The sequence below is a fragment of the Columba livia genome (genome assembly GCF_036013475.1).
Source record: "Columba livia isolate bColLiv1 breed racing homer chromosome W unlocalized genomic scaffold, bColLiv1.pat.W.v2 SUPER_W_unloc_5, whole genome shotgun sequence".
NCBI lineage: Eukaryota > Metazoa > Chordata > Aves > Columbiformes > Columbidae > Columba > Columba livia.
This window is the reverse complement of record NW_027043000.1, coordinates 4,865,690-4,937,778: the sequence shown is the minus strand read 5'-3', so window position 1 is coordinate 4,937,778 and position 72,089 is coordinate 4,865,690. Positions and strand designations below refer to the sequence as shown.

Here is a 72,089-nt window from a genome sequence, read left to right as displayed (position 1 = left end):
TAAAATATTTGACCAACCTCCAAAAGATTTAGCTGTACCAATCAGTTCTTGTACTGGTGAAGCTAAATGCAGACCTTTTGACGAACCTTGACATTCTCACTGAAAAAAAAACAGAAGACACAATCTAATATCCTCATTTTTTTGCACATTAGAAGTAACAACCAAACCTTATTTGTGACTTCTCCTACTCTCTCCTTGCTATAATAGGTCCTGTATAGTTATGGTCCTAAGGGCCTTCATAAGTTTCAGACAAGGAAGAAAATGTCTAGTCAGACTTCAGTAAAAATTTTTAAGAGTTAGCAGTTTAATCTTGGAAAGGCTATTTATTTTTGCAAATTCTACATTACGTGTCATATTTTAATCCCTTTCCCATATATGAGAATCTGTATATCTCCATGTATATCTACCTGGATAATCTATACATCCCTGGCAACTTGAGTAGGAAACAGAAGCCATACCATGTAACAGAATCCTTCGTGCCCCTAATCTCCCTTATCCCCAAACCCAAAATAAAGCTAAAACTCCCTTTTTCTCTACAACATTCAAATTTAGGCTTTTCAGGAAACTTACTGAAGTGAGGATCAACTCACACCTCATGGTTCAAAGGACAAAGTAGAAAAAAAAAAAAAATTTGGATATAGCCTGCACAGTTTCTTACAAATCATGTCTATTGAACATAAAATTATTCCATTGCGTTAGACATCAGAAATTTTTACCTGTAAGTGAATGTCTTGAAATTTTCTTCTTACTGAAACTGTATCGGTATCACTTTCTTCACCTACAATTTGAAAATAAATACTAAATAAAACCTAGTTGAACTCAAAACCAAACCAGAAATGTTTTTAAACACACCCTGTATGACTCATTTGCTAACAGGTTTCATTTTAGAAAACTCTTTTCTGCACTAAAACTGTTTATCTGTATTACCTTTCCATTTCAAGTCAAATTTAAAAGCATGGCTTATAGAGTCCTAAGTGGCATGAGTGGAACAAAGAGTGGAGATAACTTGTTTGCAACCAGTTCTTCAAGATTTACGCTAACAATTTCAGATGGGAAATATTTTCTAAGTACTGAACGGCAAGATTCACTATTAATTAAGGTATCGTTCCCACTTATTTCCTACTACATTCCTAAATTTCCCAACAAAGACAGTGAGGACCTTCTACTATGCTTCCTTTTCCTAGTTGCTTCTCGTCAAGACTGCCTTAGAACTGCCAAGGCAAGAAATAAGACAGACTTAATAATATTAAAAAGCAAGTCCAAATCTTCCAACTTAATTTTTATGTATTCTATGTGGTATGTTTGTGAATGAAACACAATAAAGCATTTCTTTGCTAGGTGTATCAGACCTTCCAATTCATCACTAGCTAAAGCCTTAGTCTTTCGTGATCAGAAAACATGTAGCTGCATTCTAAGTTCTCATTTCTGAAATTCCCTGGCTGTTATATCGTTGTCCCATGATCATGTTCATCACAGGGAGGGAAAGGGGAAAGGAGAATACCCCTGAAAATGGAAAAAAAGAGTGAAAGATCTGGTTATGATACCTACGACATCGCTGCCTCTTGACACTATCCCTAAATTATTAAAAAGCGAATGAAAATATATTCCAACTTATCCCATCTTCCGTTTTTGTCCCCTGTCACTGCAGTCATCACCTAAAGCTTTGTGGACACCTGCTGCCATAGAGCTAAAATAAAGACACATATGAAAGAAACTGTATCTTTGTGGGAAACAACACAATTTCACATCATCTGGTGAAAATGTTGAGCAAACGGAGGGTCGTCTTTGACAGTTTACCTGACCCCAGCAGAATTGTTTTATTAGAACTGAAACCCATACTTGTCAGATTATCAAAGTTTCTTCCCACATGACTAAAAGAAAAAAAAAGTTATCACTTTATCCACAGGAAACCAGTTACCAAGCATCAATAGTGGAGGAAGCAGTGAAAATGTTAATGTTATCATCTGGAAAAGTTTCAGCCTCCAATTGCTGCTCTAACAGCTGATACTCACTTTCTGCCATTCAGTATTCTTTATCCAGTAGAACTGGGCACAAATCTGGCACACTGCTCCCTAAACAGTCAGAAATTACTAGACTGCTATAGAAATGAGAGGTTCTTGTATAAAGGTAACTCAAGTGTCCAAGAATGGTTGACTCCATCATGTCAATTACAAGTTATTAGAAGGAGGTTGTATCGTACAAGTTGATCTGCATACAAATTGAATATCCTTCTAGGTGTGAAACATCACAAAAGTGTAATTTTAAATATGTTTTCAATGTATTGTCAATCATACTTCAAATCACTAGAACGTTATTAGCAGAGGATCATGGCACGGCAAAAAACAGAAAAGAAATCAAGTATCTGCTCCAGGGATCCCTGAAGTGTTTTTAAGGGCCAAAAGGGAAATTCGGGAACACCTTTGTTGCCCAAGTGCAGGAGAGAGAGAAAAAATGAAAACTTCCACCATTCTCCCTGAAAAATTTCACCAATAGTACAGGAAGTTATTTCACTGGAAATGCACTCAATACAATGTCATCTAAAAGAGATATCATTACCTAAAAGAGATATCTTACAGAAGAGTTGAACATATTAGTAGGGAGGTAACTGTAAACATTATGTTTTGACTTTGATACAATCTTCTAAACTTAAATACACTTAGATAAATATACAATGCAGATTGAACTTTCCCCTTTCTCTCCAAATTAATTATTCTGTGATACTACCCTAATAGATACAGGGAATTGTTCAGATATCACTATACTTTGCCATGCTACTTCCTGTGAAACCAAAGGAGGTAGACCTAATAATTTTCCCAATTAAGGGAAGACCAATACTTTCACGTACAGGTGAGAGCTGTTTGGTTTATTTGTACCTGCTGTTGATAGGCTTCGCATACTTTCAGAACAAAAGTACTGTATAAAACCTGGAAGAAACACTGCCTTCGCTAAGAAGTGTCTCTGAATGAATACTAAAGATGGAAAAAACCTGCTAAAACTAAAATTTTAGCTAAAGCAGCTAGAAATACTCTTTTTTTCTTAAGAGTCTGCATGTCCTGTTGCTAACCTTTTGTATATTAAAAAAACCCAAACACACACACACAAAAAACCAAACCAAACCAAACTCCACAAACCCCCAAACCAGAACACCTAGGTGAATTTACAAGAGGAGGAGGAGGAGGAGGAGTGGATAATCATATTATCGCACACTGCTATGAAGCTACCAGAGTCTGAACTGCATCACTCATTTAACCCATAGGTGCAAAAGACACAAAGGACACTTAAAGAAGCTAACCTACAGACGCCTCTGAAATTCGTTTCCTGTATTTCACTACACGGGTTGAGAAAACACAAGGTTACATTTTCTAACTTTGCAGAAATTATTTTATCATTCAAATACATATTTGAAATTACACTCTCAAATGACAGGAGGACAAATTTCAGATGATTGCTATTTTCTGTTTTCCCTCAAGAAGGAAGCAATCATCTGCCTTGGTGACAGCTATGCGTGTGAAGCACCTAATATATACCAGAGTATTTAAACACCAGCTAACCATATTTTGCTGCAGCTGCTTTGTTCATCATTACATGCTGGTAACCGCCTAGCCATAGTTTAATTTATGCAAAATAGCAAGTTTTCATATGCACAAGAATAAAAAGATCATGAGTAATACAAGTTTCAAAAAGCAAAAAAAAAATATCTAAAAAGTAAATGAAAACACCCACCTGTATCAGATGTATTCACACAAGAGGTCTCAGGAGATTCCTTAAAAGAACATTAAAGGAATTTTAAGACCTGGTAGCATAAGCTATATTAACCAGTCTGTTGTATTCAGCACTGGTGAGGCCCCACCTTGAATACTGTGCTCAGTTTTGGGCCCCTCACTACAAGAAAAACATTGAGGTGCTGGAGAGAGTGCAGAGGAGGGTGACGAAGCTGGTGAGGGGTCTGGAGCACAAGTCTGATGAGAAGTGGCTGAGGTAACTGGGGCTGTTTAGCCTGGAGAAAAGGAGGCTGAGGGGAGACCTTATCGCTCTCTACAACCCTGAAAGGAGGCTGTTGCATGGAGTGTGTTGGTCTCTTCTCCCAGGTAACAAGTGATAGGACAAGAGGAAATGGCCTCAAGTTGTCCCAGGGGAGGTTTAGGTTGGATATTAGGAAAAAATTCTTCACAGAAAGGGTTGTCAGGCTGCCCAGGGAAGTGGTGGAGTCACCATTCCCGGAAGCATTCAAAAGATGTGTAGATGAACTTCTTAAGTACATGGTTGAGTGACAGAGTTAGGTTAATGGTTGGACACAATGATCTCGAGGGTCTTTTCCAACCAAAATGATTCTATGATTCTGTGCACCTAGCAAGTAAAGACACATTTTTCCTAAAATAATGCAGAAGTTCTTACTTAAGGAGAACAAAGTGATTCAATTTAGCAATGAGTAGGCCTTTAAAAATCTGTAGGTATGGTACAGGATCACCTGTTCATGATTATTTTCTCAACATTTGAGTACATAAATACTTTTTCCTAAAGAGGCTTTGTAACAGTAGATGCAATATGGTGCCCATACCTGATGTCCCGTTGAATGTCCATCCTCAAAATCACTGTTATGTTGCTTTGACATTTCTTAGCATGCACAGGAGGAACAAAATAATTCTATTTCAATTTGATAAGTCACAGACCAATATTATACCCGAACTCATTAATTGATCATTTGTATATACTCTTACTTGGAAAAATATTTAATATTGACATTTTGCAAATGGAGAACTTACATAGGACTGATACAAAGAGCAGATAAGTGACAGAACAATGTTCTAGTCAAATACAGCAGACTAATTCTGATCAGAGATGCACATCTACCATATTGTTTTCTTCTTAACCCATGAAGCACTACAGAAAATAAAATTTACCCTTTTATCGGTTGATATCACTTGTAGAAAAGGAAGACAACTGCAGACTTTTTCTGCATTTTTCTTGACGTGTGTTGAAAAGGATGAGAAAAAGATGAACTACTCCTGAAGCCTGAGGATGGAGCCCCAAACCTCTATTGCATCTTTTTAATTATTTTTGCCAAGGGGACATTCCAAAAGTGCTGTGCCTGTCTTCCTGCACAGATAGACCCACTCACAATCTTTTTGGGTTGTTCCCCCTCCATTTATCTCAGAAGCAGCAGAAGAAATATGAAGGCTATAAGAGCTGCCTATTTCAGCAGAGATCTCTATTTTTTACATTTGCTACCGCAACTCAAATGGATTTAAATAAAACCGACAAGACATCCACAGAGAAGCAGCCATCTTCAAATAAATGTGACTTCCACACAAGTTTATTTCACAATGATCCTCTAAGACAAATACTGTTGCTATTAAAATTAATCCGACTGAAAACTGTTTTGATATTGCAGAAAAATGTTACATTTCTAACCACTGCCTTGTTAGATGTAAAAACTTACCTATAGCAAGCCACAACCTCTCAAGTCTGTATAGAGTGCATATGATAAGGTGTGTATAAAAAAAAATATTGCTTAAATCTATTGCTAATGCTGCATAAATTACAGAAACTTAATCTTTCCCAAAAGAGAAGATCTGTATCCCCAAACATATGACTCTGCTGGTACTAAAGCTGTAGCAGGACTTCTCATGATTGAATGCATGTGACTTAAATAATAAAAATAGTACATGTGCTTAAGCAGCTATGTTTACCCGACTCAAGACTGTCACTAAACAAAGGGTTCACTAATAAGTATTTGGATCTCATAAAGATATTTTAAATGTTCACACTTAATAGCATAGAACTTTATGTATCCTAAGTGAAAATACATATCAGGCCCACTTAAGAATATAGAAGAACAGGTAAAATGTGCACAGTAGCTTTAATAATCCATAGCCAGAGGCTTTTTTTTTTAAAGGGTTGCACCAACCATAATCAGCCATTCCAAATGCTCACTCCATTTACTTTTGCATTTCAAATAAAAAAAAGTCAATACAATATATGATTTCCTTACATTGAAAAAAATCTGAGATTACATCTTTTATAGCATATATAAATATACAGATATAAATACTAATCTGTAAAAGTAGGTTTTTCCTCATAACAAAAGCTGTTAACGCCTTCAATATTCAGTTAAATATATCTTCCCTAGCATAATTTAAAACATAACTAAATAATAAAGACTTTGCTCAAGTTATATTCAAAGTCGTAAAAAATAAGACAGACATCGGGTTTTTTTGCTTTTCTACCTTATCTGTGATGCAGTATATTTAAAATTAATTAGATCAAGTCTTGATAGAGAGACAGAGACACTAGATTGTGTTTTGTCCTCAGATGTTCAGCTAAGGGTTTCTTAGATGAATGTCATTAAATAAGCAACACCAAAAAAAAAAGAAATAAAGACTGCAAAGCCTTAAGAAAATCAAGCCAAACATATCTGTGCTGTACTACACATCAGCTTTTCCCCCCACTCGTTTATTCCAGTAAAAACTTGTATTTTATTGGAACATACAGGACCTTTTCAGAACAATGAGAAAATCTTCATATGGCATACATCTCCCTAAGTAGTATTCAGAATTACACTTAGCTGTGCAGTCTTGATTTAACTTTCATCGTGATACTTGGTCTGTAATGAACCTTTTCCTTCAGGCAGCCTGATTCATTCAGTATACAGAATAATCTGCTAAATATTTGATAGTTCATCATGCAACTTAATGAGATTCTTTGAACACTCATTTTTTAATATGCCTGCTTATCTAATTATTTCAAAAAGTTAGCAACTTCCAAATCTCTCCACTTGAACATCCATGTAACTTCGGGCTGGAATTTTCAGATTCAATGAACATCTGCCGAAACTGACATATACAACAAAAAGCTGTTTAATTGATCAGGTGAGATTATTTTAAACAACTTGTGATGACAGCAATATCAATTATAATGTATTTACTGAAGCTTTTAATTATGAACATTATTGGGTTTGTGTGGTTCCCCCCACTAAAAACAGTGAGTATCCTAGAGAGTTTGGCATAAAACCAGGATGTCTTCTATTAAGTCAAGACTCTTTGGATAAGATAATCTATGGCACTTATTTTCTTAAACACTTTACCTGCATTCCTTTCACTTCCTCTGTTACACTGCAATTAGAAACAGGAAAAGAAGAAACATCAGAAGAATATTAGAATAGTAATTCATGGATGCCTTTGTTTACTTTGGTACATCTCACAACTAGGCACTTCCTAAATAATAATTCCGTTTCCATCAGGTTTCCCACGGCCTGATGAGAAAAGCCACAAATACAATACGTGTTAAAAGTTACCTGATCGCTTACTTCTTGTCATACTATTGCTGTTAAAATCGCTACAAGAATGTAAGCTTTAGCTACCTTGGCCCAGGCTAAGACAGGTAATTCCTCTTACATTCCTTAATGTATTTAGTCTGTAAAGTTGTGCAGCAAGGATTAGTAGATGATGCACAAGGTATTACCCAGGAGTGGAAAAGAAAAGGGAAATACAGCCCCTTTGCTCTCTCCATTAGCTACTCTCTTGTTTCCCAAGACTGAATTTTACCCTTTGTCCCCTCACTCTGTGGGGTTCCAAACAGCTTCTGTGTTAACTACCAAGGCACACCACATAACTTAGCTTGTTAGGCAGATATTAGGAATGTAGCAACAAGGTGACTTTTGGCAGTTACGGCAGAAACACTGAGATTTAGAATAAATTCACTGTTGAGTTCTTACGAGGGAGTTCAGGAAATAGAAAAAGAAGTAACTGCTTGTTTAATGTAAGTACTCAGAATAAAAAAATACAGATCACACAACAATAATGGCTTTAGCCTCATAAAGACAGCAAGTGCTGAGATTGCAAAGATACTTTAATTACTTTAGCATTATTTTGCAGGGAAAAAAAAAAAAGAAAAAAGAAAAAAAAAATCTAATGATGAAACCAGTAAGCCAGGTTTACTAGTGGTGCTTACCACTGGTAAATGGTCATCTATTTTAGTCTGTCTCATCTGACAGTCTTAACCAATTTATCCTAAACCCCTATTTTAAGGCAGATGTTGAATTAATTGATTAATACCTCTTGCAAATATGATATGGCACAGCGAGATTTGAATTTATTCCTGTAGATATTATATATTAAGGAAAAAGAAACATTACTACAAACTGCATAGTAGAACTACATTAATAGCTACCTCAAGTACTTCCTCCTGCCATTTTCTAAGGTCCTCGGTTGACACATCCTCCCATGATTTAGGTCCTAGAAATAACAAGTATAAACACAGCTTTTCTTATAGCACTATATATACCCAGTATCATTCTAACAAACATAAACATTTAGGAAGAACATATTACATAGTAACAACACATTATCAAAACTGAACAACCTCCAATACAATTGTAGAAGCAAAAACTCTCAGGTAAACAAGCCAAGAGAACATTGTAATTCTAAGTTAATTGAGAAGTCAGGCAAAACAAAACAAAACAACAACAAAATCACATGCTAAGTCTAACAACACTAAGGTAAAATCCAAGGAGCATTACAGCCGCACATGCCATGCAGAGGGAAAAAAAAGCAAATTATTTTACGCTTAAAATTTTATTAAATGCATGCTGACTACATGGTATCTGACGTTAGTTATAGCCACAGTTAAGGCTTGACAGGACTGAGATCCATATTAATTCCATAGTGAATAGAGGTTAATAAACCAGAAGTATAACCAACCTTTACAAATCAACAGTTGTGAATTACAGTGCTGTATGCCACCCTCTCCTTCTCTTGATGGACAACGTATACAAAATGCTATGAAATGCAAGTTTCCCAGTCTGTAAAAGCCTTTAAAAGGTAAATCATATTTGGTGCAATGATTAGATAAGGCTTGGTACTGTGGTAGCACATCACGTGTAGGTGTGGTAAGTTCTACTTTACAAGAATTGATAAAGTAACTTACGAAACATAATCATCACTTCAGTGATAATAAAAACTGGTAGAACATTTCATTTCCCTGTAAAGCCACTAATACAGTGCACACACAGGATGAGATTAATTACTTTCTTTTGACATTCCCTAGCTTAGGAGTCACTCAGTTTACAACCATCTTCTAATTTCTTAATATGTAATTTTAAACTAGAAATAGAAGTAGCCTCAAGCATTTTGTATTTGAGGTCATCACTAACCTAGGAAAATAAGGGTGTGTTCCTGTTATTTCAGTTTCATTGGGAGAAGATCAGTCTTTCAGCCAGTCTACCCAGTACTTCCTTTTGGCTGTTTGGAATTCCTGCAACACTTCACTAGACTGACAGGAGCCCTCAATTGCAAATAATTTCTTACACCACCCATGCGAGAAAATGAGAGGGGCATTCAGCTGTTGCACATGAAAACTATCCTATAGCAGAAGTAACTGGTATATTTTATAGGGTATAACCAAAAATTTCAAACTCCATGACCTTAGGAATAACAAAGTCAATGAATGTTAGCTAAAGCTAATGCTTTTGCCCAGAGTATGCATTTATGCAGACTGCAAAGCAAGATTGTGCATCAAACTGTAAACAAGCAAAAGAAATGAAACAAGGAAAAACTATAATGTTAAAATGTTGATGTTAAGGAAACAGCAGCTGTCATTTGTCTTGTGTGACCTGAGAATGGCCTGTCTTTTCTGAGTGCTCCTCTATATTTCTTTTTGGAAACTACCAATCACCCCATTGATTGGCAAAGCTCACCCAGCTGCACAGAGTGAGTTTGAAACCTGTGATTCTTCTCAAGGTGAATATGGTGACAAAATCATTAGCCATTCTCAGTACACATCTATCTTAATTAAAACCTACCCCCCCTGTGATGATGATATAGGCAGCCCAGCTTCTCCAGACACTCACAGCTGGCATCTGCATCAATCTTGTTGACAAAGACACTTCTTGAGAGCAAGTGCTAGACTGTTTTTTTCTCTCCCAGGCGGGGCTTTGAAGCAAAAGCATTCCTGTGGGCTCTGGCAGCCCTCAGGATCAGCGGCTCAGCTCTGCCCCTTCACCGCTGGTATTTGCTAAGGGTTATAATGTAACATGAGCTAACATTAGGCTTTCTTTTTCCTTTTCTGATGCCTATTAAACTAGCAATAAGCATTCTGATAATCAGGTCAACTTACAATATACCTTCATGACTTCAAAGCACCTCCCCAACAACAAGTTGCAGCTTGGTTCACGTTGGTTCAGAACAAGACTTTGGGGAGTCACACTTGAGAGGTTTTTTTTCATGTGCCACTTGTTTTCGCTGACACACTTGATGAACAGCTGATGAATTCAGAAGAATGACACCAATAGAAAATGGTGACCATAATGCATTTATCTCAAACAGCTGTGTATCAAATGATGCTTAAGTAGTTAAAGAAAGTTATGTCAATCAGCTTATAAAAAACTAGATAGAATCTTATCTTATGACTAGTCCCAAACCCATGTGGAGTCACTGTAGGTAAATATTTTTTGATATGATGTGCCAGAGTGTTTACATTAAGCAGTAAAGATATTTGCTTCTTAATTACACAGGTTTCTGCTCAATGATTTTAGATCAAAGTGTGGAAAATTACCATGTCAGCTACTTTAAAATTTAGCTTAACAAAAAATGACTAAGAAATTCCTTACATACATATTTTTTTTTAATACAACACAACACTCCTCCTGAATAGGTAATTCACTTCATATAATTACACAGACAAATTAGACAAGTTTAAATTGAAATATTCTCTTTAAAATGCCTTTATAAAAAAGAGTCTGTGTAGATAGATAGTTTTCATTTGTTCAATGCCCATGACTTCGTTAGTTTAAAAACCCAGTTTAAACTAGCAATATGCGTTGGATCTTGACTACGTACTCAGAATCACAAATCAAATTTAGAGGTTCCTCCTTAAAAAGCTCTAAGTAATTTAAAGCTGTGCCAAGTTCTGCTAATTGGGTTGAACCTTCAATAATTTTTACAGAATGATGCCAATCGTTATCTTCACACCAAACCACTACAGCTTTATGAGACTTCCCAGAACCACCAACAAAAACTTTGCAAGTATGTAGGATCAGACCAAATACAAGTATGGCCTATGACCTGATGTTAAAGATTGCAGGTTCTGCAGCAATTTACATTTATGCATGCCAAAATCTGTGCTGTTAAAAAAAAAAACCCAGGTAGTGCAATTTACAAAGACATAGATTACAAATTAAAAAAAAAATAAATCAGAATTAAATTTCACAAATGGTACATATATGACAAAAGGATCATGGCCTATTAAGACTTAAATTCATTCCCTGCATTTTCTTGATCAGAGTGACAATTGATATATAACAGTCGGTATATCAGTCTGCTAGCAATGTAAGCACACTATCCCACAACAGCCACAGGCTGTTTCATAGACAAATCTGCAAGTCCAATCGAATGCAGTCAGCCTGTAAGGTTGTCAAAAATTTATTCCTCAACATTTCTAACTCCATTTTGGCTGTCATATTTATTGAATATTGTTTTCCCTTACCGGATCGAAGTCCTGTTTCAGATCTATCAGTGCAGTATTTGCTTTATCAAAACATTGGCTGTTAATACTAGCGGAAATACAGAATTTGAAATTTCCTCGGAGATTTCTCACTTGCAGCAAGCAGATCTGCACCATCCAAGCAGCTTCTTGTAGGCCATGCAACTAAACAGTATTCTCAGAAAACGTTATTTGAGCTTACAATTTACTTAACAAATCTTAACGTAAAAGAGGTATAGGACTTTCTGGCAACTATAAGAATTCATGTATTAAAATTTTGTTCCAAATTTGGCATTGTATTGGTCTCAAAAAAAAGCCTTTCTTTCATTCTCTCTCATGACCTCAAAAACTAGCATGGTGAATTTACTGAGAAGTCTCTTACAACTAATTACCACACAATAAGTCTATTAACAAATTTTTGGTTTTATTTTTCAGTTTCATTAGAACTAGGGGTCTGCTAGGGATGCCTTTAAACTTCACCCTCAGACTGCTCCATGCAGTATTACATCGCTGCAGTGGGGGGGAAAGAAAACCCCCCTTATGCTGGGTGCATATTGTGGGAAAGTATCTCTGACTGCTTGGCTACTTATGTGATCTTTCGTAAACATATGTTGCTGATGTCTCCAAGGTAAGAACCTATGTCAAGTGGACATGTGACTTGGCTGGGAATAGCTGTTGGTATTTAAGTGCTTGGAGAAGGTAAATGGAGTATTATTAAATATTGACGTGCACAGCTGTATATGAAGAAGTAAGTCTGCTCAAATGGAGTCAAGCAAACAGTAATGTTTGGCTAAAGGCTAACATGATTGAGTAAAGCTGACTGAGACAACACTTGACAAAGTGAAAAAAAAAAAAAAAAAAAAAAAAGAGCTTATGAGGTAGTATTTTGTTTGTTGTTTTAGAGAACAACAAAGAGAAGCATCCTAAAGTAGGCATGAAAGACAACTCTACCTTAGGGAGGAAAGGCATGCTTAGAAAGAAGAGGGTAGGTCTCGAATTTCTTTCTTTGAGTTTAGCTAAGTCTTCCTAAGCTTGATATTAGTGTACAGAAAGGGGGGCAGGGGAGAAGTATGTTATGGATGTAGGGGGCTGTTGTTGCTTTTTTGTTTGTATGTTTTTGTCTTGAATATACATTGTGCCATCTACAGAGTGGAATAGTTAGAAAACCTGGAAGTGCCTGTGTTCAGTACTCATGTTCTAGTAGATGGTAACTCACACTTACTATGAAGTTCCTTCTACATGTGTGTTTATCCATCAGTGGTATATATGAAATTGTAAGGTTTACACTAAATTTTTGAGGAAGGGGATATGTGGCAGCAGCCAGACAGGTTAGATATCTGTATCTAACCTTTGTGATGAGATAGCAGTGTTGCCATGGAGCATGGAGCTAAGGCAGTGGCCGACCAAGGAAAGATTATAATAGTGCTGAGATCCCAAGAGAGGAAGTGAGCCAGTTTCCAGAAGCAATACAGTTATCAGAATTTTTATATTTAAAGGGCTTTTCTGGTTGTGGATGAAGCATGGAAGGATGGAATGTTTCACTGTTGGTGTCTTAAAAAGGTAACAACACCCTTAGCAGTTGCCAGCAGGCTCTTCCAAGCCTGGAATTTGCTCTACATGAGCAGAAACCTCAAGGGAAAAGAATTTTCAGCCTTATTGACATGAAAGCAGTTTCAGAGTTTTTCCTTTCCTCTACCCTAAGAAATCAAAAAGCTGTCTTGAATCCTTCCTCTCTGTTTTCAAAGAAGAAAGTGTTTTCTGTGCCACTGAAAGAAGACTTCTGGGGACTAGCTTAACTCTTGCTCCAAGAATGAGCATTAAAACTAAATACTACATTTTTCAAGTGTAATTAAAGAAAATGCAAATTTAACAGGCAGCTGGCACAAGGCTTCAATGCATTGGACTTGATAAATCTGCATCTCTTATTTACTTAACAAGTAAATCTTGGGAGTTTTGCACAGGTCCATGTGGTGGGTTCAATAATCAACGTCTAGGATACCTGCAGACTGGTCCCTGTTTGCGTGGAGACAGTGTGCCTGAAAGTCTGTGTTCGTTAGCACCTGCTCTATCTATGCATCGCTCCACACGCGTGTGAGTCCATGTCTTTCTCTCCACGAGCATGTGAGTTGATTTTGTTGCACAAGTGCATCTGCGCTAGTATTGAGCTCAACGGAGTGTATCTGTTGACACTTGGTGTGCGTTGGCTGTGCCTGTGTATAACACAGCACAGCCATGATTGCTCAAGTGAACAGAGAAAAGGGAAACCATCTAGGTAGAGGCAACAAAGGAAAGCCGAGGCAGGATTGACGTTTGCTAGACAGAGACGGATTCGCTGCGCTGATATTTCTCAGTTACACGAGAAGAAAGCTGAGTGGTAGATCGACCAGAGAAATGTTTCCGAAGAGGGCATTTAGCGAATGAACAGCAGTGTGCGCAGCTTTCAGGAGTGTGCCTGTAAGGTGCCCAAACCAGCACAGCCTGTCTTCAAAAGCTAGTGCCTATGTGACTGCATTGATGCATGTTCCCGTGTCTGCTAGTGTATAGACGGCTGTTTCATGTTCACACAAAGGCAAGTGGTCCGGTTTTTCTTCTGTGCGTGCACACGCGACTGCGTTCTCACTTCCTGACAGAGGTAGGTGTGTGCATGCAAAACTACGTGGTAAACCATGTCTGCATATGTTTTGGTAAACAATCGAGTGTGCGTGTTCAGGCAGTTGCAGATGTCTCCCCAGATCCAGTTCTGAAAGCCCCGCACCCCAGGACTTGAATGTATAAACAACCAATTGCACCCTTGTGCTCAATCACATATTCAGAGGGACGTCTTTAATCTCACAGAAGCACGAACGTATTTGCGTTCAAGCATATATCAGAAACAACGTGTGAACAGAGGAGCTGCTGGTATTTTCTCTGTTCGGTGTGTTGCAGTGCATTGTTTGTAGAAGGCACTAGATGGCAGCAAAGACCGTGAAATAATTAACCTCAGTCTAACCCTAGGTATTTGCAATTGTTTCTTACTATAGATGCATTGGATGTTAAAAATTCCCCCAAACTGTAATGAATCTGCAATAATTGTGTGAATACAAGCATCACAAGAGCAGTACCCATGAGAGAGAAGGGAGTAGAAGAGTAACAATGATGATAGCAAAATCAGCCAGTGAGATGTTACTGCTGTAACTTGTAACCAATAATGAAGAGACACATTAATTGGTAAAACTGTGTAAAAATGCACTTGTGGCAATAAAGGGCATCTACTACTTTCATCCTGGAAGAACTTGGTGTATGTCGTTTGTCCGTCTCAACCACAACATATGGTGACCCCGACGTGATCCTGCATGAAGAGGATCTCACAGATCTTGCATGAAGAAGAGACAGCAGTGAAGCTGTGACAGCCGGAGACGAGCTGTGGAGGCGGAGCCCGGTACAGCTGATAGAGCAGCAGGGGGGAGCTGCCGAAGATCCGGATCCTTGAAAAGACACCAAGCCAAGAGTTGGTGAGCTACCGGGAACAGGGGGGGTGGAACTTATCTAAAGAAGATGGTATTATATTATCTACATGGAAGTTGCTTCTGAAGAAGCAGGGTATTAGCCTTCTGGAATTGACTTTTACGAAGGACTAAGTTACTATGGGGCAAAGCACTAGTGAAAGATCCAAAGCAGCAACTGAACTGTTAATAACATGGCACTTGTTGCTAGAGACTTTGAGAGGATTAAAAGAGCAACGGGAACATGCAGAGACAGTGGAGGGGGGTGGCTTCTCTGGACTACATTTGGAAAAAAAAAAAAAAAAAAAAAAGCACTGTTCCAAACCCCGAACCCACCTGTTACTAATGATTCTCCAGCACCGTTCAAGTCCACGTTATCTGATGACTTGGATGAAGATGAGGGTTTGCAGCATATTCTTGAAAAGTCAAAAGGAGTATGTATACAAGTTGCCCCGAGATCAGATAAAAACCATGAAAGACTCAAAGCAAAATTAGACCTATGCAATGTATCAGCGATAGATCATTTAGGACGGAACTATGGGGATTTGTTGAAAGGGGTGGGTATCCCACAGCTCTTGGAAGAGACACTAATTGGCACACCACAACTACAGGCACTGATAAGTTTCTGAAATCCTGAGGCAGTCAACAGACCTCACATATCAAGCTACAGTAGAGGTGTCTGAAACCAACAAAGCAGCCAAATCGTTTATAACTACTATCAGGGTCCCAATGAGAATTACATGCAATTTATTGACCATCTTCAAGAGGCCATCAATAAGGAGGTTGAAAACTTAGAAGTTAAGGAAGCACGGGTGTTGAAATTAGCAGTAGAGAATGCTAATGTTTGCTATCAACATGTTATTTGTGAGTTTTACAGTACATATTACATGCTTCTGTGTATTGCCTCTCTGAAAATCAAGCAGCTTGTCAGGAATGTGAGTTAATTGTTTCACGGGTTGCTATTAGACTTGTTTCTTTGTGGTATAAGTACACCGTAAAAAACCTTCTCCCCACTTTTCCCACTCACACTGCAAGCCGTCCTGTGCTTTTCCCCCCTCCCTCCCTCTTCTCATGGCTTTTACTTACGAGATGGGGTCAGAAACTACTGTTTTCAGTTGTGTTCCTAAGAAATCGGTATTGGGAGGTGTTTTAAAACATAGGAAAGCACTTGGAAATATGAGGAAGGAAGATCTTGTGAAATGTTGTAATTAAGGGTGGCTGCTGTATAAGTTCAATGATTGGGAAAAGTGTTCGGAGAATAGAATCTTGAAGTATAACACTTTGTTGCAATTCATGTTGTTTGTAAGGCGAGAAGAGCAGGACAAAATAAATCTCTACAAGAGATCATTAAATCATTTCAGACAGTTTTACAGGCGGAACGGTTTGAATTTCAACAAGCTGAGAGAGAATTAACTGATAACACACAGGTCAGAAAACTTGTTAAAGTCTGCAAGATGCTTTCCTTATTAACCTGTTCCCTTTGTAGGTATCTGTTTGTTGCAGTTTTGGTAGGTCTTTGTTATATGGTACGATAAGTTCACAGACTGTTAAATCATGAGAATCTGTTGACTCAAAATGTGCATTTTGTGATAATACAGAAGATCATGAGTAATTTAGTTTTTTACTGCGTGAATGTGATGGTAAAATTTTTGTGTGTAGAAGCTGTTACTTTTCTTTCTAGAATGCTAGCTTTATTCCGGTATCCAGACTTGCACAACTCTGTGATAGGCTGTGTCTCATCTCGATGTGCTGGATTTGGCTCTTTTGTATGCACATCAAGTAAAGAATCCTGGTTTTGGAATAACAGTTGCAGCACACCAGATGAGACATTAATAAAGGCCTTCCCAGTCCAGCTTGTTGCTGCGGCGGCGGGGGGGCGGGTGCCGATTGGGCTCCAGCGCGCATTGACCTGTTTTGTCAGGGAGACCCAGCGGCACCTCTACCTGGCTGAGCAGTGAGCGGCCCAAAGGTGCAATGCAAAAATCGAGATATTGTCTTGAATAAGTGTAACTGTGATCCATCTGCATATTTGAACTTGGTATTTGGTTTTCATATCTGAGCTCAGCATTTTAATTTGCATATTTCTATTTGGTACTAAAAGAATTTTGTTTGGGGAGATAATTACAAAATGGAAACTGGTTCCACTGCTAAAATTCCACCTTGCTCCCCCTTAGGATGCATCCTTACACATTAGAGTAATTGCTTATATTGTTATCTAGTAATTTTGAGACCAGAAAAGAACTTAAATTGTTAAACTCTGCTTTGCATTAAAACAAACAAACAAACAAACAAAAACAACCACCAACTAACCAAACACCTAAATGCTATGTTGGATGTGAACCTGGTATTGTATGAGGTTGTATTTAAAAGCTGCTAGAATATGAACTGATTTGGGTTTAGGAAAATGGATTGATGCTTAATATACTGTTTTTTGACATCTGTGAATTGTAAAAGGTAAATGGAGCTGAGGAGTGTGGCTCATTTGGAAAGCTTTAAACTAGGCTCGAAGGGGGATGGGGTTGTAGCTGGGCTTGTCCCAGTGGGGCAGCATTCTAAAACTGATGAGGACCGGGTGGCCTCCTATGCCCCTAGGGAGAAATTGGTGTTCTCTGCTCGCTCCCTGAAATGCCTGTACACCAATGTGCGCAGCATGGGGAATAAGCAGGAGGAGTTAGAATCCTGTGTTCGGTTGGGAGATTATGATCTGGTGGCAATTACAGAAACATGGTGGGGCAGTTCACATGACTGGAATGTGGTCATGGATGGCTATGCCCTTTTCAGGAAAGACAGGCCAGCCAGGCGTGGTGGTGGAGTTGCTCTCTATGTGAAGAGCAACTACAATGTGCTAAATTCTGCCCAGGAGTGGATGACGAGCGAGTTGAGAGTGTATGGGTCAGGATCAAGGAGCAGGCTGGCAGGGGTGACACTGTTGTGGGCGTCTATTACAGGCTACCAGATCAGGCTAAGGAAGTTGATGAGGCCTTCTATGGGCAGCTGAGAGTGGCCTCACAGTCACAGGCCCTGGTTGTTGTGGGGGATTTTAACTTCCCTGATGTTTGCTGGAAGGACCATTCAGCCAGCCAGCCACAGTCCAGGAGGTTCCTCCAGTGCATTGATGATAACTTCCTCAGATGGTGGAGGAGCCGACTAGGAGAGGTGCACTGCTGGATCTCATCCTCACTAACAAGGAGGGTCTGATCGAAGCAGTAAAGGTTGAGGGCTGCCTGGGTTGCAGTGACCACGAGATGGTGGAGTTCAGGAACAGAATAGCAAGTAGAATTGCAACCCTGGACTTTAGCAGGGCTAACTTTGGCCTTTTCAAGCAATTGCTGGGGGAAATCCCATGGGCAAGACTGCTTGAAGGAAAAGGGGCCCAAGATAGCTGGATTGCATTCAGAGATTGCTTCTTCCACGCTCAGGATCAGAGCATCCCCACACATAGGAAGTCAAGGAAGGGAGCCAGGAGGCCTGCGTGGTTGAATAGGGATCTGTTGGGTATGCTCAAGCAGAAGAGGAGAGTTTACATGTCATGGAAGCAGGGGCTGGCCACTTGGGAGGAATATAAGGCTGCTGTTAGAGGATGTAGGAAGGCAGCTAGGATAGCCAAAGCCTCCTTAGAATTACAGTTGGCGAGAGGGGTCAAGGACAGCAAAAAGAACTTTTTCAAATACATAGCAGATACAACTAATACCAGAGGCAATGTAGGCCCACTGATGAATGCGGTGGGTGCCCTGGTGGCAGAAGATACAGAGAAGGCAGTATTACTGAATGCCTTCTTTGTCTCTGTCTACTCTGCTGGAGGCTGTCCTGGGGAGCCTTGTACCCCTGAGACCCCGGATGAAGCCAGGTCAATGGAGGAGTTTGCTTTAGTCGATGAGGACTGGGTTAGGAAGCAATTAAATAGTCTGGACATCCATAAATCCATGGGTCCAGATGGGATGCATCCGCGGGTGCTGAGGAAGCTGGCTGAAGTCATTGCTGGACCGCTCTCCATCATCTTTGCCAAGTCTTGGGAAACGGGGGAGGTGCCCGAGGATTGGAGGAAAGCAAATGTCACTCCAGTCTTCAAAAAGGGCAAGAAGGAGGACCCAGGTAATTATAGACCGATCAGCCTCACCTCTATCCCTGGGAAAGAAATGGAACAGCTTATCCTTGGTGCCATCTCAAGGCATATCAAGGATAAGAGGGTTATTAGGGGCAGTCAGCATGGCTTTACCAAGGGTAAGTCATGCTTGACCAACCTCATAGCCTTTTATGAGAATGTAACAAGGTGGATGGATGATGGCAGAGCGGTGGATGTGGTCTACCTTGACTTCAGTAAAGCCTTTGACACAGTCTCCCACAGCATCCTCACAGCTAAGTTGAGGAGGTGTGGTCTAGACAATAGAGTAGTGAGGTGGGTTGCAAACTGGCTTAAGGAGAGAAGCCAGAGAGTGGTAGTCAATGGTGCGGAGTCTAGTTGGAGGCCAGTATCTAGTGGAGTGCCTCAGGGGTCAGTACTGGGGCCAATATTATTCAATATATTCATTAACGATTTGGACGAGGGAATTGAGTGTACTATCAGCAAGTTTGCTGATGACACTAAGCTGGGAGGGGTGGCTGACATGCCAGAAGGCTGTGCTGCCATCCAGCAGGACCTGGACAGGCTGGAGAGTTGGGCGGGGAATAACCTGATGAAATTTAACAAGGGAAAGTGTAGAGTCCTCATCTGAGCAGGAACAACCCCAGGTTCCAGTATAGGTTGGGAAATTACAAATTAGAGAGCAGTGTAGAGGAAAGGGACCTGGGGGTCCTGGTGGACAACAGGATGACTATGAGCCAGCACTGTGCCCTTGTGGCCAGGAAGGCCAATGGCATCCTGGGGTGTATTACAAGGAGGGTGGTTAGTAGATCGAGAGAGGTCCTCCTTCCCCTCTACTCCGCCCTGGTGAGACCCCATCTGGAATATTGTGTCCAGTTCTGGGCCCCTCAGTTCAAGAAGGACAGGGAACTGCTGGAGAGGGTCCAGCGTAGGGCAACCAAGATGATTAAGGGAGTGGAGCACCTCCCTTATGAAGAAAGGCTGAGGGAGCTGGGTCTCTTTAGTTTGGAGAAGAGGAGACTGAGGGGTGATCTTATTAATGTTTTTATAAATATATAAAGGGTGAGTGCCACGAGGATGGAGCCAGGCTGTTCTCGGTGGCAAACAATGATAGGACAAGGGGTAATGGGATCAAGCTGGAACACAAGAGGTTCCATTTGCAGCTCCACTTAAATTTGAGAAGAAACTTCTTCTCAGTGAGGGTGACAGAGCACTGGAACAGGCTGCCCAGGGAGGTTGTGGAGTCTCCTTCTCTGGAGACATTCAAAACCCACCTGGACATCTTCCTGTGCGACCTCACCTCCAGCAGGGGGATTGGACTAGATGATCTTTTGAGGTCCCTTCCAATCCCAAACATACTGTGATAGTGTGATAACTCTTGAGCTGGTTGGAATTGTGTATGAAGTGTGTTATGGTTGGAGTGAAATGGGAGAACAAAAAAGCAACATATCCCAGGCCTGTGGCTGAACATGGATTTCGGGCCTGTGTGAAGCTGCAAGATAAACCCAGCTCATTGCAATCGAGGAGTTTGCCAGAGCCTTCCACTTCGTACCAGTGATTACGCCAGCTGCGTGGCCTTGGCTACATCCGAACTGCAGCAAGAAGACAAAGAAGAAAAGAAAATGGAAAATATAAAATGATGCAGAACCTGCGAGTCTTTAACATCAGGTCACAGATCATACTTGTAGTGGGTCTGATCCTACATACTTGCACAGTTTTTGTTGATGGTTCTGGGAAGTCTCTTAAAGCTGTAGTGGTCTGGCATGAAGATAACAATTGGCATCATTCTGTAAAAATTATTGACGGTTCAACCCAATTAGCAGAACTTGGCGCAGCTTTACATTACTTAGAGCTTTTTAAGGAGGAACCTCTAAATTTGATTTGTGATTCTGAGTACATAGTCAACGTCCAACACACACATCTGATTCTGAATTGTTTTGGTTTTTTTTTAAACAATAAGGGGGGAGAAGTAGGGAAAACACCACAAACCCAGTTGTCAAAAGCATTGTATGTGATGAATCACTTATATCTAAGTGGTGCAGCCTAAAGACAACAAAGACTTAACGGATGCAGACGGACAGGAGGGAGATAAGTTGTGAGGACTGTTTCAGATGTAAACCATGGATCCTAATTCAGTGTTATAGATGCTCACAGACCTGGTGGTCTAGAAGCCTATTAGGAAGCAGGTGGTGTACCTTCTGTGGAGAATGGCAATTTGAACAAACAGCAGGAGAGCCAAAAGGGTGATATTACACTTAGATAGTCAATGCAAAAATGAGGTAAAATTATGAGACATTCCTACCATAGTATCTACTGCACTCCTCCTCCCTAGTCTAGCAGCTGGTAAAGCTTTAGGAGACATATCAAAGTTAAGCTATTGGTCTTTTAAACAGGCTAATCTATCTTCTGAGATACTAACTCAATTAATAGTAGATGTTGATGGTATTAGGCATGTTACCCTTCAAAATCGTGTTGCTAGAGATTTTTGTTGTTTTCATAAGAACATGGTTGTGATGAATTTAAGAGCAAGATGTTGTATTAAGTTGTTTAATCATTCTGTATCTATTCATAGTACTTTAGACAAACTAAACCAGCACGTTAATAAAATTGTCATAGTAGAATTAGGGTTTGACAAATGGTGGGTAGTTGTTTGATCTTATTATGTAAGGCTTAGCTACATTATATGTAACTGTAATCATTCTTGTTAATCATATGTTGTATGCTGCAGTGTATTTCAAAGATGATTCAGCACGTTGTAAAGAAGGCCTGGCTGGTTCAGAAACAAAAAGGGTGAATTGTGGGAGATTTGAGGAATTTTCTTGAGGTTGTTGTGTGGATGGGTTTCTATTAGATAGAGATTTATTTCTGAACTAGCCAAAGGAATCTCAAGGCCAGCTCCAAGGCTGAAAAACAGCACCTGCTCTGGGAGTGAGGCCTCAGGGCCTCAAAAAGATGTAAATCAACAGACCTATTAGCAGTGAGACTCGGGCGCATGGACGGCTCGTGAACATGGACAATATTCAGTCAGCTAATGCATGCTTGGAGCATGGACGCGTGATCAGAATATAGTTGCATATATAAGGAGGCTTTTTTCTGTAATAAATGGCTTTGCTTGAATTCCTGTCGAATTGTGTGGAATCAATGAGTTTTCGCCCTCGCAAGCCTCGAGCAGGTGCTGGACACAAGCCCAGAGGGGTGAAGGCACACACCGACCGGCAGCTGAGAAGGTGGGGCGCTGCTCGGTGTTAAGGAGCACGGCCTTTTCTGGTGAATTAGTGAAGCGTTTCCTTCTTGCTTTGCAGGCCGCCTTTGGAATCAGATGAGCACTTGCGCTGAGCTGGGCTAGAGGCCAGAAAGAGTGTGGGGCTGGGGACTTGTCCCAAGCACTACAGTCATTTTGTTTCTTGCTGTCTTAGGTGCCATGAGTGACAAGGGCTTCAGCGTCCACCTCTGGAATGAGCAGGTGAATGGAATGCCATGGGAGTTTTGCCGAAGTGGCAGTTGTGGAAATAGTTATCACCGACGGATGCGATAATTATTGCTGGCACTGACTGGCTCTTCTTGCTGTTTTTTTGTTGCTGTTGCAGATGTTTTAAAGGAGTCTGGTGACTGCAGAAAGATGCCCACTAGACGATGCGGTGTTTCTTTTTGTTGCGGATAGATTCAGACCCATGCCTCTCTGAAAGCTAAGTGAAGGGACCAGGGCAGGGGAGGCGCTGGGAATTGCAGGGAGAGGTTTTAAAGTTGGTGTAGGGAATGGGATGGTCCAGGTACAGTCCCGTTTCTCCACATAATTAGCGGTGCAGCTACGGTATTTTTCCTGTATTTTCGCCACATTTTTAGTTGTTCACGTACCTTATTTTACCTGAACATTCACCACATTTTTAGCAGTGCACATGCCTTTCTTCACCTGTATATTCGCCACATCTTTATTGATGCAGCTGCCGTATTTTACCTGTATATTTGCCACTTTTTTAGCAGTGCGTGTCCGGTGTTTCACCCGTATATTCGCCACGTTTCTAGCGGTGTAACTTTACCTGGATGTTCGCCACATTTTTAGTGCTACAGCTACCGTATTTTACCTGTATATTTGCTACATTTTCAGCAGTGCAGCTACCGTATTAAACCCGTATATTCGCCAGTTTTTTATTGGTGCAGCTGTCTTATTTTACCGGAATATTCACCACATTTTTAGCGGTGTGTATGGGGATATAGCGGAAGATCTGTCGAGGAGGTTAGTTAAATGTAAATACGTTCAAGTGACTTGCACCTGTCTGCAGAAAAAGCACATAGGTCACACTAATTGTTTTATTGACCTTGTGTGCTTGATGAGTAGAACCACTGTGTTAACGTAGGCCTGTGAGAAACTCTAGGCACCTTATCACTATGTCTGAGATTCCTGCTTTGTTTTGAGAAAGAGCGGGAGGCTGCACCTGCCTGAAGCCTTGAAATACAGGCGAGCTCAGTGGCCCAGTGATCTTCCAGCAGGGCTGAATTCACCAACGCCTGCCTCCCCGCTTGTGTCACCTCTGCCTGGGAGCTTAGGTGTGGCTTCAGAGATCCCCAAGTAGAGAGGTAACTAAAATAAAACTTGCTCTTTGCAATGCATTCATGGCCTCTGGCTCTTCTTGCAACGTGCCTGCGTATGTGTACACACAGTGTGTGTTCCGTATTTTACCTGTAAATTCACCACATCTTTTGCAGTGTAACTACCGCATTTTAACTGTATATTCGCCACAATTTTAGCGGTTTACGTACCCTATTTTACCTGTGTATTCGCCACATTTCCAGCGGTGCAGCTGCCGTATGTTGCCACTATATTCGCCAGTTTTTTATTGGTACAGCTACCGTATTTTACCTGTATATTTGCCACTTTTTTTGTAGTGCGTGTCCTATATTTCACTAGTATATTCTCCACGTTTTTATCGGTGGAAGTAGCGTATTTTAGCTGTATATTCATCACAGTTTTAGTGGTGCAGCTACCATATCTTACCTGTATATTCGCCACTGTTTGTATTCGTGCAGCTACAGTATTTTGCCCGTACGTTCACCGCATTTTTAGTAGTGCGTGTACAGTATTTTACCTGTACAGTCGCCACGTTTTTAGGGGTGCAGCTACCGTATATTAACTGTATATTCGTCACAGCTTTAGCGGTGCAGCTACCATATTTTGCTTGTATATTCACCATATTTTTAGTGGTGTAACTACCGTATTTTTCCCATATATTCACCAAATTTTTAGCGGTGCATCTACTGTATATTTCCTGTATATATCCACATTTTTAGTGCTGACGCTACCATATTTTTCCAGTATATTCATCACACTTCTAGCGGTGCAACTACCGTATTTTACCTGTATATTCGCCACAATTTCAGTGGTTCATGTACTGTATTTTACCTGTATCTTCATGAAATTTTTAGCAGTGTAGGTACTGTATGTGGCAGAATGCAACCCCCCCTCTCTCCCCCTCCCTCCTTCAGTATGAAAGGAGTGGGCACATCTCCCTCTTTCTCTGCTAGTTGAGGCTAACAGCTTCTTTTGTTTGGCCCCAGAGCACCCTGGCCAGGGCTGTTAGGAGAAGGGAGTGCCAAGGCACACTGAGCCGCGCCCAGCGTGGGGGATGTTTGGAGGCTTCAGGGGCACCCACAGACAGTGTGGGGGTGCAGAGAAGCTTCTAGAGTGCCTACAGTCAGATCTGATCAGATAAAACCAGGATTCTCGTCGAGACTCCGCCCATTGTCGTGGGTCTCTCGGAGCACGAGCAAGATGCTGCCGCCGAGAGCCCCTCTCCCCGGGATGGGGACTCCGCTTGCCTCGCCGCCACGGATGTGAGTAAAACTTCTCGCAGGATTGCGAGTATATTTATACTTTTCGTGCACATATGCACGTATAACTTTCCATGCACATTTGCACGCGTACTTTAAATTATTTCCTCGCACAATCGCAAGTGTATTTTCCTTCTGTGCACACTTGCATGCATAACTTTCCGTGCCCAATACGAGCACGTGTATAAATTATTTCCTCGCACAATCGCGAGTGGCCGCTGAGAGCCCCTCGCACAATCGCGAGTGTATTTTCCTCCCATGCTTCCACATAAGCACGTGTAGGATTCCGTGCACACTTGCATGTGTAAGTAAATTAACTCTCGCAGGATTGCGGGTGTATTATAAATTTACCCTCGCAGAATCGCGAGTGTACGCTTCCCGTGCATGTATCTCTTTAAAAAATAATGCTGCACCGTGTTTAGGCAAGTGTGTATTTCTCCGGTACTCAGGGACGGCTCCGGCATTGTTTTGGGTGAAGCCACGTGCATGCACACTGTGGACCGCCTGTTGTATTAGTTGCTGCCTCTTAAATAATTTTCCTCAACTGATATCCGAACCTGTATTTAAGTCACTTTTGGAGTGCTAAAACCCTGTTTCTCACCGGTTTAATAAAAGTTGTTTTTGGACCTTGTTGTCCCTTAAATTGACCTACGGGGTGCCTCCGTGACACCGTACATTGCCTGTATACCTGCCACATATTTTGCGGTGCAGGTAACGTATTTTACCTGTATGTTTTCACATTTTTAGCAGTGCGTTTACCGTATATCTCCTGTATATTCGCCAAAATTTTAGCCATGCAGCTACCATGTTTTACCTGTTTGTTCTTCACATTTTAAGCCGTGCAGCTGCCATTTTTTACCTGTATATTCACCAGTTTTTTATTGGTACAGCTACCGTATTTTACCTGTATATTTGCCGCATTTTAGTAGTGCGTTTCCTGTGTTTTGCTAGTATATTTTCCCCATTTTTATTGGTGGAAGTAGCGTATTTTAGCTGTATATTCATCACAGTTTTAGTGGTGCAGCTACCATAGTTTACCTGTATATTCCCCACTTTTTTATTGGTGCAGCTACAGTATTTTACCCTAATGTTCACGACATTTTTAGTAGTGCGTGTACAGTATTTTACCTGTATAGTCACCATGGTTTATAGCGGTGCAACTGCCATATATTACCTGTATATTTGTCACAGTTTTAGAGGTGCAGGTACCATATTTTTCCTATAAATTCACCATATATTTAGCGGTGCAGCTCCTGTATATTACCTGTATGTTTTCACATTTTCAGTGGTGAAGGTACCATATTTTTCCTGTACATTCACCACCTTTTCAGCGGTGCAGCTGCCGTATTTTACCTGTATGTTTGCCACATTTCTGGCGGTGTAGCTTCCGTGTTTTTCCTGGATGTTCGGCACATTTTTAGCGCTACAGCAACCATTATTTGCCTGTATATTCGTCACAATTTTAGTGGTTAATGTACCATATTTTTCCTGTATATTCTCCACATTTTTAGTAGTACAGCTACCGTATATTACCTGTTGTCGAGGGTTTAGATTGCGGGGTGACAATAAAACCCTGGCAGATGTTTTGTTAACCTCCTCTTCCCCCCCAATTCCCCCTTTTTTGCCTCTCCCTCTCCCCCCTTCCCACTAAGGACAGGTGATCGGGAGGAAAAGGAGGACAGAGAGAAGGGAGATGGAAGAAATTAAAAATGTTTTACTAATGCTACTAATAAGAATAGAGAAAATAATACAAAATATACAAAACCAATCTTGAAAGTCTCAGCAACTGCACAGCCTGCACCCAAAGTCCTGGATTGGACTCTGCAGCCAATCGGAGCTGGATTCAGTCTGTCACTAGGCCTCAGTTCGCAGGGACGACTAGCAAGGTCCTCTCCTAATGTCAGCCATGAGGAAAAAGGGAAAAGGGCCGAGATCCTTGTGATCTCCCCCTTTTATCTGAAGTATGCATGTGAATGGAATGTTATACACAGTTGGTCAGTTTCTTGATCACCAGCTTCTCGTTGCCCCTCTCGCGAGATGTCCATCCATGCTTATCAATAAGTTTGCATTCCATTGCTATGTTTACCAAAATGTGTATCTGGTTCTTCAGGAAAATGCAGCCAATATGAAGGCTTTAGCTGACAGGTAAATTCACTAAAAGAGAAACTTGTTTTTTAACAAAACCAGGACATTCCACCCCTTATAATATGCCATTCACGGAAATACTTAAACCTTATCAATACAAGCTATCAATACAATCTAATTAATCACTACTACTATATATACATATGTACATATATACACAGGAGTAATTAATCTTAATCTGTGGACCATACTTGGAAAAGTTCATTAAGTTCATTTTGTCACAACAGTCTCCCAGGGCAGGAAAAAATGTTACATCAAGTGCATCTCATGACCACTGTGGGTTAAAGACATCAACTTTGAAGAAGTTGTCAGGCGCCACTCAAAGCAGCTAGCTCTGGTTTCATCATCACTGTCTTGATCTGAAAGACACTTATTAAACACTGTTAGTACAGCAATTGACATCATGCAGTTCAGTATTGCATATTTTCACCTAAAATCAAATCCCCTTGAGGTACACACCGAACTTCTCCATCCTTAAGCATCACCCACCAGGTGCTGCCAGGTCCCTGGGCAAAAACAATCCCAGGAATGGGCTTGCCTTTGCCTGAGGCAGGAGTAACCCAGACTGCCTTTCCTAATATATTTTTCATGTGTACTACAGGGACTTTATCTCCTTCTACAGTCCGTAGAATTTCTGATTGGGCAGGGCCGGCTCAATTGGTGGATCCCCTGGTGTTGACCAACCAAATGGCTTTTGCTAAATGTGAATCCCAGTTTTTAAAGGTTCCACCACCAAGTGCCTTTAGTGTAGTTTTTAGCAAACCATTGTACCTTTCAGTTTTCCCAGAGGCTGGTGCATGATATGGAATATGATATACGCACTCAATACCATGTGCTTTGGCCCAATTTTCTATAATGCTGCTTTTGACATGAGTGCCATTGCCTGATTCAATTCTTTCTGGCGTACCATGTCACCAAAGGACTTGCTTTTCAAGGCCCAAGATAGTATTTCGGGCTGTAGCATGAGGTACGGCATATGTTTCCAACCATCCAGTGGTTGCTTCCACCATTGTAAGTACATAATGCTTACCTTGATGTGTTTGTGGAAGTGTAATATAACCAATCTCCCAAGCTTCTCCATACTTATACTTTAACCATCGCCCCCCATACCATACAGGCTTTAACCGTTTCGCTTGTTTGAATTCGGCGCAAGATTCATGTTCATGAATAACCTGTGAAATAGTTTTCATAGTTAAGTCCACCCCTCGATCGCGAGCCCATTTATATGTTGCATCTCTAACTTGATACCCTGAAGCATCATGGGCCCGCCGAGCTAGGAAAATTTCACCTTTATGTTGCCAGTCCAAGTCCACCTCAGCTACTTTAATCTTAGCAGCTTGATCTGCTTGTTGGTTGTTTAGATGTTCCTCAGTGGCTCGACTTTTAGGCACATGAGCATCTACATTACGAACTTTCACAGGCAGGCTCTCTAGCCGAGCAGCAATGTCTTGCCACAGTGTGGCAGCCCAAATGGGTTTACCTCTGCGCTGCCAGCTGCTTTTCTTCCATTGCTGTAGCCACCCCCACAAGGCATTTGCTACCATCCATGAGTCAGTATAGAGATAAAGTATTGGCCACTTCTCTCGTTCAGCAATGTCCAAAGCCAGCTGGATGGCTTTCACTTCTGCAAATTGACTAGATTCACCTTGTCCTTCAGTGGCTTCTGTAACTTGTTGTGTGGGACTCCACACAGCAGCTTTGCACCTTCGATGTTTTCCTACAAGACGACAGGATCCATCTGTGAACAGCGCATAATGCTTATCAGCCTCTGAAAGCGTATTATACGGTGGTGCTTCTTCAGCACATTTTACTTCCTCCTCATCTGGAGACATCCCAAAGTCTTTGCTTTCTGGCCAGTCTGTAAACACTTCTAAGATCCCTGGGCGATTGGGATTTCCAATTCGAGCTCATTGCATGATCAATGCAATCCATTTACTCCACGTAACTTTGGTTGCATGATGTGGAGAGGGACTCGTCCCTTTGAACATCCAGCTCAGCACTGGCAGTCGAGGTGCTAGGAGGAGCTGTGCTTCAGTGTCAATCACTTCTGAAGCAGCTCGAAGTCCTCCATATGCTGCTAGTATCTCTTTTTCAGTTGCAGTATAGTTGGCCTCAGATCCTTTGTATCCTTGACTCCAAAAACCTAAGGGTCGACCTCGGGTTTCTCCTGGTGCTTTCTGCCAGAGGGTCCAGGTAAGTCCATTATTCCGGCCGTGGTGTAGAGCACATTCTTAACATCTAGTCCAGTTCAAACTGGTCCAAGGGCCACCACATGAGTTATCTCACGCTTAATTTGTTCAAAGGCTTGTCGTTGTTCAGGGCCCCACTCAAATTGGTTCTTTTTTCGAGTCACTCGATAGAGAGGGCTCACAATCTGGCTGTAGTCAGGAATATGCATTCTCCAAAAAACTACAACGCCCAAGAAAGTCTGTGTCTTTTTTCTATTAGTAGGTGGAGACATTGCAGCAATTTAGTTTATCACATCCACTGGGGTCTGACGACGGCCATCTTGCCATTTTATTCCTAAAAACTGGATCTCTCGTGCAGGTCCCTTGACCTTGCTTCCTTTTATGGCAAAACCAGCATCCAAAAGAATCTGAATTATTCTCTCACCTTTCTCAAAGACTTCTTTCGCTGTGTCACCCCATACGATGATGTCATCAATATATTGCAAGTGTTCTGGAGCTTTACCTTGTTCCAGCGTGGTCTGGATCAGTCCATGGCAGATGGTAGGACTGTGTTTCCACCCCTGGGGCAAGCGATTCCACGTGTACTGGATGCCTCTCCAGGTGAAAGCAAACTGCGGCCTGCACTCTGCTGCTACAGGAATAGAGAAAAATGCATTAGCAATGTCAGTTGTGGCATAGCACTTAGCTGTCTTTGACTCCGGTTCAAATTGCAATTCTAACATGTCAGGCACAGCAGCACTCAGTGGTGGTGTAACTTCATTCAGGCCACGATAGTCTACAGTTAGTCTCCACTCGTTACTAGACTTAGGCACTGGCCAGACTGGGCTGTTAAAAGGTGAGCGAGTCTTACTGATCACACCCTGGCTTTCCAATTGACGGATCAACTTCTGGATAGGAATCAAAGTGTCTCGATTGGTGCGATATTGCCGGCGATGCACTGTCGTGGTAGCAATTGGCACCTGCTGATCATCAACATCAGCAGTCCTACAACAGAAGGGTCATCTGAAAGACCAGGCAAATCAGACAGCTGTTCAGTTTTTTCAGTGTCCACAGCTGCTCTACCAAATGCCCACCTATACCCTTTTGGGTCCTTAAAATACCCTCTCCTGAGGTAGTCTATGTCAAGGATGCATGGAGCATCTGAACCAGTCACAATGGGATGCTTTTGCCAGTTTTTTCCAGTTAGGCTCATTTCAGCCTCTACAACAGTCAGTTCCTGGGATCCCCCAGTCACTCCAACAACATTAATGGATTGCGTTCCTTTATAAATAGAAGGAATTATTGTGCACTGAACACCAGTGTCCACTAAAGCTTTGTACTCATGGGGGTGTGTTGTACCAGGCCATCGTATTTGTACAGTCCAATAAACTCTGTTATCCCTTTCCTCCACCTGGTTGGAGGCAGGGCACCTCTAGTTTCTGTTTTGCACAGTCTCTGGGTGTGAATTAGAGGTTCCTTCAAGAGCATCAGAATCTCTTCTGCCCCTTTTGTAAACTGGAGCAGCCACCTTCCTAGGAGTTTTTCCTTTTATTTCATGTACTCGTTCTTGAAGTTCTGAGGTAGGTCTTCCATGCCACTTATTCATGATTTCTCCCTGCTCATGTAGGAAGAACCACAGTGAACCTCTTTTTGTGGGCTGCCTCTGCCCTCTCTCTCTCGATTGGAAATGCCTTCTCCTAATAGCTGAAACATAGGTTTGTACAGGTTGTGAATGGTATGTGTCTTCTCTGAGTTCTTTGATTTCTTGCAACAGCTTTTCAAACCGGTCATCAGATTTTTCACACAGTTTTTCCACAGCAGAGACACAAGCCCGTAGAGAACCAGCAAGGCTGTCCTCAAAGTTCTGGAGCTGCTCAATCACTTCAGTAATATTTTGTACACCTCCAGCTGACCAGACCATCCCTGCCAATGACTTAGCATATGCAGGTGGTGCACTTTGTACAAATCTGCACCACAGAGGTCGTGTACAATTGATTCTATCTGGTCTGTCCCCTCTTGGCTGTTTGGTCCAAAACAGATGATCTTTCGCACAGCTAATTCTCTCAGGAACTGGATACCTCTCTCCATAGTATTCCATTTCCCTGACTTGGATATACAGTCTTCCTTGTAGGGAAATCTTACTTTCATAGCTGCCAGGAGTCGGGTCCAGAGGGTAGTGGCTTTAGACTCTCTTGAAATTGTCCTATCAATGGTGGAATCTTTTGACAGAGATCCCAGCTGCCTGGCTTCACCACCTTCCAATTCAATTGTTTCTGCCCCATTGTCCCAGCATCGGAGCAGCCAGGTTAAAATATTCTCGCCTTCATGACGACTAAAGTCTTCTCGCAGATCTCTCAGCTCACCTGGAGAAAAGGACCGAGTGGTGGTCACTTCATCTCCTCCCTGTGCTGATGATGCCCCTTGGGTTGATGTTGGCCCTGTGCCATCACCTGTTGCACGGGTAGTCTTTCTAGTGACTTTCTTACAACCGGCAACTGATGCTGATATGGGTTCACCATCATTTGATTCATTTCCAGAGTCTGAATGACTGTCACAGTGATTGCTGTGGTTACAGCAGCAACAGTGCCCAGTGTGTGAAGAAGGGGGGGCTGCCTTGTTAGCCTTTGAGGCTGGAGAAGTACTGTTATCTGCAGCGACCTTGGCAGAGGAACTCTGCGGAGGAGCTGTAGCTTCAGCCTGTGTAGCTGCGATTGGGGGGGCAGCGGCTGCAGCGGCAACTTTCTGTGTTTTGCTCTTTCTTGAGCGGCTAGGAGTGCTTTTTGCTAAAGCTTCCGAAGACGCACCGCAAATCTCAGGACTAAAAAGAGATGCAAACCTCCTATTGAACCTCATTTCTCTTAACAGTAACACAAACTGCCACACATTCAGCAAACCAGATAACACCATCACTGTTCTATCAAAGCTCCAAGGATATTCAAAGCTCTCTAAAACATTTGCAAACTGTCCCAGTGAAAAAACGAAAGTATTGTTAGTCAGCCTTTCTAAAGATTCGCTCGACCAATTAGCAAACACAGAGCCTCACCGCCTTCTTATCTCTCCCGGAGGCTTTTCAAGGTAAAGCAGAAATGAGTAGAAATACATTAGCGGCCGCAGTATAATGGAATAAACCAGTGCCAAACCACACAATATCACCAGAACCATTGTCCAGTTTCTTTTTGTTATATAATGAATACTTCTATTCAAAAGGAAACCCCAACACAGTTATGGAATCAGTGAGCACAATGTAGAAAATAACTGATACAACTTTTGCCACAACATCTTTAAATCAATGTAATTCAATTTTCCTTAATACCACTAACTAATGTGCAAAGCAAACAGACGCGTGAGTATCACAACTCTATGAGTTGGCACAGGGCCAAGAAAATTGAAAGGTACTTCAGAGCAGTAGGAAAGCCGAAAATCTCCAAATTTATCCCTTTCTCTCGCCCCATGTTGGGCACTAATTACCTGTCGAGGGTTAAGATTGCGGGGTGACAATAAAACCCTGGCAGATGTATTGTCAACCTCCTCCCCCCCCCACTTCCCCCTTTTTTGCCTCTCCCTCTCCCCCTTTCCCACTCAGGACAGGCAATCGGGAGGGAAAGAAGGACAGAGAGAAGAGAGTTGGAAAAAATTAAAAATGTTTTACTAATGCTACTAATAAGAATAGGTAAAATAATACAAAATATACAAAACCAATCTTGAAAGTCTCAGCAACTGCACAGCCTGCACCCAAAGTCCTGGATTGGACTCTGCATTTAATCGGAGCTGGATTCAGTCTGTCACTAGTCCTCAGTTTGCAGGGACGACTAGCAAGGTCCTCTCCTAATGTCAGCCATGAGGAAAAAGGGAAAAGGGACAAGATCCTCGTGATCTCCCTCTTTTATCTGAAGTATGCATGTGAATGGAATGTTATACACAGTTGGTCAGTTTCTTGGTCACCGGTTTCTCGCTGCCCCTCTCGTATGATGTCCATCCATGCTTATCAATAAGTTTGCATTCCATTGCTATGTTTACCAAAATGTGTATCTGGTTCTTCAGGAAAATGCAGCCAATATGAATCTGCAAGTCCAATCTAATGCAGTTAGCTTGTATGGTTGTCATAAATTCTATTCATCAAAGTTTCTAACTCCATTTTGGCTGTCATATACATTGGATATTGTTTTCCCTTACCGGATCGAAGTCCTGTTTCAATTCTATCAGTGTAGCGTTTTCTTTACCGATACTTTGGTTGCCCATACTAGTGGAAACACAGCATCCAAAATTTCCTTGGAGATTTCTCACTTGCAGCAAGCAGATCTGCACCATCCAAGCACTTCTTGTGGGACATGCAACTAAACACAGTTCTCAGAAAACATTATTTGAGATTACAATTTACTTAACAAATCTTTACCCAAAAGAGGTATAGGGCTTTCTGGCAAATAGAAGAATTCAGCTGTTAAAACTTTGTTACAAATTTAGCATTCCATTGGTTTCAAAAAATGGTCTGTCTTTCTTTCCCAGAATCTCAAAAGCTATCACGGTGAATTTACTAAGAAGTCTTTTACAATTAGTTACCACAAGATAAGTCTATTAAAAGATTTTTGGTTTAATTTCTCAGTTTCATTAGAACTATGGATCTGCTAGGGATGCCTTTAAATTTCACCCTCAGACTGCCCTATTCAGTATTACAACATTGCTGCAGTGGCGGGGGTTGGGAGAGAAAACCCCCCTTTCACCACTTTAAAAGCGGGCAGCCAGGTTTTTCTTCTTCTTTTTTTTTTTTTTTTTTTTTTTCTTCTTGCTGCAGTTTAGATAGAGGCAAGGCCATGCAGATGGCGTTAATTGCTGGTTCTAAGTGGGAGCTGCAAGGGAGCTAAGTTTATCTTGCAGCTTGATACAGGCCTGAAATGTTCAAACAGTACAGCACAGGCCTGGGATATTTTGCATTTTTATTTTCCCAATTCATTCCAGCCATAATACACTCTATATGCAATTCTAATTAGCTGAGCAATAGTTACATTCCTCAGCCCCATTTACCGTTTGCAATGTCTTACAGAGTTTAACAACTTCAATTCTTTTCTGGTCTCAAAATTATTAAATAACAATAAGAGCAATTACTCTAATGTATAAGGATGCATCCTAAGGGGGAGCAAGGTGGTATTTTAGTAGCGGAACCGGTTCCCATTTTGTAATTATCTCCCCAAACAAGATTCTTTTGGTACCAAATAGAAATATGCAAATTAAAATGCTGAGCTCAGATATGAAAACCAAATACCAAGTTCAAATATGCAGATAGATCACAGTTACACTTATTCAAGACAATATCTCGATTTTTGCATTGCACCTTTGGGCCGCTCACTGCTCAGCCAGGTAGAGGTGCCACTGGGTCTCCCTGACAAAACGGGTCAGTGCGCACTGGAGCCCAATCGGCACCCGCCTCCCCGCCGCCGCAGCAACAAGCTGGACTGGGCAAGGCTATATTATTAGTGTCTCATCTGGTGTGCTGCAACTGTTATTCCAAAACCAGGATTCTTTACTTGATGTGCATACAAAAGAGCCAAATCCAGCACATCGAGATGAGACACAGCCTATCACAGAGTTGCGCAAGTCTGGATATTGGAATAAAGCTAGCATGCTAGAAAGAAAAGTAGCAGCTGTCACACACAAAATCTTATCATCACATTCACGCAGTAAAGAACTGAGTTACGGTCTTCTGTACAATCACAAAACGCACATTTTCAGTCCATGGATTCTCATTATTTAACAGTTTACGTACTTACTGTACCATATAACAGACAAAGACCTATTAAACTGTAATATGCTTAAACAGATACCTACAAAGAAAACAGGTTAATAAGGAAAAGTATCTCGCAGAGTTCAGCAAGTTTTCTATGACTTGTGTGTTATCAGTTAATTCTCTCCCAGCTTGTTGAAGTTCAAACCACTCCGCCTGTAAAATTGTCTGAAATGATTCAATGATCTCTTGTAGAGTTTTATTTTTGTCCTGCTCTTCTTGCTTTAGAAACAGCAAAGTGTTATACCTCAAGATTCTATTCTCTGGACACTTTTCCCAATCATTGAACTTACACAGCAGCCACCATTAATTACAATATTTCACAAGATCTTCCTTCCTCATATTTCCAAGTGCTTTCCTATGTTCTAAAACACCTCCCAGTACTAATTTCTTAGGAACATGACTGAAAAAAGTCGTTCCCAACCCCATCTCGTAAGTAAAAACCATGAGAAGAGGGAGGGAGGGGGGGAAGCACGGAGTGGCTTGCGGCACGAGTGGGAAAAGTGGGGAGCAGGCTTACAGTGCACTTATACAAACATTATCACAAAGAAACAATTGTAACAACAACCAATAAAACAATTAACTCAGATTCCTGACAAGCTGCTTGATTTTCAGAAAGGCAATACACAGAAGTAGGTATTCCGTCATGTTCTGGTGGTTGTTATGGTTTGTAAGTAACTGGAAAGGTGAAAGAAAAATCGCCATTCTCCACAGCATTTTGCATCACCCCTTTGTGTTCTGCTGTCTTAGTCATGAAGGGGTTACTGTGTGCTGTATAAGCATCATTAAAATCAGGCAAAGGAGGTGCTGAGGGCAGAGTTTTAGACTCCTGACCCAGCTCCACACAAATTCCGGCCTTATCTTTACACAGCTGTGATGGCATTAATGATGGATATAAAACTGACTCTTTTTCGAGATCTACAGAGACAGACTCAAAAGGATAAGTGCTGTCAAGACACAAAATCATTAGCAACCTGCTCATTTGTGTTTTTCTGTCCATCCTCTCAGATTAGGAAAGGAGCTACTGCTCAGGCAGTACATGTAGCAGGCAGAGAACTTGTTTACCTCTATAGCCTGACTGGGACACAGAGGCAGAGATCTTGTTCAGGAAGGAGCGCAGAGCGTAGCCAAGCTGAGAGCTGACCTAGGCCTAGGCTGCTTTCTTTATTCACCATTGACAATTTATAGGATTTACAGGAACGAGCATGGACTAAGATGTTTACAAAAAGGTGTTTTTCCACTAATTGTTATTAAGACCACACTTAACTCATGTGATGTTTGTCTCACTTGTTTCTCCACTCATTCACAGACCAGGCCCAAGGACATTCACACATCCCATGCATTTGGGGGCGGTTATCCGGCCCGAGATGCCATTCTCACAAGTCTGGGCTATAACTTCTTACAATTACGAGAAACATACTTCAAAGTAATCTGTCCAAGGCCCTTATGTCTTTCACCGTCCAAATGCTCATGTTAGTATTGATCTTCCTTTATCATCCAGGTGGCTGGAACCACACATCTTGCTTTCCCACATCTTACTTCCCAACAGCTCATTAAATGCAGTAACTATATTATTATTGAAATTATGTACTTACATTTCCTTAAAAAAAAATAATCAAAATGCTATTGCATTACACTGAATTTCTAGCAAGACCACACATCCTACCTAACTTCTACCAGAACTATGTTCTGGGAAGGACTGAAGGACAGAGTAGACTTAGATTCCATAAGAATCTCTTCTAAAAAATAAACTAGGGCTTGCCTTGCCTCTCCAGGACTCCCAAGGCCTCCCCTCATCTTCCAGGGCTCCCCAGACCCTCCCTCTCCAGGTAGGGCCTCATCTCCCTACGGCTCCCTTGAGATCCACAGTCCTGCCCAAGGCTCGCCTTGATTCCTCAAGGCACCCAAGTTCTCCCCAGGGCTTGTCTCATTTCCCCAGGGCTCCCAAGGCCTCACTTGATCTGCCTTGGTCTCCCCAGGACTCTGCAATGCTCTCCATGGGTCCCCCAAGCTCACCTCATCTACCCAGGGCTTTTCTGTATACCCCAGGAATCCCCCCTTCTCCCCAGGACTCACTTCCGTTCCCCAAGACTCTCCAGTCCTTCCCAGGTCTCCTCCATTCTCCCAAGGGCCACGGTCCCCCAAAACTCATCTCAGCTCCCCAGGTCGTGCCTCAGTTCCCCAAGGCTCCCCAGTCATCCTCAGGGCTCCTCGTCGGCTCCTTTCAGCTCCTTATTCCTTCCCAGGGATCGCGCTGGCTCCCAAGGATTCCCCATCTTCCTCTCTGACACCACACGCTAACTCACCTTCTTACTGCATTCAGTTCACCTCCTCTGTCGCTTTTTGGTGTGCATCATCTTCTTCTTCTTCTTCTTCTAAAAAGATCATTCAACAAGTACGGTACGTGAATGTGGTGAATAAACTGGTAAAATATGGTATGTGAACCACTAAAAACTTGACAAAAACACAGGTAAAATACGGCAGCCATAAAGCTAAAAATGTGGCGAACACACAGGTAACATACGATACTTTCACCGCTAAAAATATGAAAATATACAAGTAAAACAGGATAGCTGCACTACTAAAAATGTAGTGAACGTACAGGTAATATACAGAGGCTGCACCAATAAAAACTGGGGAATATACAGGTAAAATACGATAACCAGGCTTTGGTTCACCCTTGCTTTATTCCCCAGTAATGTGACAACTTCTTCTGACCTAAAGATTAGGAAAGGAGCTACTGCTCAGGCAGTACATGTAGCAGGCAGAGAACTTGTTTCCCTCTATAGCCTGACTGGGACAGAGAGCAGAAGCCTCCAGCTTCGAATAAAGGTATATGGCTCAATGTGAAAAGCAATGTTTTATGCTCAGGCCTGCACTGATTTTTGCCTTACAGCAGCCACGTGAGAGAAGGTTCACCTATCAAAGGTAACTTAACTGCCAAAGAAAGTTGTTCTAAAAATGTTTGTGTGTCAATACTTAATTTTTATTTCCACCTCCTCTGCAGAAGAACTGTGAGTTAATTTAAGACAGGTCACTACATAGTTGTCACTGTGCTTACAACCAACACTGTAATGAAATACTCGCTTTTGAATTGCTAACCATCAAATACCACTGGCTCTGGCTTGAATGTCTAGTTGCTTTCAGTAAGGCCTGAACTTCTCAACTCATTTAAAGCTGCACTGCTTATAAGAAACCTAGACTGACCTACATCCCATACAGAATACCAGAAAGACTGGGAGGGTGGGTGGGAGTGAGCCGCAGAGCACCAAAAAAGACCACGGGGAAAAAGAAGCAGGGGAAGAAACCTGGAGAGGAGGTAGAGGCGATCAGACTCCATGAAACAGACGTCATGGCATGACAGCCTCTGGCCCTAAGGAACAAGCTCTAGAAGAAAGTCCAAATTTCAAAGTATGGAAAAGAGGAAAAGGAGAAGAGACAAAGGTGATGAAGAGGCATGTTCATATTGTGACTGTTCTATGATTCGGATGATGCTTGACAACTCAATTGCTTCTGCAAGTGCTCAACAAAACCTTAAACAGAAAGGATATGATATTTCGTCTCAGACACTGTCCAAGATTTGGCTCTCCTTGCTGCCTTAATGGAACTAAAAACTTTTCCAACAACACACCGTTGAAGGAATAGCCCAAAAGAGGTCATACACACTACCCTGTATAGGCCTAGCTCCTGCACAAAGGTACAAACCAAAACTGCCTTTCAAGACTGACAAGCATTCAGAAGGAATCGGATTAGTAATATTACACATTAGGAATTTGAGATAGTGATGATCTGCCCCAGCAGTTTTTTATACCTGAGGACAGTGCTGGGGCACTACTGCTATTGCACTTTATTTCTCATGGACCAAGGGAATTAACCACTCAAGATGTCTTCTGTTTCTTCAGAGAGGATGTTCAACAGCCCAGCAAAACAAAGGTACCTTTTGTTGTTCCTCTCTATATTATTTTCATTAGCTGTCCAAATTAGAAAGGTACCAACAAGTGTGTTGGAATGCAGAATTTTGCATGCTGTGGAAAACTGTTTGTTTGGGAAACACAGTAATTTCTTCTCTCCCAGGTAACTAAATACCCTCTGAATGCCAGTGATACTCGAGCGCTGTTTTTCACAACTGAGTCTGAGCAACTGATCTAAAGAGAAAATGGTTGATATTCCATTCTCCTATCCCATGAGCCATCTAGTCTTCTGGCATTTTGAATATACATAGCAATTACAGATTTTTTAAACTCCATTTTTCTTGGAAAACTCAAAGTACACTCAGAATAATAAATGAATGTGGACTTATGGACCATTTGTGGTCCCATATAAGTCAATGATCCCATTGGTTGCAAACTGAAACAGAATTTCTTCATGCTAATATCTGAAGAATATAAGAAATGTTTGATTTATTCAGAATCTTATTAACCTTTTATGCAGCATGGTATTTCTGTGGGCTACTGCAGAATGTTGTAGTGAAGGAATGAAATAAGTATTTTGGAAACACTTTAAAAAAATTAGTAAGGTGTTAGCACCATGATAATTTTCCTTTTAAAAATGAATGAAATATTCATGGAAAGGGTTGACACAGTTTTGAGTGTATCAAACGAAACTAAACTCCCATCAGGCTTCAGGCACAGCTTTTCATTCTTAGCATCCATTCACATGTTCTTTCTATCCCAGTCCCCAAAGCAAAATTATGTGGGGATTTTTTACACTGGCAGCATACCTCTGGCACATAACTTTAATGGTTCTGGACAATATGGGAAGAGTTTGCATGTTTCCTCATCTTTTTATTTAAATTACAAATATTTGACCAACTGCTTCTATCCTGGAGGATTTCAAAACACTTCAGATTTAAAACACAGCTCACTCTTTAAGAGAGCTGCTAACACTTAGAGGAAAAAGTTGAACATTTGCAGTTAAATAGTTTTTTGTTGTTCCTTGTTCCCTTTTTATACTAAAGGCGTTTACATCAAAAGAGTATCTTTATTCCCTTACCCTCATTTATTTTTTAATTAGGTCAGACCCCCTTCTGTTCACCAGCTCAGCCTCTAATGGCAGCGTCAGCTAGCAAGCAAATTTGGTGAAGACCGTTTGTCCACGTACACACAGACTAATCCTCACCGAAAACCACGCAGAAACCTATCCACAAGCACTCAGGTATGTGCAGCCACCACCACGTGCACGCATACGCAGCTAGAGAAAAGCACCCACCTTTTCACACACTGATGCGTAAGCAAATGCATGGCCACAAACATGCACACATCCGCAAGCGCGCCTACTCCCACCTTTTGACAGAAAGACGTACGGGAAATGTACTGACATGCCTGAGGGTAAACACGTCTGTTGATGTATAGCGCACTGCACAAACGTATACATGGCTGCACGAGAATACACATACGGAGGGTACCTGCAGATATGTGCTTGTTCTTGGACGACCCTCTGCGTGAAATCATTTGTGCCTACCAACGTTTGTCTGTCCACATGTGTGCGCCTTGGTGCTGGCTCCATTCATGCTTAAGCTGGAGTGAGTGAGTGCACAGCTGCAGTGTTTGTTGGCGAGGTTCCGCGTGTTGCACAATGTTGCCCAGTCCTGCATTTCTCATGCGGACCGATGCAATGGAGCTCTGCTAGTAAAGGAACAAAGACAGTCGCAGGCAGTACTGAATGCTGCTCCGTGGTACCTCTCTCCTACGGTAAATGCTTCACAGTCGCCTGAGGAAAGACGCTTAGCAACCGATCTCCAAGAGAAACGAAACAGATCATGCCATAACGCGAAAGAACAGCATGGCATCTCTTCACAAGCTTATTCCTGATCCTAAGCTGAGGGCAAACACTTGTGTGCTTGTGGGAGAGCATGTGTCTTTCCTGTAAGCGTTTGGGAGTTTTGCACAGGTCCATGTGGTGGGTTCGATAATCAACGTCTAGGACACCTGCAGACCGGTTCCTGTTTGTGTGGAGACGTTGTGCCTGAAAGTCTGTCTTCGTTAGTGCCTGCTGTATCTATGCGTCGCTCCACACGCGTGTGAGTCCATGTCTTTCTCTCCACGAGCATGTGGGTTGATTTCGTCGCACAAGTGCATCTGCCATAATATTGAGCTCAGCGGAGTGTGTCTGTTGACTCTTGGTGTGCGATGGCTGTAACACAGTGTGTAACACAGCAGAGTCAGGACTGCTCATGTGAACAGAGAAAAGGGAAACCATCTAGGTAGAGGCAACAAAGGAAAGCCGAGGCAGGACGGACGTTTGCTAGACAGAGATGAATTCGCTGCGCTGACATTTCTCAGTTATCGAACCCACCACATGGACCTGCACAAAACACCGAAACACCTTGTAAGCTTTTTGCTCAGGCTGATAAGCATTTCATTCTGAATCCTCTGCAGATCTCGGATTTTCTCCTCATGCTCTTAGCTGAGAAACTAAGAAACTGTCTCCAGTATTACAGTGCGTATCTCCCACTCTCCCCAGCTTCTCTTTCAGTACAAGATCCTTCTTTGCTTAACAAGAGGCCTCCTCTTGAGGTGCAGACTCCTATCAGATGGCCCTGGGACTCTTCTGTTCACTTGATCGTACAAATGGAATGACTCAATCCAGTCCTTATAACTGCTTGAGTCCTTCTCCTTCCCTGGGCTTGTGACAAAACCTTTACTTTCAAACACATGAATTGCAGTCTCCACTTCATAAAACTCTATGTCTTCCCTGCTTTAAGCCACAGTTCAGACTACAGATGATAGAATGCATCACTTACCAAAAGGAGTTCTAGTTCTATTATATATCCTGGTTTTCAGTGAAATGTGATGGACCCATGCCTTTTGGTTTATCGATGAGAAATTTTGATTCTACTCGTATTGATGAGTGTGGTCTCTAAATTCAGTTGCTGGCAGATGCCAAAGCTATGTCCACTTTAAAATAGTGTCATTTTCATGCGATTTTTCATCATGTCAATTACAACCTCAAGAACGGTATAAAGCGGAAGAATTCCCACAATTTTCAGCGTTTTTCTATTAATTTCTCCTCATCAACTCTCTTCATTATGATAAAGCTCTAAATAGTTAAGAGTCTATATCACCTTTGGACTCAGATGGAAGGTTATATTATATTAATCAAGACTAACCTGCTCCTTCATGTTCAAATAGGATGGTAATCCAGTAAATTTTTTCTTAAGCATTGATCTAAGGCATTTAATGTAAAAATAATTTTCCAAAGTAGTAACATCACAAATAAGCATATACTGCAAAAGATATTTTCTCACATAAGAACTTTTCTTGAAGAACAATGTTTTACATTGCTCCTTAGACTACACTGAGGGCTATTTCAATGTACGTATTCAAAAAAGATAAATGTAGTCATGTGATTCACTTTTTCTGTTAAGAAACCATTCCGCCTTCTACATTATGCACGATTGGAAATAAAATCGTCTGCTCTGCAAAAACAAACAAATAAACAAAAAAACATAAAAAAAACAAGCCCTCAGAAGTTAACAGAAAACTTCTTTGACGGTGCTCAGAGTGCAATCTTCCTCTGGAAGAAGCTACTCCAATGGCTTCTCTACCCAAACACGGGCATGTTTCATTAAATTTTAAAGATAAATACACATCGTAAGCCACATGCTGATGTACCCTGTCTTTCCACAAATGTTCTGGATTGTGGGTCCAGATTTATAGACTTTTAAGAATAGAGGAAACATATCATGATATCCTAACCTGAACTTCCAGAGCTGGCAATGGTATCATTTTTGCATCGTGCCTCTGAATCCTATTTCAGCTAAACCATAGTCTCTCTCGGAGATGAACTTTCAGGCTTGGTTTAGAAATCTCAAGAGATAAAGAGTCAAATAGCACACCTAGGTAATATAGATCTGTAATTTAGTTTAAGAGGTATCTAAATACTTTTGTTGAATTCAACACAACATCACAAACAGGAAGACTTAGAGCGTGGGTCTCATGTGAATATCACAAAAGCAGGTTTGTATCACATAAAATGGAACTAATATGCCTGTACATGCTCTTCTGTGGCAAGGAAGGTGGATAATAAATACACTAATAAAGACATACATAATTACATATGCAAATGAATTTCAAATTCCTTTGAAGGAAATTACACATTTGAATGAGGCAAACACTGAAGGAGACTGTCAGTTTGCTAGTGAGGTTGCATAAGCCTGAACCACGCTTCCTGTTTTTAAGAAAGCTGGTGGAATAAAAAAGGCTGGAGACCTTAAAGACTGGTGGCAGCTGTAGAGATAGATTCATGCTGCCAGGTCCAACACAAAAGAGCATCCAAGGTTTGCCAACATAACTTGATTGTCTGTTGGATAAAGGGTGGGGAGTATTCCTAGAAACAACAAAAACAGGTGTTATCTTTTCAGTATTATAAACTTGTGAACAAATCAGCAGTAAAAACACACTGGTAGAGCACTAGTATTCCAAGCAACTTGGTCAGGGTTCTGAATTCAAATTATTAATAATAATCATGATGATGATGAGTCATCATCAACAGCTTAAACCTTCCTTAATTAAGGTTTATTAATGAAGACTAAGGATTGGTGTTAGTTTTGTGCTTAATATATTTACTGTGCTGAAGGCTTATTTTACAATGCGCCGCTTCCCTTCTGAAGTATGCACTAATTAATTGCAGTTTAAGGAATCCTTTCCGGAGAATTAATCTTGCCTTAAAAACTCACACAGGTGGAAGCATGTTTAATGCTAATTTAATATTCATCAGTCTTTTAATGGGTTTCTTTATCTAAGGGTCATTAGTATGTAACATTATTTATCTCACCATTCAGTTGGAGAGGGGGGAAAACACTAATTTTATCTCATCTTGACAAATTTGCAGAAAGAACAGGAAGCAAATAATTTTGTGCTCCAGATGATCATTTTAAATCCGGTAGCGACCAAAGTAATTAATCTGCTTGTATGAATGATGAGTCGATACCATAGATGGCATTTCCAGCTAGACATGTATCTATATTCCGCACCTCACGTTCCTTTTCAGTAGGAGAAACTGGTCGAAGTATGGTATCTTCCTGTTAGCCTTTGTGAGAGATTCTCTAAACAAAATACATTAGAACAAGAAGGAACCAAACATAGTACTTCTGCTACCTATTCTTATGCTGTTAGGAGGACAAACACCTATTTCTAGCCCCAAATTGTTAAATCCGTCCCCTGCCCCCAAAGGTAAGTACAAGATTATATCTTCTCCTTTGAGTTGCAGTAGTATTGAATTGCAGAAATTAATCCAGGAAAGTTTAGAATGTCTGGGGGGCTTCTGTTTATTTGGTTATTCTTTTTGATTTGCTTCCTCCTCTCCATCCCCCTCCAATTACAGTATAACGAGCCCTGCAAAGAGAAAACCTGACAAGTGACCAAAAGTTTATTTGTTCCCGTGTTTTTTCTCTGTTGGTAGAGAAAGTCGTCAATAATAGATTTAAAAAGGAGAAAAGGCACAAGTAACTATGTCTTTAGAAAGTCTTTTACTTGCCTGTATTTTGTTGTTGAATATAGTTTACAGCACTGTAAAATATGCTAAGAGGACACGAGTAACTCCATCCCTAAGCTCAGAAAAGTAAAAACATCATCCAGATGGAGCAAATTACCGAAGGTAGGTGTTTACTTGGGTGCAACTCCAAGTTTGACCCTGTTTCCAAATAGAAGTGAAAGAACAGCAGAACAGGAATATATAATTAATACTAGAGAGATTCAGATATTAGATAGTCAAAACACTCTCAACTTTATAATGATTAAATATAGTACTTCTGCCACTTACACTTCCCAGCTTGGAACAATAAAACGAGAATCGTCCTTCTCATGAAACCTTTGGCTATATGATGAACTCTTTCACAGAGGAGCGCACTAGTCTAAGAATAGCTTCAATATAGTTTCTTATGAACAAACTATCATGGCTCTTACTTTTCCCCATCGGAGATAGACTACGACAGAAAACCCTGATGAAATTTGAGCTTATCCCATTAGAATCATAATGTACTATTTCCAGGGGCCTAATTTTTGCTTAGGACTGTTTTTTTTCAAAGATATAACAAATTTTTTTAAAATATGCAATTTGATTGCAATAGAGTAAGAATGCCCCTGAACGCAGTGCTACAGGTTCTTTGGAAGAAATATGTAATACATAAAAAATAATAATCTGCTTTTGCTACATTTGACAGTAAATTACTTGAATGATAATTAAAATTAGAGTATAGAATACAAGAGACTATTTCAGAACAGACTATAATTAGTCTAATAGACTTCTCTTTCTGTTTGTTTCTCAGTCTCCATCAACAACCAGCACAACCAGTTAACCGTCATAGGTTGCATCTGCTATTATACATACAGGGACAGCAGTGTAGTTATCTGAGGAGGCTAATTTTTTTCTTCGCACAGGTATTCAGCTTTTCTTCTATTGCTGCTGTTGCCAAAGTAGTAAATATTTTATGTATTCAGTTATAAATGTAAACAGCAAACTGGCAGCAGCTGTAAGGGTAGTACAAGAACACGTGGGAAAGAGCTGCGAGTTGTATATCTGTAAAGCTGTGATATATAATCAAAATCTCACGTATTTTGTCCTTGGAAAGTAAGATTAACTTGAAACGGACATTGGGAAAACATAGAGAACTCAGAGTGGCACAGGTATGTCTCTGATCATGCCTTTACTATGGTTTTATAGGGTAAATGAAAACTGCTGTTGTTTCTCAGATACCACTAGTGTTGTCTGACAAACAAATAGCTCCTATGGCAAAGACAAAAACCAAAACAACCTGAAGTCACACGTATGTTTGTATACATTCCCCTGAAATACAACCAGGTGTTTAAGTCAGAGTTGTGGAAAATAAATTTAAAAATAAACTCAGTTGTGTTCAGCTAGGAATACATATAAATATTGTTTTCTTAATCTCCCCACACCTATGAAATTTCCTAAATCGTGTTTAAGAAAGAACTATAGATAGTGAGGTTTAACACATTGGTACGTTGTATTAGAAATCCAAGTTTCATGCCTTTTGTTTTGCTAGAATATTTTTAAAGTCCTAGAGAAGTGGGACTGCTCAAATACTGTAGATGTTAAACCTGAGACTGAAAAGGGAAACAACTTTTTTTTCAAACCTCTACTTTTTTCCAGATAATAATTCCAATTTAAATCAGAATCGGAAACACAAAAATAATACTTGTCAACAAATATTTGTTTTCCTCCTGCACTTCAATTAAGGGCTGAAAATATTAAAATAAAAAAAGTAAAACTAAGAGTTCTCCTTCTGCCTGGAAACACCAGGGGAAAAAATGGATTCCTGAATCAGAAAAATAAATGACAACATTCAGGATCCAGAAAAAGGTATATACTTAGATCAGAACTTTATTTTAGGTATTAACTCTCTTTCAAACGAATCACAGGGTTGTAGTTTCTATCTCAGTTACACGTGCTTCACTTCTCTTATGCAACAATACTGGCTTTGCTCCCTGGAAAAAAAAAAAAAAAATAAATAAAGAGATTTTGTAGGAGAAGAAGGAAGGAGGACAAGGATGACTCTTATTATTTAGGCACTAACTTGAGACTTAAAAGCTCTTGCCTTTGCAACAGACTTCTCGTAGTTTTGGACAGGTTGCATAGGATGCAAATGCCGAGTGACTAATTGTAGACCAAACACGTTCCAAGCACTGATGGTTCTTGATGTGGCCTGACAACATCTTCTCAAGGTATGATGTCCCTTTCTTTTAACTCTTTCTCTGAAAAATCAGAATGATATGTAGCTGCTTCATGGAGGTGTCATCCCTCCTCAAGAATGTCTGTACCTTGTAAAAAAGTGCCTCTCAACATGAAAAGTAGTATTGCTGTGATGGAGAACCCTCAAACACCTTTGGGAGAACTCTAGGAGAAAAGAAAGGACTGGAAATTGGTTGTTTAGTATAAAAGGAAGGAAGGATAAATGGCCACTGGAAGTGCAATGTGATAAAAACAGCTACAAGCCTGTCAGAAAGTTACATCTCTGTTTTGTCCCTTTTAAAAGAGAGTTCTGACATGAAGGAAACCTGCATCATAGTATTCCATGTGATTTGTGATTTTTTTCTACCAAGGATTATCTTCTCTTGTTTCAACATCATAAATACATCTCTGGCTTGAAATAAAACAAAACTAAGAGAGCTTTTGCAACCCCAGCATAATTAGGGAACAAAGCCCGTAAAGGGGCTGTCCCCAAGATGAGCTGGAGCCAGTCAACCAGGGAAAAAAATCTCTGTCTTCTCAGCAGGAGCACATCCATTGCCTCCGCCACCTGTGGCTGGCAACACGGGAACATGTATTCCTGTATTCTTTTACCTCAGCTTTCCTTTACGGACCAAACAAAACATCAGCCCCCTGAAGGAATCCAGCTACAGCAAAACCAAATAAGTGTGTTAAGAACCTGCTCTAATCTCATTCTGAGAGTACCATCTAGTCTCTCCCCTTGACTGCTCTGTTCCAGCTAAACCTTTTAATGCAATTTTAGTGGAATTCCTTAGTTTTGGGGGCCGGGCTTTATTTCAAACTCTCTGAATCTAGAAAAATATAAAACATGTCTCTAGGGAAGGTGAAAAATCTAGCTTCAAGCTCCTTTCACTCATGTATTTGTCTCAGCATTTCCTCTGTAAAGGAAGGGTTTTCACAAGCCATTTGCAGCAACGCCAATCACTTTGGCCACTAGACTGTCACAAATAGGCTATTTTCTTCAGCATGGTTTGTGATGGAAAATCTGTATGAGTTAGGTTAATCGAAGAATTAATTAAATGGCAAAATTCACTTGGTGCAGGGGGAGTTCCTTCCTGTATTTCTAACATGGCTCCAAGGAGAGGCGAGCTCAGTGCAAAAGGAGGCTTTATTTGTTTAAGCTGACACACCTTTTCCCAAGTGATTCTTGAGGAGCTGTTCAGGTTTTTCTCTGTAGTAGTTCACTGATTCCCAGCCACTTCTCCTCCTTTGCCACTACAACATCTACTTTCTCAGGAAGGAGAGCGAGGATATGAGTACAAGTGGTTTTAATAGGAAATGCAAGAAAAGACATAACCAGCCTTTGAAATCTGTTGCAGAGATTCTTAAATCCTGATGGTCTTAGCTATTATTCAGAGACATTTCCAGTGAACTTGTTTTGACTGAATTAATCTTCAGAACTACATTCACGAACTCCAGAATTGAGCCCAAAATTTACTGCAAATAATAAGTTAAAGACAATTACAAAAATAATTTCAAAGCTATTGACTTTTTTCTTTATCGATTTCTGACTTTTACTGCATCTTACAGGTAAACCAATAGTCCAACCTTTGGCCGAATTTCTACAAAATAGTAGTTCTGTTAACAGCTTATTGACATTGCTCTCTTATTATTTAGCATCTGGGTTTGATATTAATTATTTAGCTTGTATAGCAATGGCTGTCACAGAGTAAACAATAAAATAGTAGCTTCAATTACAGAAAGCAAAAATCAGCCCACCACAAAGAATAGAGTAAAATTGTTGACAACACAAACTATGGAATTATTTTCTCTCAGTTGCAGAAATGGACTGCCATTTTTCTGTCTGGGGAGTTTTGGCCTTTCTGAGTTTGGCTCTTGTTGTTTCGTTGATACTGAACATTTCACACTATATGAAAAAGAAGCAAGGTACGTAATGTCTCTGTAAGGAATGGAGTTTGAGGGGTTAAAGTGTTTGCAGAGAAAGCCATCACTGCTTGGAGATTTCAAGCCAACAAATGGATTCATTATCTTTCGGCAGGAATGATTCTAGTAGAGAGCATGCAACTTTTAAACATGTTTAGGGGAGCCAGGTATGATTATACAATGGTTGCTAGCTGCCCAGTCCACTGCCAAACACAGCTACCGGAGTCCATTCTCTGAAGAAAAACCAACAGAACACGTACAAGTTGAGGAATTAAGTTTTGGCTAAATTTGTATTTTTAATGTACATTTTTAACACCTGTAACTTCCTTTATTAAGGTGTACTTTTCATGTAACTGGTTACTATTTGTACCTTAGTTTAAAAAGAATTTTAAGTAGCTGCACTGATACAAAATACATTTGAGAAAATTTTATCTTCCCAAAATTCCTGAATGCTTATTTGAATTTCAGATTTCATACACTTTTTATGCTTAATTAGTTTGTTTTGAAAAAATCCAATTTGCTTTTCATCGTGGGATGCTAATGTAGCTCTTAAATCAATGTGTCACTCACAATAAGGAACTTATTTGTTTAATTCACGTTAGAGGGTGACTACAGTCATACTCTTGTTTCGTTTAAAATTAACTATGACTTTCAACAGATTTGATGATGCCATTGCAACCTCTCTTATGCATGCAATTCTGTAGATTTCAGTTGCACATCCTCACCACGCCCGTTCAGAGAAAAAGTGCGTTTCCACAGGGAAAACTGCACCTGTGCTATATGCACATGGGTGCTCAGGCAAACACTAGCGGGTTCAATCACGTTAAACACACATACGTACATAACCTACATAAACATGCCTATGTTTATAAACTGAACTCACCAAGTACAAGAGAATTAGAATATGACAGGATATTAAAAGAGCTGCTGGAGAGCTGTGGGATGAGGGAGTGCCTTTTTGGTTTGTCTTTTAGTGCTGCTAGGCAGAGATTTCTACGATGAAAAATCACAGTCATTTACAAAACTAATGCTGAGCAAGGTTTTGGTAAGGTTGGCTGATGTTGCATTGCTCATGTAATCGGAGCTTACTGTGCTAAATTCGGGAGTTCTGGAGCAGAAGATAGAAAGTCAAGCGTTCCTGAGTTATTAATCAAGCTCTAGTAACAAATCTCTTTGGAGCCAATGCCTCTCTGCCTCAGTTTCTTTTTCTGCATGTTCACAGTATATATACCCCTCTTTCAGAGACATAAGCAGCAGAACTAGCAAAATAAATAAACCCTTCGCCTTGTAATATAAACACATGATGCACCTCCCTAGGCGGAGAAAAAGATGAAGTAGAAGCAGAAGGAGGAGGAAATAAGAAATTAATCACAGGTGTTACAATACATTTTGGGGGACTTGTAAACTAATGTGGACTTTGCAGCCACAGGACAGGGTAGCACACCAACATTTCTTGTATTAGTCACAAGTATTTGAGAAAAGCAGGGGGACAAATGAAGGTCCTCAGAGCCAAGAACATTCCATTTTACTGTCTACGGTGAAATCAAAAGCATGTCAGTTGGACAATTATCTGAAGTGTTCTAGAAATAGCGTGTTTCATTTGCTCTTTAGTTTTTTTTAGCAAATTTTCCAGCTAAAAAGTATAAGGACTATGAAGACAACAGTCCAAGGTAAGACTGATAAAATATTTCTTTCTGGAAAGGTTGAAATAAGCAATAAATAATGAGAGACGGCTTTGGAGGGACAGCATAGGGAAAAATCCATTATCTCATGAAGCCAGTCTGGAAACACCAGAGAGCACGCTCGTTATGGAAAAGAAAAATCCAAAGAAAACAGGAAAAAAATTATGTGGAAGTGATGTACTCCAGTCATTTCATCAAAAATGAAATAATTGCATGTTAATATGATAATTTTGTATACTGAAGTGCAAGATATAGAGACAAAACAATATTTACTATCACTCAAACTCAATAAGTCTATAATAATTTAAGATAAATATCAGAAAACAATAAGTTACAATATAAAAAACCATGTATTTACATTTCATACCCTTATTTTACACATGATGTTCAAAAGCAATGAAATGGAGTCTGTATACAGCTGCTGGATACCTGATGATCTGTTACAAGTCTGTTTCTCTTATCCCAAAGTAAACAAAAATAGGCCAAACTCTAAAAAACAGAGATGGAAAGGGTCTCATGTCAACCAAAATATAAAAGGCCCTTGAAACAAAAATACAAAAGCCTTCACCTGTTTCCCCAAACCAATCCTCAATTACAAATTTACCTGAAGTTGGGAAGTCTCTGTCTACTGCTGCCTGTTCAGTTGAAAAATATCATGGTAAAAGTGGTGTTAGATTCCATTATTTCATTCCCTTGACAAGGCACAGTACATGGATGCGAAAGGAACAAGGTTGCTCAGTGCTTCCCACTAACAATTCCCATTTTACAAACATGGTTAAAAATATTTTCAAGCGACACGGGCTGATAAAACACAGAAAACCATTCAAAATTCAAAGCTGAACTTTGCCTTGGTCTTCTCTAGTTGGGTCAATGTAAACATTTTAGTTGAATCAAGAGTGCAGTTTTTAAGAACATTGCCCCAAGAGACCCATTTAGTGCTTTAGTTTGTATTGCAAAGCGGGCTCAGAGGACATGAAGTGGGTTCATTTCAGTGATCAATAATACCTCTAGAACAACATCAAACGGTAGCTTAGTGGTCTTGAGATTAGCTTTATACTTAAGTAAGTTCCAGGAAAGAAGAGTTCTATTCTTGGCTAGATAACAAATCTCTCTTCAGAACATGCACATAGCCATTTCTGTGCTGTGTCCCCACACTTGTTTCCCCCCCCTCCCCGATATTTTTGGTCTTGTTTTTCGGATCACATACAATCTGCTTGCTGCTGCCACATGCGTGTAAGATGTTTAAAGTCTAATAGTGAAGTCCTAAATCAAGCATATTCTGTGAATTAAAAGTATTTTTCCGTTGCCCTTCTAGCTATGATGGCTACTACACAGAAGATGACCCAGTTTATGGCAATCTCAATCAAGATATTTTAGGTAAGCTTCACTTTGAGAACACGTGTCTGTTCAGAGGCTGTGATAAATGTGTAGTTAAAAACTGACTGACCAACGCTTTCTGTGTTTCTCAACACAGAATTAATACCAGCTTGGGATAGAACTGCAAACCATCAGCTTTTGAATACAACCTCATACAATACCAAGTTCACATCATAGCATTTAGGTGTTTGGTTGTTTGGTGGTTGTTTTTTTGTTTGTTTGTTTGGTTTTTAGTTTTTTTTGGGTTTTTTTTTTGTGTTTTGTTTTTTTATCTTTTTAAATGCAAAGCAGAGTTTAACTATTTAAGTTCTTTTCTGGTCTCAGAATTACTAGATAACAATATAAGCAATTACTCTAATGTGTAAGGATGCATCCTGAGGGGGAGCAAGGTGGAATTTTAGCAGTGGAACCGGTTCCCCTTTTGTAATTATCTCCTCAAACAAAATTGTTTTGGTACCAAATAGAAATATGTGGGGATTTTTTACACTGGCAGCATACCTTTGGCACACAACTTTAATGGTTCTGGACAATATGGGAAGAGTTTGCATGTTTTCTCATCTTTTTATTTAAATTACAAACTGCTTCTATCCTGGAGGATTTCAAAACACTTCAGATTTAAAACACAGCTCACTCTTTAAGAGAGCTGCTAACGCTTAGAGGAAATAGTTGAACATTGGCAGTTAAATAGTATACAGGATATAGTATACACACCCCCGTGGGACACGAGACAGAACAGGAAGAACAAATGCAAGAAAACTTGTGAGTCAAGATAAAGACAGCTGAGAAAGTGAAGGAAAAAGGGGAACAACAACAACAAACTCTACAAGAACACTGCAAAGGCAATGACTCCCTACCTCCTATAAGCAGAGCTTGCTGAGCAATGGTCAACATGGAAGGAAGAAAAAAAACCTCTTCTTCTTCTTCTGACTAAGTTTTTACTGCTGAGCATGACATTATATGGCATGGAATATCCCTTTGGTCAATTTGGATCAGCTGTCCTGCTGTGTCCCCTCCCAACTTCTTGAACAGCCCCAGCCTACTCATACTCACTGCGGAGGTGGGGGTGTGTGGGGGGGTAGATGGGGAGAGAGCAGAGTGGGGAAAAAGAGAAAGCCTCATGTTTGCAAGCACTGTTCAGCAATAGTCACATAATTAATATCTTGCCAACACTGTTTTAACCTCAAACCCAAAACACAGCACCACACGGCTGCTATGAAGAAAGTTAGCTCCATCCCAGCCACACCCAGTACACCAGGAAACTAAACAGCAAAGTCCCATTCGGGCAGAGGACTGATTAGACTGGAACTGATTAAATTACTTCTTCACAAAATTAAACATGCTCTTGAACAACTGAGTTCAGTAAACAACCTTCAGAGAATGAGCAGCCCAGGAAGGGCAGCCTTAGAGCCTGCTCCGATTCCCTTCCAGTAGGCCTGCACCCTATGTTTGGAAATATAGAGATTATTTACTATTCCAGATGCCTACATACTCAAAGATATTGACTGTAAAGAGTACAGAGTAGAGTAGTAAAAATGATCACTTAGTGCAGATGTTTTTTAAAAAAGTGATTAAATGATTAAAGGGATAAAATACAGCTTGGGGCTGGACCATCTGATGAGCTAGAGTGGGCACAGCCCTCTGCAGATATGAATAAAGACCATAAATAAAACAAGTACATATGGCAGCATACCATGGGGTAAGCAATGGCACACAGAACTCAGTCACACAAATTATTCTTCTGTAAGCCAAATTAATCCAAGAGAAGTTGAGGTTAAATCTTCTGTCAATCACTTCTGTGCAGACCTACTCAACAGAATTGCAGAAAATGTGGAGCTTGGACAGAACAGAGGACAAGCTTCTAGCATTACACAGGCACCAAAGGAGTTTTCTTCTTGAAATGCCTGTGTTTCTGCATCATATTAATTAACAATATTATCTTTTATAGCCAAAAAGTGGCATAATGTTCATCGTTTACTTAATCATAAAATTAAAAGGATGCTGGCTGTCTTCACACCCTAAGAAATTTCCTGCTGATGTCAGTATGGCCTTTCCCAGTGGCAGAGCAAGAGTGAGAACCAATTTAAAAGCAAAGCCTCAGAAGTCTGGCTGTGCACTGATGGTGGGACCAGGACATCTTCATCTCTCTGCTGGTACCGTCCAAAACCCACATTTCCTCATGCCGCAGATTGCGCATTTACAGCTTTACAACCCAGCCACCCCCACTCACATGAGGACTGCAAACCACTCCTCCCAGTACTCAGTTTACTCGTGACTCCAGAAGTAGTTTTAATGATTTATTGAGTATCTTTATGGGAGTGTTAGTAACAGAACCAGTTTTACAAAATGTTCTTGAAAGGATGAATCAGTTTTGTAAACTGTCCCTGAAAGGATGTTCAAGCATATCGTGTTTGAGTATACTCTTATCTTAACAACCTAGCTTTTATCTTAGCCTAAATACGCATAGAGTGAGGAGAAGTACATGCAGTATCTCCGGAGGTTGAGCAAGTCAGCAGTTATCTAGCTATAGAAGTAGTACGCCTGTGCAGTACGCAAAGGTGAAAGGGACAAAAGTGATGAAGACTACTTACTTCATCCTGAAGACCCCCTGAAAGACGACCAGAGGACACTGCACACGATCAAAATAGTTCCAAGATGTTGCAATCGATGTTGCTATCAATGTTGAGTAACCGTTACATATCTTAATGAATATATGAATATGTATGTGAATGGACTGCATAAATACTGTGTAACTTAAACTGACCAGCGAAGCCAGCTTTGGGTGCGAACCCCTGGTTTCCCAGCGCTGAAATAAAGCACCGCATATAACTACGCCTGTGGTTATGTGTCCTGATTGCTAACATTTTGGCGACCCAGATGGGACTTCGTGGGCTGCTGAGGCGGATCGCGTCTCGATCCTGCTCCGGCTAGCACCGAGGTATTCTTGGGGAGTGCATTGGACGCGACCGACCCTCTGCTGCTCACGACGGACCTCTGACTGGTAAGAAGGTGCTTTATCTGGATTATTGGGTACCCACCTGGTCTGGTTTTGGTCTGGTAGCCTGCTGGTCAGGCATCTGGTAGCCTGCCGGTCAGACGCGGCGAAAGCCACGCTCGGTTGGGCAGGGAGCTCCCGGGGTATTGCCTAGACAGCTGTCCGTCAGACAGAGGGAAACCTCTGCGGGCTCGGCATCTGGTCTGGTCTGGTTATTTGTGCCGCAGGCTCAGCACCTGGTCTGGTTTGGTAATTTGTGTGCACCTGGTCTGGTTATTTGTGCTGCTCAGCACCTGGTCTGTAGTTCTGGTGATTTAATCTGTATTTACTGTTGAAACCAGTGATTTGATCCGTGTTTACTGTTGTTCTGGTAAAGTTACCTGTGTTATCTTTCTGTGTTAGTTATCTGTATCCTTCTGTGTTGATATGTGCGATACAAAGATGTCACCATTAGATTGCCTGTTGAAACATTGGAAGGAGGGTGGATTTGGACAATCAATGAGTAAAAAGAAATTAACTGAATATTGTACTCGCCGGTGGCCGGAATATGACCTGCCTAATGAAGTACAGTGGCCACCGGAGGGCACTTTAGACCATGGAACTATTGTTGAATTGATGAGGTTTTGTCAGAAGGAAGGTAGATGGGATGAGGTACAATACGTGGATCTCTTTTTCTATCTTGAACAAAAACAGGACTGGAGGAAGGATTGTAGGTTAATGTTAGTCCGGAGGAGTGGTACTAATGATAAATGTATGGGATGTACGGCAGAAAAGAAATGAATGATGTGTATGGCTATAGAAAACAGTAGCAGTAACGCTTTAGAATTGGATCTGCCGTGTCTTGATGTTGCACCTTCAGAAACAGAACCCTCTGCACCTAAACCCCTTAAACCCTCGGCACCCGTGCGTTTTACTGAAAGTGATACCGATTCCAGTGGTGATGAGGGGGCAGCAAGCGGTGTAAAAGGAGTAACAACACCACCAATATCCCACAGGACTAGGAACAGACAAAAGGACACCCAAAAGGGGGGTGGACCATCAAAGGTAATAGCACCCCTAAGACAGGTGGTAGGATGGGGGGGAGAACCAATTTATGTAAAAGTTCCGTTCTCGCCAGGAGATTTAATGATCTGGAAACAATCAGCTGGTCCTTACCGAGAAAACCCAGACAAGGTTGCAAGGGTAATTAAAATGATAATTAAAACTCAGAATCCTGATTGGGACGATTTGCAAGTGATTCTTGACGCGTTAATGGACTCTACAGAAAAAGATATGGTTGTACGGGTAGCAAGAGATAAAGTAAGGGAGGATATTCGGAATGGGACAGTGGGCGGTAATGTTGATGAAAATTTTCCAAAGGAGGATCCCCGATGGGATTATAATACTGGAGGCAGTTTATGTCGCCTCCGGAGGTATCAGGACTGGTTATTAATCGGCGTTCAGACTGCTATACCGAAACAAATGAATTGGTCAAAATTGTATAGTGTTAAGCAGGAAAAGAACGAATCCCCTTCAGCCTTTTTAGAAAGATTAAAGGAAACTGCAAAGAGATATACAGATTTAGATACCGAAACAGAACAAGCAAGGGCTCAGTTAGCTTTAATCTTCTTAGGACAGTCTCAAGATGATATTTGAAAGAAATTACAGAAACTGGAGGGGGCACAATTACGAGATCTGGATGTTATGTTAGAAACAGCCTGGAAATTTATAATAATAGAGAAAAGGAACAGTCAAGGCGTTATCAGCAAGACCTGTTGGCCCTGGTCCAAGGACAAGGCGGGGGAGTAGGAACAGGAGTCTGTGGTAGAGGAATTAGAAACGGTCGAGGGCATGGGTTTCAGAATGTTCAGGGAATTCCTTTGGGACCTGTTGTAAAGCTTGGTTCAAATCAATGTGCTTACTGTAAGCAGCAAGGACACTGGAAAAACAAATTCCCGAACCGTCCCGGTTCCATGAGTCGGGTACCAAATGCAGTAGGAAATGCAGTACAAACTATGGTGCTGGGGGAGTATAGTAATGACAGCTGACTATATGAAAGCACGAAAATGGATACCCAGAATAAGGAGCCCTTGGTGACGGTACAAGTGGGGGACCAGGATGTGAGATTTTTAGTGGACACAGGGGCTACCTATTCTGTGCTAAATTCCTTACAGGGAACAGTAGGTCATAAAACGACAACGATTGTTGGTGCCAAAGGGAAGGAAGAAGTACGGCCATTCCTACAACCCTTAGATTTGTGTTTTGGAGGAAAGGAATTAACCCACGAGTTCTTATATGTTCCAGACTGTCCAGTTTCCCTTTTAGGACGGGATTTATTGACCAAATTGGATGCCGTAATAACATTTGAGGATGGAAACCTGGTAATGAAAATTCCAGAATCTAAGGTAGGACAAATTCTGTTATTAAAAGAAAACCTGGTAGTGAAAATACCGCAAGCAGTGGAGGAGGCTGTGATTCCTATGGTATGGGAGACTGACATACCTGGGAAATCAAAAACAGCCCAGCTCGTAAAAGTGGAACTGAAGGAAGATGCCAAGCCAGTACAGTTGAGGCAGTACCCACTGAAACTAGAAGCTAGGTTAGGAATAGTATCTCTAATTGAAAAATTCTTGAAATATGGTATTCTAGAGGAATGTGAATCAGAATATAATACTCCAATTTTTCCAGTAAAGAAACCTGATGGTAGTTATCGATTAGTCCAAGATTTGCGGGCTGTAAACCAGATCACTAAGGACATTTATCCAGTAGTTGCAAATCCATATACTTTGTTAACATCTGTGAAAGAGAAATATAAATGGTTTACTGTGCTTGATTTAAAAGATGCCTTCTTCCGCATACCCCTTGACCATGAAAGCAAAAACCTATTTGCCTTTGAATGGGAAAATCCACACAATGGGAGGAAAACTCAATTAACCTGGACACACCTTCCACAAGGGTTCAAGAATAGCCCAACCATCTTTGGAAATCAACTAGCCAAGGAACTCGAGGAATGGACTACAAAAGGTCATATCATGATCCCTCGACAATGGTATTTGTTGCTACAATATGTAGATGATATTCTGATTGCGACTGAGACACGAGAACTCTGCATCCAGGTAACAATTGAAATATTGAACCAATTGGGAATGAACGGGTACAAAGTATCGAAAAATAAAGCTCAGATTGCATCCGAGACTGTGATCTATTTAGGATGTGAGCTCTCTCAAGGACAGCGAAGGCTAAGCCTGAACAGGATACATGCTATTTGTGCTATTCCAGAACCACAAAACTTACATGAGTTGAGATCTTTCTTTAGGAATGACAGGATGGTGCAGACTCTGGATTATGGACTATGGGTTGATCGCCAAACCTTTGTATGAAGCACAAGGGAATAAAACGTTCAAGTGGGGAAAGCCACAGCGTGAGGCCTTCCAAAAGCTAAAACAGTCTTTGATGCAGGCACCTGCTTTGGGCCTGCCGGACTTGAGCAAAGACTTCCAGTTGTTTGTACACGAGCGACCAAGACTTGCCTTGGGAGTATTAACTCAACGACTAGGATCCTGGAAAAGACCTGTTGGCTATTTTTCCAAACAGCTAGGTCCGGTAAGTGCTGGGTGGCCGGCATGCTTACGGGCGGTAGCTGCTACAGTAATGCTGATCCAGGAGGTCCGAAAATTAACTGTGGGAAAAAGGATAGAAGTGTTTGTATCCCATATGGTGACAACAGTATTGGAACAAAAGGGGGGCCATTGGCTTTCCCCAAGCAGAATGATGAAATACCAGGTAATTCTGACAGAACAAGATGATGTTGTTCTATAAACTACTAACCTAATGAATCCTGCTGAGTTTTCGGGTGCAGGTACTGAAGAAGGAGATCTGGAACATGATTGTGTGGAAGTCATCGAATACACCCATGCAAGTCGTCCTGATTTGAGAGATACCCCTCTGGCAGAAACTGACTGGGAACTCTTTACTGATGGCAGTAGCTTTGTGGAAAGTGGAGTACGGTATGCAGGATATGCGATCACTACTGTCAAGACAGTAATTGAGGCCAAACCCTTACCACCAAACACCTCAGCACAAAAAGCAGAATTAATCGCCTTAACCAGGGCATTGGAACTCAGTGAGAACAAGAAAGTTAACATATGGACTGACTCAAAATATGCTTTCGGAGTTGTTCATGTGCATGGAGCCCTTTGGAAAGAGCGGGGACTGCTCTCTTCACAAGGAACAAACATTAAATACCAGAAGGAAATACTGAACTTGACTAATGCCATTCAGAAACCATCGCAAGTTGCTATAATGCACTGTAAAGCTCATCAAAGTGGAACATCGAAAATTATTGGGGGAAATCGGCTTGCTGATCAAACAGCTTAGTCGGTGGCACGGCAAGTGAGAACAATGGTGGGTCTTGTCTCCCAGAAGGTAAGAGCAATTGATTTATTACCTTCAGAGCCACCTAAGTATTTCATAGAAGATGAAAAACTGGCAAGTCTAGTAAGAGCCAGCAAGAATAATTCTGGGTGGTATGTAACCACCAATGGACAAGTTGTGGTGCCAACCACTATTATGAGAGGAATACTTCAGACGGAACACCAAAAGTGTCACTGGGGTGCAGTAGCATTGGTAACTTATCTAAGAAAACAAATTATCTCGGTCCAGATGTTAACAATGGCAAAATCTATTACAGCTAAGTGTGAAATTTGCTTGAAAAATAATCTTCTAGTAAAAAGAAAAATAGAAATGGGGAAAATTAAGACAGGCATGCAACCCGGGGATTATTGGCAAACAGATTACGCGGAACTCCCCAGAACTCGTGGATATAGATATCTACTCGTTGTGGTGGATACCTTTTCTCGATGGCCAGAAGCCTTCCCTTGTCGCACCAACCAAGCAAAAGAAACTGTGAAATGGTTATTAAAAGAAATAATCCCTAGATTTGGGGTACCAATAGGAATATCATCCGATAGGGGGCCCCATTTTGTGGCACAACTGGTAAAGGAGGTTAGCAGATGTTTAGGGATTCAGTGGGATCTGCATACTCCCTGGAGGCCCCAGTCCAGTGGACAGGTAGAGAAAATGAACCAAACTTTAAAAAGACAACTTAGTAAGGTCTGTCAGGAGGCAAAGATTCAATGGCCGCAGGCCTTACCAATAGCATTGTTGCGTATCAGGATAAAACCTAAGAGCGGAATGTCAGTAAGTCCGTACGAAATTCTGTATGGCAAACCCTATTAAGCACCAAACCCAAATCCAGAGGTCCACATCAAGGGTAATCAGGACTTGTACAATTATGTGTTGTCTCTTGGCAGGACACCGAATCGACTCCGATCTGCATTAGTGTGGAATCGACCACTGGCACTTGAAAATCCAGTACATAATATAGAACCTGGGGACAGTGTATATGTGAAAAACTGGAACGAAGAGCCTTTGAGAGAACGTTGGGATGGACCCTACCAAGTACTCTTGACCACGTTTACCGCAGTTAAAGTTGCCAGAGTAGACTCCTGGATACATTACACCCGTGTGAAGAAGGTTCCAAGAGTGTGGTCATCACATATCCTAGGTCCAACCACACTCAAGATTACATCGCAATAATGCCTGGTTTGCATTACCAAGCTTTGGTTTTGGTTATACCCCGAGTTTTTGTGCTTTTGAAAATTGGAGAGGGAAGTGCCACTCTATTCCACAAGGTCCCTGATAAGACAGTGGGAAAGCTCGCCCGATGCATGGAAAAGTTATAAATGCAAAAATGAGACTATTCGAATGGAATTGCAAATTAGGCCACGAAGAGCAGTAGATAGCAATGAAAGTACCCAGATACCACAGGTAGTACAAAGTGTACAAAATCAGGCAAAGAACCTAATGATAGGATTAATCCGAGACTTTGCGCAAACACAAAATATCAGTAGCATCACTGCCTGCCTTCCCATACCAAAATCAGCTGAGGACCCAGTACAGTGGGGAATAATCGCTACTACCTTACCAGAAATAAACAGAACTGGTAAGATAGCATGTGAATCCCACACTAGAATAGAAGAAGTCCCAACTGAACAAAGGATAAGAGAACGACAAAAATGGAAAACACCAGGACACAGGGCAGATTGTTTAAAATTACCTAAAGCAAGGTATATTACAATAGGACGATTCCATGATGTAGGATGGTGCTTCTATGACAAGTGGACCACTAAAATAGTGAATCAAAAGGTTGAACAGACCTACTGGGAATGCAAAGATCAGGATAACAAAAACAGAACTGAATTATGGAACAATATGTGGACATTAAGTATTGTACAACAATACCAATACAGTGAAGCAATTCCATGGTGCATACGGTGGTCCGATGTAACAGAAGGAATGACAGTACCATGGTGGAATTGCTCACGGGTGATAACTTGTCAAACAGACATTAAAGAGATACCTTTGTCCATTGTCAAAGTAGCAGTGATTACAGGCTGCATTTGTCGGAAACAATTAGACTCACAGGCAGCCTTTAAAATTGGCATTGATAAAGACAAAATTGACTGTAAAGGAGTTATAGGCAGTATGGGACATTTAGTTTGGGCCTGAAGTGATGGGACCTGGACTACACGTTTGCCAATGGGAAGACCAATTAGAGAAATTACTTTGGGGTTGTCAACACTATGTCCCATTTGGAAAAGGTCACCTTTGAAAAATAGGCAAGAACTTTTACAGGTCAGACATAAACGAGAAATAAACGAGGATGATGTGTGGCATGAACCATCAAGCAGTGTTAAATTTGGCTGGGCACTAGAATCTTTCTTTGCACCAATTTCAGCCTATAGGAATAGAGAAATGATTGACAAATTGATCGGGCAAATGGATCGATTGGCCAGAATAACTAAAAAGGTTTTCGGGATCTTAATATACAATTACAAGCTACGACTAAAATGACCTTGCAGAATAGAATGGCACTCGACATAATGTTATTGAAAGAAAATGGCGTCTGTGGATATTTGAAAGACAGAATCGATCACTGCTGCATCCGTATTCCAGACGTAACTTCAGAGGTTGAGAAAGACATTTCCGAGCTGACCCAAACACAAGTGGAGCTGCAAAAAGAAAGACAAGATGCAGAACAGAGCTGGATAGGAGCTCTGTTGAATAAATTCGATTTAAATTTGGGAGGATGGGTACGTTCACTAATAGAAAGCGTAGTTGTACTTGCAATTGTGATTGTTCTTCTTTGTTTGTTGTATGTGGGTATTAAGCGCATAATTAGTCAAACAAATGCTAGGAATAATCGCATTTTCAGTATCCTGAGTAGGAATTATGCTAATCCTATATTTGATAACCCTCCAGCTTATGAAGAGGCACGACTGGAACTATCACACCTGAAGGGAATTACCAATCAATAATAGCAAATGAATCAATAATCGAAGAAATTGATTGAGGTGAAAATGCATTGTCTAAGAATAGAAAAGCATTTTCAAAGGGGGGAAATGTTAGTAACAGAACCAGTTTTACAAAATGTTCCTGAAAGGATGAATCAGTTTTGTAAACTGTCCCTGAAAGGATGTTCAAGCATATCGTGTTTGAGTATACTCTTATCTTAACAACCTAGCTTTTATCTTAGCCTAAATACGCATAGAGTGAGGAGAAGTACATGCAGTATCTCCGGAGGTTGAGCAAGTCAGCAGTTATCTAGCTATAGAAGTAGTACGCCTGTGCAGTACGCAAAGGTGAAAGGGACAAAAGTGATGAAGACTACTTACTTCATCCTGAAGACCCCCTGAAAGATGACCAGAGGACACTGCACACGATCAAAATAGTTCCAAGATGTTGCAATCGATGTTGCAATCAATGTTGAGTAACCGTTACGTATCTTAATGAATATATGAATATGTATGTGAATGGACTGCATAAATACTGTGTAACTTAAACTGACCAGCGAAGCCAGCTTTGGGTGCGAACCCCCGGTTTCCCAGCGCTGAAATAAAGCACCGCATATAACTACTCCCGTGGTTATGTGTCCTGATTGCTAACAGGAGTAGAACATAAGACAAGGTCCCTTCCAACCCCTAACATTCTGTGATTCTGTGTGACTTAGTTACACTAGGTGCTACATAAAGACAAGACAAATGGGTAGTCCCTGTTAATTTACAACTCAAGTAAGCAAGGGATGGCAAGCAGCAGATGCAAAAAGAAGTACAGAGCAGCACTCAGAAAAGACAGGCCATTCTCAGGTCACTCAAGACAAATGACAGCTGCTGTTTCCTTAACATCAACATTTTAACATTATAGTTTTTCCTTGTTTCATTTCTTTTGCTTGTTTACAGTTTGATGCACTATCTTGCTTTGCAGTCTGCATAAATGCATACTCTGGGCAAAAGCATTAACTAACGTTCATTGACTTTGTGATTCCTAAGGTCATGGAGTTTGAAATTTTTGGTTATACCCTATCAAATATACCAGTTACTACTGCTATAGGATAGTTTTCATGTGCAACTGCTGAATGCCACTCATTTTCTCGCAGGGGTGGTGTAAGAAATTATTTGCAATTGAGGGCTCCTGTCAGTCTAGTGAAGTGTTGCAGGAATTCCAAACAGCCAAAAGGAAGTACTGGGTAGACTGGCTGAAAGACTGATCTTCTCCCAATGAAACTGAAATAACAGGAGCACACCCTTATTTTCCCAGGTTAGTGATTACCTCAAATACAAAATGTCTGAGTCGTGGTGTCCACTTAGAGTCCAGTTTTCCAGCCCTTGTTCCTCTGTCCATTTCTGCGGAACACAACAGGAAGGTTACATTCTGTATTGCTTTGCCCAGAGCTCCCCACTGGGAGCCACAGTTTGATATTAAGCCACTAGAAACTGTCCAGAAGAGGGCTGCAAAGTTGTGAAGGGTTTGGAGGGGAAGCTGTATGAGGAGTGGCTAAAGTCACTTGGTTTGTTCAGCCTGGAGGAGACTGAGAGGAGACCTCATGGGGCTACAGCTTCCTCACAAGGGGAAGAGGAGGGGCAGGCGCTGATCTCTTCTCTCTGGTGACCAGTGACAGAACCCGAGGGAATGGCAGGAAGATGTGCCAGGGGAGGTTTAAGTTGGACATTAGGAAAATGTTCTTCCCCCAGAGGGTGGTGGAGCACTGGAACAGGCTCCCCAGAGAGGTGTCATGGCCCCAAGCCTGACAGTGTTCAAGAAGAGACTGGGCAAGGCCCTCAGACACATGGTGTGAACTGTGGGGTCGTCATATGCAGGGACAGTGTGAAAAATGCAGTTGTGATTCGTGCTAAGATGTTTAATATTTACAGATATAACCAAATGAGGCACGGGCTCTGAACCTGGAAAAAGGTGGTTAAGTTCTATGTAAAAAGTTATGAAACTTCTTTATGAAGTTATATTGACAGAGGGAACTAACATTTGAAGGGTTAACTAAACTTATAATGGGTGCCTACTAACAAGCTAACACTTTAAGGCTTAGTCACACAATAAATGCTTAGTTTAGAGCTTTATGTTAAGAAGAACAGAACCCCATCGAATGCCAAGATAAGAAGTTTTACTGCACCTAGCTGTAAACTTGAGGAGACAAGATAACAAAGATTTACAGCAAAAGGGGGCACCAGTCTGGTTTCATTCAACTTGGCAGCTTGGGTCCCAGTCAATTTAACATAATGAGCCAAAGGTAAAAAGTTCACTGTGATGAAGCTGAAGGAGCCTTCATCCAAAGACCCCCAAAGACCCCTCCTCAAATTCACCAAGTGGCACTGCGCAGGCGCAACAAGGGGAGGGTCTATGAAAATGGTTATCTGAGACTCATTTTAATCAGAAGCCGGGAAAGGTTATGAATATGTATAGGCGATCCTGGGGTCATTATGAATATGTAATACCTTACTGTATTTAAGCACACCAGTGCACCCAGTGCTGTTTTGCTTATGCTCTAATGAACATGTGTTTAAGGAATACAAGGAATTGGATTAAATGGGTTTTTTTTTATCCATAGAAAAAGCGTAAGTTATTTATTTCAATAGGAATTGCACTCTATGATCCTTGTGGATCACAGGACATTCTCTGATTCTGTGATTGCCCGGTCCATACCGCTCCCCAGCTGGGGGGCAGCACAGCCTGCAGATCCAGGGAGCCCCGGCTAAGCCTTGCTTAAAACAAACAAACAAAAAACAAAACAAAGTCAAAACAAACAAACAAACAAACGAACAAACAAACAGTTTTACATGAAGTGGCTCATGGTCTTCTTTTTTAAATATTGGCCTTTTGCCAATGGCAGGGCACCACCTTGCAGGGAAAGCAGAATTTCCTGGTCTCGGCACCCGCTTTCACAGCGGCCACCCGCGGGGCCCCTGGGCCGCCACGTTCACCCCAGCAGCGTTCCCGCTAGCAGAGCTCTCCTCAGAGCACCCAACCCCACACGGCCCACGACCGCTAAGCAGCGGCTACAGCCCGCAGGCGGGCCACGGCTCCAGGACCCACCGGACAGGAGGAGCCCGCGGTCAGGAAACAGCCACAACGCCGGGGCCGCCGCCGCCACCGCCCCCCAACCCAAGCACAGAGTTCGGCGGGCTGCGCCTGCGCCTGACCCCGCGGCCAATAGGAGCTCTAGCAGCCAATCAGAATAAGAAGCGCTCCTGGCCGCGTACTCGGATGGGTTGTGGCGCCTGTGCGAGACCCAGTCAGAGGTGGGGTAGAGGTGGAGGGGGCGAGTCGGTGCGCAATTTGAATTGGCGTGGGGCGGGGTGGGAGTGTCTGACGGCGGTGGAAGTCGGGTTGGGGTCGAGGTGAGCAAACGCGCACGGCTGGGTGCGTGTGCGGAGCGGCCGCTGTCATTCCCGCAGCGCCGCGGAGGAGCCCAGCCCGTGCGCCATGGCCCTGGAGGAGTCCCTGCGTCGGAGCAACGCCCGCTTCATGGCCACCATCAACAGCATCTTGGAGAGGGTGAGGGCCGCGCGCGACGCCGCGCATGTTGGATGGCGGGAGCCGTTGGCAGCGGCTTTTTGTTTCCGTCGCAGTCCTGAGGCGGGCTTGGCGGGGACGCTCTGTCAGCGGCGCGACCGTCAGGCTGCTGCCGCCCGGCCTCGCCCCTGCCTGTCTGAGGAGCGCCGTGCGCTTTTACGGTCCCTCTTGCCGAAATGGTGTGCGGTGGGGCCTGGCTGCCCTTGTGCGTCCCTCTGTCCGCCTCTGGCAGGCTGCCGGGCAGCGCGGCCCTCCCTGCCCGCCTCGCCTGGCGCGGTGGCCGGGGTCTCCACTCCGATCCTCCCTGGCCACCTCTTAAGTCCTGCTCTGTTAGTGCTGACACGTGTGCTGATTTGCAGTAACTGGCACTGAACTCTCTTTGTCAATTAGTTACTTCTGGTGTCACAAGCTCCGGTTTTTCCTGGCTGCTGAAAGCAGCAGTCACCCGGGGCCTCACGCAGCTTCGCAGTTTGTGCTGAGCTTTGGCGTGAGTAACACTTAGATCAGGGATTGCCAGTTTTTTTTTTGAACTTAGAAGTCCGAGTTGTCTTTGTAGTGCCCTTAATCCATTTTAGCTAGCATTAGATGAGGTATTGTCAAAAAAATTGCAGACAGAAGTGAAACTCCCTCCACAAATCCTCCTTACTTCGGAGCTATTTTCTGCTAAAGATGTGAGAACCATACACCTCCATCCAGCGATGCACGTATTTATTCAGGGATGTCAGCTTTGCAGTTCAGATAAATGGTTTGTGTTAATGTCTAGGTGCTGGCATAAGGCTATATTGATATATATATATATATATATATATTTATATATAAGGCCATATTTATATACAAAGCACCTATTACCATATGAATAAACATTCTTTGGAACCACTCTGACAGCAGAGGTAAGAACAAGAGTTAGCCTGTTAGTACCTCAGCAATGGTTTCCAACTACTTAAAAAAAAGCCACAAGACTCTGTTTCTAGAATGTTTTCCTCATCTCTCATTAGACTGGATGACATTTTCATATGTCATCACCTGTAGGTCTCTGGTAAGTGGCTGCTTCCAGTTATGACAGAGGGAGTTTAGAAGCTCTGTAATTAAGTAACTTAACCATTTTTGAAAACTCGCTGAAGCCTCATTTTGTCAGCAACTGGCTTATGCCTTGAGATTGAACAACTCATACATATGCTTAAAATATGTGTGTTTTTTCTAGGAATTAAAGTTTTGAGATTGCTAACTTCAGCCAATAGAGCAGCATGTGGATAATTTCATGTTTTGGTCAAAACAAAATTGTGTAAAAACAATACTTAAAATGCATGTTAAAAACATCACTGCAAGCATTTATTCTAATCTTTAATGGTCCTTTTTATTTAGTATAATCATCCTTTTGAAGATGATTTACTTATCTCCATGGAAACTCTCACTTACAGTACGCCTGATGGTAAGAACTTCGTAAAGCTTCAATATTTACGTGCTGTGTATTTATACTTAGTCAAGCATGCAACTGGTGGAAGTTATATGACATTTGATGGCAGAAGATGCTGAATTTTGTACACTTTGGTGTGGCCTTTCATATGTAAACTTTGAGGCATGCATGTAATACCTGGAGATTTTCTTTATATGCACCATTTTGGTCTATTGCGTGCTCTGTTTTAGACAACAGAAAAGAGTTATTAGCGAAGTTCAGGATAACAATGGTTAATATTTAGATGACTTGTAAGAAGAAGGATCAAAGTGAAGAAGACTGAGAGGAAACAAAGGAATGACACCTTCCTGTGTAACCTCATCCAGGTGTTCCTGCTCCGGCAGGGGGATTGGACTAGATGATCTTTTGAGGTTCTTTCCAATCCCTAACATTCTGTGATTCTGTGAATGGAGGTATTGGCAGGAAGTTGATACACATGAATGGACTGTGTAATTTCCTTTCTGCTTAGTATTCTGAAAGCTGCTCTGATAAGTTTCTCTTATGTCAAATGTCAGGGGGAACTGGGTGGATAGTCTCTTTAACTTTTCTTTGAATGTTTCAGTGGTTAGCATAAATCTGTACCACATTGTGCTATGTCATATTTTTCCAGTGTTTCATTATAAATGTTGATCCATTATAGAGCTGACAATGCTTATGGAGAGTTTATTGGGGAAAAAAGAAAACCCTGTTGTTCTAAAATACTTTGCTTGGGGTTTTAGTAGGACTTATGACTTAGCGTCTTGGTGGCTTTACAGGGAAATGTAATGTTCTACCAGTTTTTATTATCACTGAAGTGATAATTACGTTTCGTAAGTCACTTTATCAATTCTTGTAAAGTAGAACTTACCACACCTACACATGATGTACTACCTCAGTACCAAGCCTTATCTAATCATTGCACCAAATATGATTTACCATTTAAAGGCTTTTACAGACTGGGAAACTTGCATTTCATAGCATTTTGTATACGTTGTCCATCAAGAGAAGGAGAGGGTGGCATACAGCAGCACTGTAATTCACAACCATTGATTTGTAAAGGCTGGCTTATACTTTTGGTTTACTAACCACTATTCACTACGGAATTAATATGGATCTCAGTCCTGTCAAGCCTTAACTGTGGCTTTAACTAACGTCAGATACCATGTAGTCAGCATGCATTTATGTCGAGGGTTAAGATTGCGGGGTGACAATAAAACCCTGGCAGATGTATTGTTAACCCCCTTTCCCCCCCTACTTCCCCCTTTTTGCCCCTCCCACTCCCCCCTTCCCACTCAGGACAGGCAATCGGGAGGGAAAGAAGGACAGAGAGAAGAGAGTTGGAAAAATTAACAATGTTTTACTAATGCTACTAATAAGAATAGAGAAAATAATACAAAATATACAAAACCAATCCTGACAGTCTCAGCAACTGCAGAGCCGGCAACCAAAGTCCTGGATTAGGCTGTGCAGCCAACCGGAGCTGGATTCAGTCTGTCACTAGGCCTCAGTTCGCAGGGACAACTAGCAAGGTCCTCTCCTAATGTCGGCCGTAAGCAGAAGGGAAAAAGCAAAGGCAAAAGGGACGAGATCCTAGTGATCTCCCACTTTTATATGAAGTATGCATGTGAATGGAATGTTATACACAGTTGGTCAGTTTCTTGGTCACCGGTTTCTCGTTGCCCCTCTCGCGAGATGTCCATCCATGCTTATCAATAAGTTTGCATTCCATTGCTATGTTTACCAAAACATGTGTCTGGTTCTCCAGGAAAATGCAGTTAATATGAAGGCTTTAGCTGACAGGCAAAATTCACTGAAAGAGAAACTTGTTTTTAACAAAACCAGGACATTCCACCTCCTATAATATGCTATTCACTGAATACTTAAACCTTATAAATACAATCTATCAATACAATCTAATTAATCACTACTACTATATATATATATATATATATACATATGTACATATATACACAGGAGTAATTAATCAGTGGGCCATCCTTTAAAAAGTTCATTAAGTTCATTTTGTCACAACAGTCTCCCAGGGCAGGAAAAATGGTACAAGTGCATCTCATAAACACTGTTTGTGGGTTAAAGACATCAACTTTGAAGAAGTTGTCAGGCGCCACTCGAAGAAGCTAGCTTTGGTTTCATCATCACTGTCTTGATCTGAAATACACTTATTAAACACTGTTAGTACGGCAAGTCACATCATGCAGTTCAGTATTGCATATTTTCACCTAAACTCAAATCCCCTTGAGGTACACACCGAACTTCTCCATCCTTAAGCATCACCCACCAGGTGCTGCCAGGTCCCTGGGCAAAAACAATCCCGCGAACGGGCTTGCTTTTGCCTGAAGCAGGAGTAACCCAGACTGCCTTTCCTAACATATTTTTCATGTGTACTACAGGGACTTTATCTCCTTCTACAGTCCGTAGAATTTCTGATTGGGCAGGCCTGGCTCAATTGGTTGATCCCCTGGTGTTGACCAACCAAGTGGCTTTTGCTAAATGTGAATCCCAGTTTTTAAAGGTTCCACCACCAAGTGCCTTTAGTGTAGTTTTTAGCAAATCATTGTACCTTTCAGTTTTCCCAGAGGCTGGTGCATGATATGGAATATGATATACCCACTCAATACCGTGTTCTTTGGCCCAATTGTCTATAATACTGTTTTTGAAATGAGTACCGTTGTCTGATTCAATTCTTTCTGGCGTACTGTGTCGCCAAAGGATTTGCTTTTCAAGGCCCAAGATAGTATTTTGGGCTGTAGCATGAAGTACGGCATATGTTTCCAACCATCCAGTGGTTGCTTCCACCATTGTAAGTACATAACGCTTCCCTTGACGTGTTTGTGGAAGTGTCATATAATCAATCTGCCAAGCTTCTCCATACTTATACTTTAACCATCGCCCCCCATACCATACAGGCTTTAACCGTTTCGCTTGTTTGATTTTGGCTCAAGTCTCACATTCATGAATAACCTGTGAAATAGTGTCCATAGTTAAATCCACCCCTCGATCGTGAGCCCATTTACATGTTGAATCTCTACCTTGATGCCTTGAAGCATCATGGGCCCACCGAGCTAGGAAAAGTTCACCTTTATGTTGCCAGTCCAAGTCCACCTCAGCTACTTGAATCTTAGCAGCTTGATCTGCTTGTTGGTTGTTTAGATATTCCTCAGTGGCTCGACTTTCAGGCACATGAGCATATACATGGCGAACTTTCACAGGCAGGCTCTCTAGCCGAGCAGCAATGTCTTGCCACAGTGTGGCAGCCCAAATGGGTTTACCTCTGCACTGCCAGTTGGTTTTCTTCCATTGCTGTAGCCACCACAAGGCATTTGCTACCATCCATGAATCAGTATAAAGTATTGGCCACTTCTCTCGTTCAGCAATGTCCAAAGCCAGCTGGACGGCTTTCACTTCTGCAAATTGACTAGATTCACCTTGTCCTTCAGTGGCTTCTGTAACTTGTTGTGTGGGACTCCACACAGCAGCTTTCCACCTTCGATGTTTTCCTACAAGACGACAGGATCCATCTGTGAACAGTGCATACTGCTTATCAGCCTCTGAAAGCGTATTATACGGTGGTGCTTCTTCAGCATGTTTTACTTCCTCCTCATCTGGAGACATCCCAAAGTCTTTACTTTCTGGCCAGTCTGTAATCACTTCTAAGATCCCTGGGCGATTGGGATTTCCAATTCGAGCTCGTTGCGTGATCAATGCAATCCATTTACTCCACGTAACTTCGGTTGCATGATGTGGAGAGGGAACCGTCCCTCTGAACATCCAGCTCAGCACCGGCAGTCAAGGTGCCAGGAGGAGCTGTGCTTCAGTGCCGATCCCTTCTGAAGCAGCTCGAACTCCTTCGTACGCTGCTAGTATCGCTTTTTCAGTTGGAGTATAGTTGGCCTCAGATCCTTTGTATCCTTGACTCCAAAAACCTAAGGGTCGACCTCGGGTTTCTCCTGGTGCTTTCTGCCAGAGGCTCCAGGTAAGTCCATTATCTCCAGCTGTGGTGTAGAGCACATTTTTAACATCTAGTCCAGTCCAAACTGGTCCAAGGGCCACCACATGAGTTATCTCACGCTTAATTTGTTCAAAGGCTTGTCGTTGTTCTGGGCCCCACTCAAATTGGTTCTTTTTTCGAGTCACTCGATAGAGAGGGCTCACAATCTGGCTGTAGTCAGGAATATGCATTCTCCAAAAACCTACAAGGCCCAAGAAAGTCTGTGTCTCCTTTTTATTAGTAGGTGGAGACATTGCTACAATTTTGTTGATCGCATCCATTGGGATCTGACGACGGCCATCTTGCCATTGTATTCCTAAAAACTGGATCTCTCGTGCAGGTCCCTTGACCTTGCTTCCTTTTATGGCAAAACCAGCATCCAAAAGAATCTGAATTATTCTCTCACCTTTCTCAAAGACTTCTTTCGCTGTGTCGCCCCATACGATGATATCTTCAATATATTGCATGTGTTCTGGAGCTTTACCTTGTTCCAGCGTGGTCTGGATCAGTCCATGGCAGATGGTAGGACTGTGTTTCCACCCCTGGGGCAAGCGATTCCACGTGTACTGAATGACTCTCCAGGTGAAAGCAAACTGCGGCCTGCACTCTGCTGCTACAGGAATAGAGAAAAATGCATTAGCAATGTCAGTTGTGGCATACCACTTAGCTGTCTTTGACTCCGGTTCAAATTGCAATTCTAACATGTCAGGCACAGCAGCACTCAGTGGTGGTGTAACTTCATTCAGGCCACGATAGTCTACAGTCAGTCTCCACTCGTCACTAGACTTACGCACTGGCCAGATTGGGCTGTTAAAAGGTGAGCGAGTCTTACTGATCACACCCTGGCTTTCCAATTGACGGATCAACTTCTGGATAGGAATCAAAGAGTCTCGATTGGTGCGATATTGCCGGCGATGCACTGTCGTGGTAGCAATTGGCACCTGCTGATCATCAACATCAGCAGTCCTACAACAGAAGGGTCATCTGAAAGACCAGGCAAATCGGACAGCTGTTCAGTTTTTTCAGTGTCCACAGCTGCTCTACCAAATGCCCACCTATACCCTTTTGGGTCCTTAAAATACCCTCTCCTGAGGTAGTCTATGTCAAGGATGCACGGAGCATCTG

At 41.5% G+C, this 72,089-nt stretch overlaps 1 long non-coding RNA gene across 1 annotated transcript; it reads right to left on the bottom strand.

Moving 5' to 3' along the window:
- Window positions 1–33,929: 33,929 nt before the first annotated feature.
- LOC135577529 (uncharacterized) lies at window positions 33,930–65,132 on the bottom strand. The gene is made up of 3 exons (XR_010469309.1): window positions 65,047–65,132; window positions 63,271–63,344; window positions 33,930–37,331 (listed from the first exon to the last, which is right to left on the bottom strand). It is a non-coding gene; the product is annotated as an uncharacterized LOC135577529 (long non-coding RNA).
- Between the last annotated feature and the right edge of the window lie 6,957 nt (window positions 65,133–72,089).